General features: G+C 48.3%; 3 protein-coding genes across 10 annotated transcripts; 1 reads left to right on the top strand and 2 right to left on the bottom strand.

Annotated features, from left to right (window-relative positions):
- Positions 1 to 5,826: 5,826 nt before the first annotated feature.
- Positions 5,827 to 45,052, bottom strand: vps13c (vacuolar protein sorting 13 homolog C). Of its 7 annotated transcripts, XM_062561937.1 has the most exons (88): positions 44,844 to 45,052; positions 43,369 to 43,412; positions 43,216 to 43,258; positions 42,946 to 43,041; positions 42,585 to 42,617; positions 41,888 to 41,989; positions 41,539 to 41,601; positions 40,987 to 41,061; positions 39,170 to 39,279; positions 38,464 to 38,523; positions 38,332 to 38,391; positions 38,065 to 38,145; positions 36,674 to 36,731; positions 36,427 to 36,554; positions 36,205 to 36,311; positions 35,909 to 36,083; positions 35,558 to 35,620; positions 35,333 to 35,474; positions 34,784 to 34,884; positions 34,297 to 34,439; positions 34,022 to 34,214; positions 33,757 to 33,871; positions 33,363 to 33,499; positions 33,154 to 33,280; positions 32,963 to 33,080; positions 32,734 to 32,866; positions 32,063 to 32,135; positions 31,890 to 31,990; positions 31,655 to 31,808; positions 31,500 to 31,579; positions 30,830 to 30,889; positions 30,605 to 30,749; positions 30,414 to 30,530; positions 30,238 to 30,341; positions 29,973 to 30,140; positions 29,606 to 29,635; positions 28,627 to 28,931; positions 28,366 to 28,510; positions 27,928 to 28,036; positions 27,694 to 27,827; positions 27,461 to 27,617; positions 27,289 to 27,368; positions 26,527 to 26,586; positions 26,236 to 26,389; positions 26,030 to 26,149; positions 25,840 to 25,943; positions 25,488 to 25,655; positions 24,855 to 25,159; positions 24,578 to 24,725; positions 22,592 to 22,727; positions 22,383 to 22,504; positions 21,618 to 21,784; positions 20,961 to 21,214; positions 20,460 to 20,686; positions 20,096 to 20,188; positions 19,781 to 20,014; positions 19,569 to 19,700; positions 19,349 to 19,438; positions 18,970 to 19,125; positions 18,637 to 18,901; positions 18,209 to 18,369; positions 18,007 to 18,128; positions 17,612 to 17,906; positions 17,052 to 17,441; positions 16,817 to 16,921; positions 16,475 to 16,630; positions 16,269 to 16,394; positions 16,041 to 16,174; positions 15,712 to 15,838; positions 15,156 to 15,391; positions 14,480 to 14,624; positions 13,750 to 13,890; positions 13,592 to 13,673; positions 13,379 to 13,448; positions 13,166 to 13,277; positions 12,974 to 13,087; positions 11,665 to 11,789; positions 11,469 to 11,550; positions 11,025 to 11,138; positions 10,656 to 10,731; positions 10,275 to 10,438; positions 10,154 to 10,199; positions 9,607 to 9,730; positions 8,351 to 8,465; positions 7,273 to 7,364; positions 7,063 to 7,186; positions 6,754 to 6,837; positions 5,827 to 6,643 (listed from the first exon to the last, which is right to left on the bottom strand). In XM_062561937.1, exons 1-88 carry the CDS (start codon positions 44,941 to 44,943, stop codon positions 6,542 to 6,544), a joined length of 11,268 nt encoding a protein of 3,755 aa, XP_062417921.1. In that variant the 5' UTR covers positions 44,944 to 45,052; the 3' UTR covers positions 5,827 to 6,541. The 7 variants fall into 7 exon arrangements, with proteins under 7 accessions (XP_062417921.1, XP_062417923.1, XP_062417924.1 ...); XM_062561939.1 differs by lacking the exon at positions 29,606 to 29,635; XM_062561940.1 differs by lacking the exon at positions 42,585 to 42,617.
- Positions 45,053 to 46,798: 1,746 nt separating this feature from the next.
- Positions 46,799 to 49,032, top strand: agrp (agouti related neuropeptide). Of its 2 annotated transcripts, none has more exons than XM_037448065.2 (4): positions 46,799 to 46,821; positions 47,760 to 47,996; positions 48,540 to 48,628; positions 48,758 to 49,032. In XM_037448065.2, the coding sequence occupies exons 2-4, from the start codon at positions 47,885 to 47,887 to the stop codon at positions 48,947 to 48,949; spliced, it is 393 nt and encodes a 130-aa protein (XP_037303962.1). In that variant the 5' UTR covers positions 46,799 to 46,821; positions 47,760 to 47,884; the 3' UTR covers positions 48,950 to 49,032. The 2 variants fall into 2 exon arrangements, with proteins under 2 accessions (XP_037303962.1, XP_037303953.1); XM_037448056.2 differs by having other exon boundaries at positions 48,537 to 48,628.
- A 176-nt stretch (positions 49,033 to 49,208) lies between these two features.
- LOC119193986 (chymotrypsin A-like) lies at positions 49,209 to 51,137 on the bottom strand. The gene is made up of 7 exons (XM_037447962.2): positions 51,018 to 51,137; positions 50,586 to 50,689; positions 50,423 to 50,502; positions 50,243 to 50,321; positions 49,979 to 50,159; positions 49,508 to 49,641; positions 49,209 to 49,421 (listed from the first exon to the last, which is right to left on the bottom strand). Exons 1-7 carry the CDS (start codon positions 51,067 to 51,069, stop codon positions 49,260 to 49,262), a joined length of 792 nt encoding a protein of 263 aa, XP_037303859.2. The 5' UTR covers positions 51,070 to 51,137; the 3' UTR covers positions 49,209 to 49,259.
- Between the last annotated feature and the right edge of the window lie 7,539 nt (positions 51,138 to 58,676).

Genomic DNA, 58,676 nt, shown 5'->3' with positions numbered 1-58,676 from the left:
GCCACATGACCCAGGACTGGTCTACCAACTGGAGACTACCTGACAAAGGCGGGGGGGGGGGGCAGCAGAATAGTCAGAGCACCGCCACCCTGAATCAGAGCAGGAGGCGGAGCATCAGGGGAAGACCTGTGACATCATCAACACCAACATCTGAACATGACCACCTGGTCATGTTCAGATATATTCTCCTCAGATGGAATGTGAGTGATGTATTGAGTGGAGGAATCACATGACACCATCTATGTCCATAGTGGTTGTACAACACGTCTCCATTATTCTGAAACTCTAACCAAGGAGCCTGTCGCCGCCTTCAGGCCGAAGCCACGCCCCCACCTCTGGCACCTGTCCGTCTTGCAGGGGTTCACCTGGGAGTCAGCGCTCAGGTGCAAACCGTAAACCAGCTCGTAATCACACTAATTGGGTAATAAAGGCTGGAAAAAGAGGCCTGCAGACAGACCTCCGGGTACAGTTCCACAAAGAAACATCCATAACATGACGACATTATTACAAACATTTGATATTTGTACATATTTTACTTTATTGTGTTTCCGGTCAGCTGTTTTGCTAAAAAGACATTCCTGTTTGCTGAATTCCCTCAGCGCGACAGTGCAGTCATGAAACCACAGAAGAAGTCCTGGGGGACTTTTCCTGTTGACCTGTTCGTGATGGCTCCTATCAGTGGGGTCAAAGGTCACAGAGAGAGGAATTCAAGATGCTGTTTGATGGAGTAAAGAGTCAGAGCTCCGAAGCAAAGGGGACATTATTGTTAAAATGATGAAGAATTGACTCCAAGTTGTGATACATTCTCAGAGTTTGTCCTTCAGAGACCTTCCTGCAGCCCGCTTCAAGTCCCCCCTTCCAGTGGCCCGCCTCCTTTCCAAGAACCCGGTTCCTTCCTGAGGCCTGGTTTACATTTTCCCAAGAGGCCGAGCGTTGACACCCGACTCCTGCAGAAGAACCTGCATGTGCAGATGAGCGAGGAGCCTTCCCGTTCCTCGTGAGGACAGATGTTGGTAAAGAGAATCACTTTCAGGGGCTTCGGGGGCGGTGCTTCACTCTCAATGCTGACGGATATCAATCATGGTTCAGAGGAACGTTTGGGAATGTGCTCGTGGAAAGTGGGTCATGAATTCCACCATAAAGGAACAGGGTTTCATCAGCAGAGCTGGAAACAATTCTGCCTGACTGACAGATGTATTTCAGCAGGAGGAGGAGCCAAGGAGGGGAGATGATGACAGAAAGCAGCAAGAACATCTTAAGCTGCAGGAGACCAAAACCCAGAGGAGCATTTAGATGTTTACTTTAAAAGTCACACAACGAGAAGGTTTAAATCTATTAGAAGGAACATTAAATCTGTGTTGATTCTGGTGACCAAGTGGTAGTGTCTCCTTCCACCAGGGTCCCTTTAGAAAACCTCTGCTGGAGGATCTGTTCTGTCCTCAGTGGACTGGTCTCTGGTGGAGGATCTGGTCTGTCCACAGTGGACTGGTCTCTGCTGGAGGATCAAGTCTGTCCACAGTGGACTGGTCTCTGGTGGAGGATCAAGTCTGTCCACAGTGGACTGGTCTCTGGTGGAGGATCTAGTCTGTCCACAGTGGACTGGTCTCTGCTGGAGGATCAAGTCTGTCCTCAGTGGACTGGTCTCTGCTGGAGGATCAAGTCTGTCCTCAGTGGACTGGTCTCTGGTGGAGGATCTGGTCTGTCCACAGTGGACTGGTCTCTGCTGGAGGACCTGGTCTGTCCTCAGTGGACTGGTCTCTGCTGGAGGATCTGGTCTGTCCACAGTGGACTGGTCTCTGCTGGAGGACCTGGTCTGTCCTCAGTGGACTGGTCTCTGGTGGAGGACCTGGTCTGTCCTCAGTGGACTGGTCTCTGGTGGAGGATCTGGTCTGTCCACAGTGGACTGGTCTCTGCTGGAGGACCTGGTCTGTCCTCAGTGGACTGGTCTCTGCTGGAGGACCTGGTCTGTCCACAGTGGACTGGTCTCTGCTGGAGGATCTGGTCTGTCCACAGTGGACTGGTCTCTGGTGGAGGATCTGGTCTGTCCTCAGTGGACTGGTCTCTGCTGGAGGATCTGGTCTGTCCTCAGTGGGTATTAATACTGTAATATTTTTCAGCTTATTTCTTGTTATAAGTCACTGCAGCTCAAATGAATGTCGTGGAGGTCAAATATTTCCATCTGAATTGTAGTCAAGTAGAAAAATACACGCACACCTCAAACATCTGGACGATCAATCATTCGACGTCACCATTTCAGATGGTCCTGTCCTCCTGGTCTTCTGAAGAGTTGCTGCTTAATGTGATAATGGATGAAGGGTTTCTGAGGTCAGGATCAGACTGAAGGTGTTTATGGATTCTCAGGTTCCATCGTCTTCACACACGAACGGCTTCATATTTATTCTGAGTCACAGCGGAGCGGTTAATCTAAACTCAGCTCCCTGTCGCTGGGGGGGGGGGGCATACCTGGGGGCCGAGTTAACCCCTGCTCTGCTTTTTTCCGCTCGGCTCTGAATCCTCCCCCTCTGCTCCCTCCTTTGTTTATTTTACTTCCTCGAGGATCTTTTCTCTCCGCGCTGCGAGAGGTTCAGGTGGAGGAAGGTTGTGACCGAATCCCCAGCCGCAAGAGGAGAATGAAGAAGGTCTGACCCAGCAGAAGATCCTCATCATCCAGAAGCCGCTCCTGTTCCATGTTGTCGCTCTACGTACCCGTGGACAAGAAGGAAATCTTCAATATTCAGGTTCTGATCAGCAAACACCATCCTCACCAAACCTCGCCGAACCCATCTTCACAGACTCAACCCGACGAAGCAAAGGCTCCTCACATTCCACTTCAGGCTGTTCGCCCACAAACGTCTGTTTGTTGAGTTTTGATGAAGAGGAAGAGGAATGAGATGAAGAGGAATTCACAAGTTAAAATGTTCAACATGTTGAATTCAGAAGGTCACCGATTCTTTTTCTGACTGTGTAGAAATCAAACAACCTCTTCTGCTCAGCCTCAGGCAGCTGGAAGTCATTACATCCCCCCCCCCCCCCCCCCCCTCGCCCCCCCTCGCACACAGCCTGACTGTGTTTCTACCACTTTATAAATCCATCCAGGACGCAGAGGCAGAAACTCTGAACTGCATGGACTTTACACCATGTTTACTGGTTGGTGGGACTCCGCCCAGCAGAAACCTCTGATGACAGCGTTGAGAGGACAGTAAACCTAATGGTGTCTCATCTGTGTCGTCCTCCTAGTCCTCTCAGTACTATGATCTCCTTTCATCCCAGTATCATTTCACTTTTACAGCTGAGATGAGACTGAGACGGGACTCAGATGTTGGGAGGTGGCTTGTCTTAAACCAGGTTCAAGGCTCCCGACGCGTGGTCTTCTGGTTGGAGCAGAACCTCCAGCAGAGAACAAAGGAGGACTCACTGCTGCTGTTCCGCTGCTCGGCTCCGAAACTTCGCTTTATGCCCAATAAAGAGCTGCAGCAGGCGGATGGAGGGGGGGGGGGCACATCAGAGTCCTTTGTGAGCGCCAGGGGGCGGGGCCTCTTTAACAGTTCGGGACATGTAAATAATTATAATAAAATGAAGGAGCAGCACAGGCGTGTTGCCTTCACTGACCCACTAAGCAAAAACATGAGCCGAGTCTGAGGAGGGAAAACGTGAAAGAGACGAGAGGAAGGTCAAAGTAAACAGGAAGCTTGTGATTACATTGAAGGCAGCGCTGCTGTAAACATGCGGGCAGTGAACGCCTCGTGATGTGATATGTATATATATATATATATATATATAGATGTATATACCATATGGCAGGACACAGATCACTAACGGTGACTTTTAATTGGAAATAAAGTTATTTAAGTTATTATTTTTGTCTGTTTCACTGTTTTCTGAGATTTTTCTGAAGACAATAAATTAAACTCCAACTGATCAACGAAGTATAAATACACTCTCAGACACTCACTAAAAAATAGTAATGAAAATGAACTCATCCAAACATCTACCTGCTGGAACCAGTTTGACGTTTCACTGCAGTGAGTCAGGGGGGGTCCAGCACCTTCTCACATGTCTTCACTACATCATCTAATAACATCTCTGCCTCGCTCCCAAAGCCCATTATTTTGAGGATGTGATTCCATTAGAGAAAATGTGAAGTTTGTTTGTTCCGCTTTCCTTCCTCCGGTGCTAATCGCTACGTGTCGGATTCAGGTGTGTTTGAGTCTCCAGGTGTGAGTCTACACAGGTGATTATTTCCTCCTGCACTGACAGGTTCTGATATCTTCACATCTTCTCCTGTACACCATGCACACAAATATCCAGCTCCATGAGATCCGGTTTTGTCCTTCAATCTCCTTTAACCTGATGGTTCCACACCTTTTATTCTCAGATTCTGATGAAATAGTGGAAAGTTGGACTTGTATGAAGAATGTATTTCTAAACATGTCCTCTTGTTTTAGTGAAGATCTTCGACCCGTTGGACAATAACACGTCTCCGTCGTTCGGACCGACCTTCACACGTCTGTGAACCCATAATGCTCGGATGCACGGCGATGACCTGAGGAGATGTGATGAGTCCTCACTTCCCTTCTGAGCTGTGCAGGAACAGGAAGTCATCAACATGTTGTCATGGTTTGTCTCTGCAGGGACAGGAAGGTCTGCAGTTCAGTCAGCTGACAGACGTCCTTGAGTCTAATCGGAGAGGAAGCCGTTAGCTCGCTGCTTCCACTGGATCCAGGACAAACAAGTTCTCTCATCTGCACACTTCTTACACCAGAGTGGCTAAAGGTGCGCTTTAAAGCCACTGATCAGAGCGGCAGGTCTTCATATCACCTCCGAATGAAGCTGTGGTGAAGAAATGAAATCCAAACCAGAGAAGACCAAACAACCTTCACAAGAGACATGTGTAGAAACACTCCAATAGCTCCACAAACCCAAACCAGTACAACCAGTGAGGGAACCTCGCTGTGTCCCACTCGTCGGTCTCGTTCCGTCGGCTCCACAGAGCGCCTCGAGGGACGCGGCCCCAGGAGACGCTTTGGAGGACACATCGGATCTGTCCTTTGGGGCCCAGCAAGTCCCAGCATGCAGTGCGGGCCGAGGAGAATTTCATTTATTCAGGAGGAAGGCAGGCGATCAGACTTCACTTTTAAATATTAAGTAATAGAATTAACTGGAATATCGATATAAATGTTATAATAGAATACATAACATCACATTTTAGTTTATGAACGCGCTTCCGTCACGTGGCGTTGGCAACTGATGTTGTGTTGTTAAATTCACATAAGACACATAAAACTGCTCTTAGTTAGAACGTTATTTAATCCCCATAACCCCCCCACCCCCCCCCCCCCCCCGGGTCTGTGTAGTGCTCTTATGAACATCAATGTAAACAGTATTTTTTGAGTATTTTGTTGTGCACACAAACAAATATTAAGAGGGATTTTCCTGTCAGCGAGTGCCTGGTGACGGAGGCCTCACAGGTCGCATGAGGGGACGTCCTCCACCCTGCAGCCACCCACGTCCTCCACCCTGCAGCCACCCACGTCCTCCACCCTGCAGCCACCCACGTCCTCCACCCTGCAGCCACCCACGTCCTCCACCCTGCAGCCACCCACGTCCTCCACCCTGCAGCCACCCACGTCCTCCACCCTGCAGCCACCCACGTCCTCCACCCTGCAGCCACCCACGGCCTCCACCCTGCAGCCACCCACGGCCTCCACCCTGCAGCCAGGCTGCAGTATGAGAGGAATCAGGAGTCTCACTACGCGTCACGTGGTTCAGCTTAAACTCTCTCACTTTCCCAGCTTCATGCGCTCCTTCACAATAAAACACGCCATGTCTCACACAGACATTTATTTAGCTCACACATCATCTTGTTTTTCAAACATGAATATGGAAGCAAATACATTTAAGAGTTACAAAAATAATAGTGAAACACATAAACATTCTGTATCCTTGGATTTATTAGATCCACTGAATGTTACATGGACTAAACATTCAAGTAAGATATTGTCTAAAGACATTTGAATGTCTTTTATTCTCCTCTGAGGGATACGATTGTCACAATCATCAACTGAATTATTGCAAATATTAGTTTAGTGCAACACGTGGCTTCATCTTCAACCATGTGGCCCTGCAGCCTGCAGGCGAAAAGCAGGGAAGAAAAACCCAAACCCAAATGTATTAAAGATGGTTAAATGAAAACAAAGAGAACTCGTCTCAATTCATTAACCATCACATCACCATCATTTGATGAAGGACTATTACCCAGAATGCCTCACAGCAGCAGGACCTTGTTCCCCTTCAAAATAAGTGCTTCCAGTGTATATCAAACCCACAATCCTTAGCAAACACCTCTTTGGACCAGTCACACTTCAAAATAAGAGCATCAGCTGTAAATCAAACCCACAATCCTTACAGCTCTTTGGACGGATCCTGGCAACAGGAAGTTTAAAAGACTCATATTCCCTGCTAAATAAACTATGTATACTTTTATATTTCCTTCACATATTTTACAATATGCAGTGTTTGACAGCAGAGAACAGGAAGTGGGTCACTGCTGGCCGTTGCCCTTGAGGAAGCGCTGGGACTTCTGTCGCGCCATGTGGTGCTGCCGCTGCGCCATCTGGGCATCAGATATGGCCACCTGCATTTTCTGTGGGTAACCACGGTAACCAGGTGAAAAAAACCTGCTGCACATGCTCAGTATGTTTCATGATGCTAATAATAATAATAATAAGGGTATTGTTTGTATTACTGTCTTACCTGAGCAGTGTTTGGGTCTCTAAGCTGAACCGTCCTCACCGACTCCTGACCGTCCCTCTTTGGCAACTTTAACATCTGCTGCTCCTGAAAGACAGTGAGTCACTCCTCTGTCCACACGCATGTCACATGATCACTAAGTAGTTGAGATGTGTAGATTAAACACACAGCCGCGTGAAAGGTCACGGCGGCTAAGAACCAATCAGATGGGAGGAGTGATGGGCTTTCATCAAATGAAGGTAGCTGAACGTGTGTGTGTGACGCCTTCGTGGGGACGGATCATTGGGACAGACAGGGACAGACAGACAGCACCTTGCAGTAGATCTTCAGCTCAGATCCCGTCACAGCTGGAGGTCGGTAGAAGTTCTCAAACAAACACTCCCACTCTCGGTTAAAGTGACCGACGAAGTCGATCTCCTTAACGCACAAAACCCTCCTACACAACAACAACAACAACAACATCAACAAACGGGACCATGCGGTGAGCAGGTGGGACATGGAGGAGTCTCTGAGGAGCTCCACCTGTTGGTGATGAGGATGGTGGTCTTCCGGTGTCCAGGAAACAGACAGTGGTCTCTGAAGACTTCACCGTCCAGATGTTTGATCTCAGAGCGCTAGTGAGAGCACACGGGGGGGGGGGGGGGGGGCACACAGGAAGACATGCAAATGAAAATACCACTATAAGAATACTACTATAGAAATACCACAACGAGTAGATCACTATAGTACAACTATAAGAATACCACTATGGGAAAACTATAATAAAAACACTACTATGATAATACTTTAATAAGAATACTACTATGATAATACTTTAATAAGAATACTACTATGATAATACTTTAATAAGAATACTACTATGATAATACTTTAATAAGAATACTACTATGCGACTCATCAGAAATTCCTAACTTACAAGTTGTGGTATTAGAAAAAGCTCCTTCATACATTTATATGTATACACATATATGTATTCATACTATGAAGATGGTAGTACCATCTATTTGCAGGTAGTACCAGAGTGAAAGTGTTAATCAGGAAGTAGTTTTATTAACAACCGTTTCACACTCAATACGAGCAGAACAGAGGTCAAAGGTCAGAAGTCATGCAGAACATCACAGAAGTATCACAGGTTATTTATAACTACAAGGTCACATGTGATCCAATGTTTTACAAAAATACTGTGGAATCTCCAGGAGATGAAACAGGCTTCGTAGTCACTTATTTATAACGATGTGATTCATGATGTAACACTGGTGCAAGCTTAGAATCCTGGTCTCATAAGGACAGTATTTACAGGGTGAAGCCTTAAAGCTTTGTGACACAGAATGAATTAATATAACAATTATAATATAGTTTATGGTGAAATTGTTGATTCCTCATCAGGCTGCATGTGACACAAGAAGAAGAAGAAGAAGAAGAAGATACTGATTAAAAGCTTTTAATCGTCCAAGAGAGAAAAACCCTTTCATTATTTCTATTGTATTATTGTTGTTTTAACGTTGCCATGGTTTCCACCACACTCCGCTGAGTCCTTTATGACTGCTGTTGTGTGTTTGATTACAATAAAATGAAACCAAAGGAGGCGCAGCGATCAAACCTGAAAAAGGTCGAAGCCCTCCGACTCCGTCAGGTCGTACGGGCGGATGATGCCGTCCTCCCTGATGAGACGCACAGGACGCAGCCGGGTCACTTCCTGCGTGGAGTCCGCCGCTCTGACATCACACAATGACATCACACAATGACATCACACAATGACGACACACCAGGGTTTACAGTGAGTGACCCATCAAAGTCCATCTCTATCATATCAATGATAACTTCATCCTGGTTTATTTGATTTAAACTCATATCTGTAGTTAATCCTGGTTTATCTGGTTTAATCTAATATCTGTAGTTAATCCTGGTTTATCTGGTTTACTCTAATATCTGTAGTTAATCCTGGTTTATCTGGTTTAATCTAATATCTGTAGTTAATCCTGGTTTATCTGGTTTAATCTAATATCTGTAGTTAATCCTGGTTTATCTGGTTTAATCTAATATCTGTAGTTAATCCTGGTTTATCTGGTTTAATCTAATATCTGTAGTTAATCCTGGTTTAGTTGAACCAGGAATCATCTGATTTCATGTCAGTGCACACGATGCTGTTCCATCAGGAAATCTCACCTTTCGTGACCTCTACGGTGACAGCATGAAACGGTAACAATCAACAGGTTATCATGACCTCACGAGGTCACGTGACAGATGGGGGGGGGAGGGGGGTGAAGATCACTGAGGCCGGGAAATGTTTTAGGACAAGCAGGTTGCCCTGGCAACGGCTGATTTACTAATATAAATGTATTTATGGCGTTTGATCCGATTGAAATGATTCGAGAAGAAACGCATCTTAATAAACATCTTTCCTCAGGGGGCGTGGCCTCTCAGCTCACAATGCCGCAGCCAGCAGGAAGGGGGCGGGGCTTACAGAGCGGGCGTGAAGAGCGGATGAACGATGAGTATGAGTCGGTTCCAGGACGCCACGGGGGGGAGGTTTCATGACACGATGCAGCAACTCACCGTGAGTCCACAGCAGAGCGCCAACAAACACGCAGCAACAACACACAACGCGTCCCCAGGTGAAACACACACACACACACACACACACACACACAACAAAGAACAACGAGAAAAGCAAAAAGAACAAAACTCCGAGACAACAACACCAGACAGAAAACAAAAAAGCATAAAATCTGAAAATTTGTTAGACAACAGGAAGAAGAAGAAGAAGAAGGAGAAGAAGAAGGAGGAGGAGGAGGTGGTGGTGGACACACACACGGTCCACAGAGCAGAAGAGAAGACTCCTCAGGTGAAGCGTACCTCTGGATGCCCTGGAAGGTGCTGCTGGCCATGTCCACGATGCCCCCAGTGGGCCGAGCCACGACGCCCACCAGACCTTTACCGATGCCCTTAAAGAAGCCCGCCGCCCCCTCCTTCTTCGCCCCTACACACACACACACGCACACACACGCGCACACACACACACACACACACACACACACACACACACACACACACACACACACACACACACACACACAGTTAAATGGTGGAAGGAGCTCTGTGATGACATCAGGACCACAGAGAGCCTTCACATCTTCACACTAAAGACACACCTCTTCAGACTAAACACTAACACACTGTAGACCTTAAACTGGACTCTGGTTCTGATCTAGAACATGTTGTACATCGGCTTATTCTTCTGGGTTTGTATTCTTATGGTTAAAATGCACTTATTGTAAGTCGAATAAGGATAAAAGCCTCAGCTAAATGACATGTGATGTAACTGTTCTGTGGATACATTCACATGGCGTAACAATGTTATACATATATATATATATATGTGTGTGTGTGTGTGTGTACTCACCCTCTACTGGCTTGGTGACGATGCCTGTGACCCCCCCCATGACTCCCTGTGGAGACACAAAGTGTTACTGACCATCAGCTGGGGAGCGGTTCACCTGGCGTCCCTCTGAGGGTCCACAGACCTTCAGCAGTCCTTTCCCCCCCTTCGCCAGACTCTGTCCGAAGTCCCTGGGGGGGCGGTTCATCTCCTCTCGCCGTTTCTGCTGGTACTCTTTGTCCATGGTGATGGCCGCCAGACCTTTACCCACCGAACCCGTGATCCTGGACACCATACCTGCGGCGCCGCCTGCAGGGCGGCCAGAGGAGGAGACGCGTGGTTTGGGTGAAAATGATTATTATTATTATTATGATTCCTGTGTAACTCTGTCAGACTCGTGATGAACGTTTAACGGAAAAAAACTAAACCAAGCAGAAATAAAAGATGCAAAGTGAGTCTTCTTTATTTCCCACAATGCACCTCTCTACACCGTGACACATGGCTTGGCGGTGTCTGGTTTTCTTACCGACCGTGTGGCCCAACAGGCTCCGGACCCCAATCACAAACCCTTCAGCAAACTCTTCGGGTCCCTGAACGGCTCCCTGAGGAACACATGGATTCACAATGAACCTTTTGGACCCGACTCACCGAGCAGATTCTGACTAAAGGAACCATCATTTTTCTGGATCAGACACGTGATCCCAAATCATAATTATATATGATAAGACTTCACATATGATCCTTTTGGTACCAATCCTGAATGACAGAAGCGTGTTGCCATGGTGACCGCTAGTTTCTACACTTTGTTCAATAAGAAGCTGTCGGAGCTCTGGTTATAATTTGATTTGTTCGGACTTGTTGCCCCGTTGCCGGGTCCAGGTGTGGGTTGTGTTACCTGGAAGGGTTCGTAGAAGAAGGCCTCCACTCCCTCGGACAGACCTCGGATCATTCCAAACGGGTTCCCCAAGACGTCCAGACCCAGAACCAGAACATACATCTGCTTGAGGAACTGCGACCACAAACCCCACCAGGGATGAACCCATTAATGACCTCCTTAAGTTCACTTTAAGACGCTTTCTGTAGACATCCGGGAAGAATCTTGAAATTAAGACCAGAGCAGTGAGAAACGTGTCGTAATAAAAATATTATTCATTTCCCTTTAGAACTAAAGAATGCAATGATCATAGTGTATAATTCATTATCTTATTATGTGTTAGATTAGTTACATTAAGTTTGCTTTAATGTTATTGAAAATGTATTATTAAAACTGTACAAAACATGTAAAGTTGATATCGGTGTAATGATATATTTGATAAAATGACGATGAGGAAGAAGGTACCTGTTCAGTGTAGTGACGAACCACGGACCACATCAGCTTCTCTCGGCTGTAAAACTGGTACTTCACCTCGAAGAAGGCCAGCCTGACCATCACATGACCAGAGACAAACTCTTACTTTGAAGTTATTCCTCTTCCTGTGGCTGCTATTCAGACTGACGGCCCACAATGCATCTATCAACAATAGGAAGTCTCTTACTTGAAGATGAGGTCATCGACGTCCGTCAGAGTGGCTCCGATACTCTTCAGCAACAGGTTGAAGGATTGAAGGGCCGCCGCCTCCTGATCATCACCGCTGGAGCCCAGAGACAAACTGAGATGGAGCTGAAGGATGAGGTATCACAACAGAGATAATCTGAGATACGAGGTATTACAACAGAGATAATCTGAGATATGAGGTATTACAGCAGAGATAATCTGAGAAATCACAACAGAGATAATCTGAGATATGAGGTATTACAACAGAGATAATCTGAGATATCACAACAGAGATATCACAACAGAGATAATTAGAGATATCACAACAGAGATAATTAGAGATATGAGGTATCACAACAGAGATATCACAACAGAGATAATTAGAGATATCACAACAGAGATAATTAGAGATATGAGGTATCACAACAGAGATAATTAGAGATATGAGGTATCACAACAGAGATAATCTGATAAATCACAAGAGATAATCTGAGATATCACAACAGAGATAACTAGAGATATGAGGTATCACAACAGAGATAATTAGAGATATCACAACAGAGATAACTAGAGATATGAGGTATCACAACAGAGATAATCTGAGAAATCACAACAGAGATAATTAGAGATATCACAACAGAGATAATCTGAGAAATCACAACAGAGATAATCTGAGATATGAGGTATTACAACAGAGATAATCTGAGATATCACAACAGAGATATCACAACAGAGATAATTAGAGATATCACAACAGAGATAATTAGAGATATGAGGTATCACAACAGAGATATCACAACAGAGATAATTAGAGATATCACAACAGAGATAATTAGAGATATGAGGTATCACAACAGAGATAATTAGAGATATGAGGTATCACAACAGAGATAATCTGATAAATCACAAGAGATAATCTGAGAAATCACAACAGAGATAATCTGAGATATGAGGTATTACAACAGAGATAATTAGAGATATGAGGTATTACAACAGAGATAATCTGAGAAATCACAACAGAGATAATCTGAGATATGATGTATAACCATAGAGGTAATCTGAGATATTGGAACAGAGATAATCTGAGATATGCGCTGGGAGCTGCCAACCTGAGCAAGACACCTAACCCCCCAATTGCTTCCCAGGCCAAATGTAAGCCATGGGTTATGCAATGTAAGTCGCTTTGGATAAAAGCATCAGCTAAATGACATGTTATGTAATGTAAAGTAATCTGAGATATGAAATATAAAAGAGAAACATTTCTGAAGTATATCAAAAGAGGATATCTGAGACCAAAGAGATAATCTCACCTTGATGGGTGAGATGTGGAAGTGTTCAAAGAAGTTGAGTCCTGACGCGTCAGTGAGCGGCGCCTCCATCATCTCCGTCTGCAGAAGCTGCAGATCTTTCTCCAGCAGCCGCGACTGAAACACAAACAGACGCTCAAACATCCACCTCGGCAGTCAGGGAGTCGAACCCTCAACCTGCAGCCTGGCTCTGACCTTCTGACTGTCCGCTTGGGGGTCTGCAGCGGGGGTGAACAAGGCCAAGGTGGCTCCCAGGAATCCCTGGTCGATCTTCACCGCCATCTCCTGAACCAGCGCCATGAAGTACCTGAGGGACAGTACAGCCAGGTGACCAACTGACGTGTTGGTAGAGGTCGGAGTGACATCATCCACCCCCCCGCCCCCCCTCCCAAAGCGGGTCCCACTCACTTGAACTGCATGACGCTGCTGTGCTGATTGAACCTGGTGATGACTGACATGTCGATGAATGGCTTGGGCTCTGTGGAGGCGGGGCTTAGAGTTAGAGACACTCCATGAGGTTTGGTCTGTGTGCTTGGATCAGAACTTTAGCATTGGTCATCAAAACATTCTAAACAGAGAAAACCTTAAGGGTCAAAGTAACTCTGGTCAGCAGAAACTAACCAGAGTCCAGAGCAATGGATTTTGGAGGAGGAACCGGGTGGAAGACGATAGGGAAGATGGCACCTGGCAGCTGGTTATCCACCTGCAGACAGAAGCCACGCCGGTCACGACACGGCGTGTGTGTGTGTGTTTGCGTGTGTGTGCAGGTGTGTGTTTACCTGCAGCCAGTGCAGCTGGGCCCTCAGGCTGCGCTGGTGGGGCGACTGCTTGAACTCCACCTGGATCCCAGACAGGAAGTTGCGCCTCACCGGGCAGGAGAAGGGCAGACGCATCGCCATGATGGCTCCGTTCAGGTTGACCTGGGGATGGTGATATCACAGGATCTCTCTCGGCTCATTGGACCAGCCCATCTCTTACTCCTCCCTTTGCGTCTCCTCGATCGCGCCTCTCCTTGTCTCCTCACAAGGATGGAGGAGCTTGCTGGAGGAGCTGCGAGCGAGGAAACGCTGGGTTTTCCCTTGCGAATGAGCTTTTACGTTGTTCATTGTGTCACAAGACATCCTGTAGTCTGTCCATCCTCCTATGTCTCTCACTGAGGTTTCCTACAGACTGTAAAGCCCTCTGAGGCTAATTTGTAATTGGCGATTTGAGGATTTACAAAATACAATGAGTTGAAAGTGTTTTCATTTCACCTTTTTGTTTTCCTACATCTCATTTCTTCGAGATTTTCACCTGATATTTATTGTATTTTTGCTTCGTCCAATTAAGCGGCTACAATGCTGACATGTTTACAATTATTATGCCATCAAGGTTGTCAAAAAAAAAATATATATATATATATATATATATATACACACACACACACTCACATGAGAATCATTGTATTTAGACTATGAGGGTCCGTCCTGTATGTGTGTGTGTGTGTGTGTGTGGGGGATGACCTCTGACCTCCAGGTTGGCCTCCAGTTTGACCCAGCCCCCCTGGGTCTTCCCGCTCAGCTGACTCTGGTAGGCTTTCTCCAGCAGGTTGATGTTCTTCTGATTGAACGGCTTCCAGCGGTTCTTCGGCTTCATCTCCCAAACCACACCTGAGCTGTAACAGGTCAAACATCACACACTTATTGACTACTAGACATCTGTTACAGCTCCATCATGTGATGCAGCTCACGTGACGGAGACCAGGAACAATAAACCTGTGACGAATGCAGGTACAAAAACTATTTTCTAATTGGTGCTTCAGTGGCCGAAGCACGTATCGAACAGACGGAACAATCCAACACCTCTGGTTCCTCTGAGGCTGATGGACTGAAGGAATCAGACTTCAGACCATCCAACCAGTGTTTCAGATGCTCTCCATCCAGAGGCAAAAACATCCAAAGAGGTCTCCCAGATTGTTGGATTACACCGGAAGCACATTCAGCAAAATAATACAGTGTACTACATCCCCAACTGAATGCACGCCGGTATCCATGGTAACGGCCTAGTGATGCATTTACCTGCTGATGCATTTACCTGATGATGCATTTACTTGGTGATGCATTTACATGGTGATGCATTTACTTGCTGATGCATTTACCTGCTGATGCATTTACCTGCTGATGCATTTACCTGCTGATGCATTTACCTGGTGATGCCGACGTAAGCGATCTCCTGCCGGTTGGTGTTGTTGATCAGCGACAGACCGAGGTTTTGCAGCGACACCTTCACTTCCTGTTGGAACTGCTCCAGCTCCTCGGCCTGGCGGGCCTTTGTCACCACGCCGACGTCCTCGGTGAACATCAGCACCCGCTGGCGTCCGTCCAAGAAGGACACCCAGTGCACCTGAGACAGGCTGTCGTAGGAGAACTGTCCCACGGCGTCCTGTAGCGGAGACCACACATGCTCAACTCGTTTAACTGTCTGTGTGAGGACCTCACAACCATTTGAATGAGTTAAGTGCGTTAAGTGCAGTCATAAGTCATAATCCATTATCCATTATTATAAAACATTGTGTACATTGAAACCTGTGATTCCTGTACGAGCTGCAACATCTGATGTAACAAAACTAAAAACTGCACCTCAGTGGATAAAAACTTTTCTTTGTTGTTCAAACACTCCGTGATCCTGATTCATTTGATCAATATGATCATCCCATTGCTCTTATTTTTGGAACCATGTTAGTTTCAGTTTAGAAGCCAGACCTTCAGCAGGTCCAGCTCTCCAGAATGTTCCATGCAGCTCCAAATGAGCGTCCGGACGCCTGCCGGGTCGTCCCACACAAACAGCCGAGCAGCGCCGGGTTTCAGCTGGTGAACCGTCGCTGAGCCGCTGGGGGAGGGGCAAAGAGAGAGGGGGAGGGGCAGAGAGCGAGGGGGAGGGGCAGAGAGAGGTACTCATTTACATGCGAGCAATGGGAGCAATAACAATATAAACAAGAGAGAGGAAGAAACCAAATAATCCCTACAGCATTTTTAAAAAGAATCAGTCAGACCTCAATGTCGGATGTTTGTGTTTATGCGTGACCTCTGACCTCTGCTTGTAGCTGATGGTGACCCAGGGGGTGTGGTTGAGCAGCAGGGCTGGAGCTGCCCCTTCGTAGTAATCGATGAAGCTGATGATGGTGGACAGATCGGAGATGTTGACGTCGACGATGATCCCCCCGCACTGAGGACACACACACACACACACACACACACACACACAGTGAGAAGCCCTGGACGCTGGAGGCCCTCAGAGGTCAATCAGCAGAGACACCGACCACGTCCAGGCTCAGCAGGGTTCCGTTGTCCTGCCGGTTGAAGAAGAAGGACTTGGAGGTGGTCTCGGATCCGACCACACGGACGCACAACTTCCCCGAGCTGTTTTCAGGCCACAGAGGGAGGCACTGCGACACAACAACAACAACAACAGTTACAGCCCCCAGCGGCTCTCTGTGCACCGAGGACCGTCTGCAGGGAAACAAACCTCGCTGGAGGCGACGTAGTGCCACCTGGTGGAGGCCTGGCCGGTGACTTCTCCCACCTCCAGCTCGTACGAGGACTTGTTGACCAGAGTGTAGAACGGACTCATGGTGACCATCCTGGTGAGGCTGGAGCTGCTCATCTGGATGCTGACGCCCACCTGGAAGGACCAAGAAGTACTGAGCAACAGCTGCAGCCAGGTTTCTGGGTTTATCCTGGTTACAATTTAGTTTTATATCCAAGAAGAATAAGAACAAACTACTAAAGGAGCCACTAATCAGCTCAATGTTCAAGCTCTAATCTGAATCTAATCTCATGGACACCAGGACGCAGCGCGCTTAGTTACCAGGAAGTCCATGTTGTTGGCAGGACAGCGGACGCAGCCGTAACTTCCCACCGTGTCCAGAGAGAAGCCGTCCGACCAGGAGCTGGTGGACACGCACAGCTGGAGCTGCAACCAAAAGATCCGCTCATCACCATGACAACGAGGAAAACGGGAAGGAAGGAAGAGTTTAGATAAGAGAAGAAGTCGTCCTGGAGAGCAGGGAGACGCTCCTCTGGACCTCCCCACGGGGCCTCACCTTGCTCTTGCTGAAGAGGTTCTTCTTCCTGAAGGAGAAGAGGACGATGTCCCGGCAGTCGGCGGGGTGTTTGACGCTGACGTCCTCGGCTCGGTACTGCAGCACTCTGGACGTCTTGTTGATGATCCAGTATGGGCTGAAGAGGGACAGCAGCAGGCGGCCGGCCGTCCTGGTCACGTGCACGCTCACGTCCAGCGTCAGGCTGGCGTCGGAGTCGCAGGCGAGACACACGGCGAAGAACTCGGGCATTTCCTGTTCCACGCACACGTGTCCGTGCCAGTTGCGGCCCTGGTACCTCATTAGGACCAGAGACAGCATCTCCCCCGAGACGCGGGCGCTCAGCAGGTCCGACGTGCTGCCTTCCTGAAGCTCACAAGAGTCAGCTGAGCTCTGAGGAAGGGGGACCACATCAGACCACATGGGACCACATCAGACCACATGGAACTACATCAGACCACATGGGACCACATGGGACTTGGACTAAGTCCTCAGATGGTCCAGATGTGTCCTGCTTGGTATCAGCAGCAGGATAAAGACACGGACTAAAGACCACGCTGTACCTCCATCAGGTAGCGGACGGTGTAAGGTAGCAGGTTGCGTAGCGTGGCCACCGGGTGGAGGTGCACGACGTAGGCCGGGTCCCAGTCCTCCTCCCCGTGGCTGGCGATGTGTCGCAGGAGGTCCGGGGCGGCCAGCACGCTGACCATCAGCGGCGGGCTGCTGTCGCCGGCCGGACACTGCAGCACCGAGCGCACCTCCGCACTGCGGTGCACCTGCTCCTTCCAGGACACGCAGGTGGAGGACGGATCGTAGCGACCGCTCAGGTGACCCGCCGGACGCACAAACAGCTGACATCTGGAGGGGGGGGGGAATCACACTGAACACGTGAACCTTCCTGAAGCAGTGGGGCCACGAGGTGGTCTACTGAAAGGCAGGATGGATGTGGAGCTGCTACCTGTACGCTTCCAGCGCCATGTGGAACTCCTGCTGGGGCTCGGCCTGTCCGATGCTCTGCAGGCTCCTGGACGCCGGACAGTACTTGAGGATGGTGAACGGCACCGAGAAGTGATTCTTGATCTGAGAAAGCAAAACATCGACGCCGTCGGTTCTTCGGCCAGGTCACAGGGGGAAGACTCGGTGTGTGGCGGGATTCAGACCTGCAGCGGCGAGCGGACGGTGATGACCTTGTTGCCCTCGGCGGCGTCGACCTGCAGCAGAACAGAGACCGCCTCCTGCAGCATCGGGCCGCGGATGTTGTAGAGACGGCGGCCCGGTTTGTCCACGGCGATGTTGGAGATCTCGCTGTATCCGGAGGGAACTGAAACATTTAGTCTCAGCATTAGCTTCACAACTTTGGACCCAAAGTACAAACATCACAAAAGAACAGAACCCAAGTAGAACCCTGCCGTGCCTGCATTAACACGTGATGTCATGGAGCTAAATGGATGCTAAAGGCCTTCACGCGACTTGTTTTAGCGCCTGGAACTGAAGAACAACAGGTTCTGCCAGCAGGGATTAGTCCTCAGTAACGTGACCTCATACAAGTAGCAGGTACGAGCGGATGGAGGTGTGAATGCGTGCTGACCGATGGTGAGGTTGAAGAGGCAGCTCTCCTGCCGCTGCAGAGCCGACAGTTTGCCTCGTGATGACGCTTCAAACGCAGAGTGCTCCAGCTCCATGCTCCCGTCCACCGGCAGCTCCTGCAGGTTCCCCGGTGCAGGTGGACCCATCGGCCTCAGGTTCGCACTGTGCTGCACGATGAGAGGAATCCCGAGGGAGTTCCTGATGGTGAAGGGGGCCTTCTCCTTCAGAGTGTAGTCGAAGGTGGAGGCTGTGGCCTCAGAGAACGCCTGGTGAAAACACATGTGTTGAGGTTGGAGCAGATGCTATGTGTGCTACCAGGTGAGGTTGTTCCTACCTTAGCGAGGTTATAGAAGACGTTGAGGCTGCAGTTGGACAGCGTGACGTTCATGGTGTCTTTGGAGGAGATGTTGATGGCCGTGCGAGGTTCGGGCAGAATGACGAAGTCGTCTCCGTGAACCGGACTCTTGTCCTGGACCGGGTTGTTCTTCATCTGCAGAAACAAAGCTCATCACCTTTGGACCTCCTGGCAGCATCCACCTTGCCGAGTTGGTTCGTCAGTGCCGACAGGCGTTACCCGACCAGCCTGCCAGACTCTGAGAAGCCTTCTAACCTTACTCTAGACCGTTATGTTGGCTTAAGTCAATCTCCCTGAGAACGTTGCCTTGTGGTAGAAAGAACAACAGCAGCTAACAAGGACGAGCAGCAGGATTTACCTGGAGCTCCAGGTTCCATCGGCGCCTGCCGCCGTCCACTCGTTCGATCAGAGGCTCCCACACTGCATGGACCTCATTGAAGTAGTTCACCTGCAGACAGGTGTCAGCGAATCAGGGCATACGTGCTAAAGCTTGTTCTTCAGCAACATCACAATACATATTAGAGGAAAAGTGCAGGTTAATGTAGGACCAGGTTCAGGTGTGGAGGACCCTAACCCACCTCCAGGGTCACGTCTGCACTCAGCTGCAGCAGAGACGACCAGTTTTTGGCTGAACCGTGGAAGGAGGACTCGGCCAGCAGCAGGGGGACAGTCCGATGACCCAAACCGGACTCCAGAGTCACCTGGACCACCTGCGGGGGGGACGGTACCTCGTCAACATGACACACAGCACAAGGCTTCAGGGTGAAACGGTGTGGGAGCAGAAGCGCACCTTGACCTCCGCCGTGAGGCTCTCGCCCTCTTGGCGGCCGTCCTGCTCTCTGAAGCTCTCGGTGAGCTCCGTGGCCTCGTCCACTCCCAAGAACCAGTAGTTGCAGCCGTGGACGTTCCTCACAGACCAGAGGTCCCCGAGGTCCGCCTTGGACTCCTGGCTCTGCTCGCCGCTCTGCTTGGTCGTCATGGCGGCCGTTATGGTCTGCACCGTGTTGAGGATGAACGGAGAGATCTGCGGGACGAAGGCCATGAGTTGACGACGCGTCCGAACTGCAATGTTAGTCCCACGAAGACATTCAAGACGGATACGTACCTTGACTATGACTTCTTCCACAGTCACACGGCCGCTCATTGGCTGGTTCGGGTGGGTTTTGGTCTCCAAGGCAACAGAGCAGGGTCTCAACACCTATTGGTGAAGAGGTATTTCCCTGAGAGTTTGTACAGTCGAGGCCAGAATCAAACAACAGCCTCAGCTGATACCAATAGAAGATGTCGACGTGCTACTGATGACAACGGATGAAGTTGACATCCTCACCTCGTGAGCTGGGATGCAGTCACGAGACTCTACATGTGAGGAGTTGAGATAACAATGCAGGGTGTGGGCCGAGCGGGGTGAATAGATCATCCCTGTGGTACGTCCTCGTCCTCGAGGAGAAGACAGGCTGAATGAGTCTTACGGTAGTGACGGCGTTGTCCTCCTCGCTCCGGATGAAGGGGCATGCGAGGACCTTCAGCTCCCTCAGGTTGGCCCTGGTGGTCTGGGTCCTGTCCGCCTCGGCCTGCAGGCTACAGTCGCACTGGAACGAGGCCACCAGGGCGGGGGCGTCGGCCTTCATCAGGCTAGCCACGAACACCACCTCGGGGTCCACCACCACCGCCCGCAGACAGGTCCTGACGGGTGGCGCTGCGCGGGAGACGAGCAGAGTTTACATTCTGCTGGTTCTTGACTGCTTTCAAACAGAGCGGTGTGGCATCTCCTGCTACGCAGACGACACACCGCTTTAGGGGTAAGTGCATTTTAGGTGATCAGGGATTGGCTGACACAAGGGACTCAGTGTGCCATGTCTTCTTTATGGAAGCGGACACACGCCATCACAGCAGTCTTTGCGACCAGCTGTGGTCCGATGTTCTAAATAAAGGCGCTCGGTTGCAGCAGAACCCTTTTCTCTGGCTCTCACCGGTCTTGGCGTTGGCTCGCGGCTCGGCGCTCTGCCTCAGCGGGAGCCTGTCGCTCGGCCCGGACGGGGCGGTCGGAGAGGGACTCTGCGGCAGAGCCTGCACGAAGAAATCTGCCACGGCCATCAGGAACTCCACGCTGGCGCACAGGTAGAGCTTCTGCAGGACGGCCACCACCTCGCGCCTCGCAGCGCCCTGTCGATAGGTCACGTCGATCATCGCCTCGGGGCTCTCCTCGTCCCTCCGGCCCACCATCCTGCAGCAAAACACAACCTCTGCACTGACTCCATAGTCTTATTCCATCCTACTTTCCTGATTGTGGATGTTTTACCCTGTTTTTAGAAAAACTTTTGTAGCAAAATAATTTCTTTGGCGGGATTAAGAAGATGTATCGATTATATGTATATGTATATGTATATGATATATATATATATATATATATATATAATCATTTTATCCACCCCCCGTGTATCCATCAATCTTAAGATTGATACCTGAAACACCATAAATCATTAAAGTCAAAAGGCCAGAACAGATCCAGCTGTTTTTGTTCTAAATGCATCAAAAATAAAATAATGTAATCTGTTTGTGAGCTTTAACTTTTACTGCAGCGGGTCACTTCCTGTCTGCTTCTGAACCAGAGGTCATGTGACTGTTACCGTGAGGTCACCCTCTCCATGCCGGTCCTCAGGTCGTCCAGCGTGCAGCCCCTGAGGACGGTGGACACCTCCACGCTGCCGTTGGTCAGGACCTTCCCCGACGATGTGAGCAGGTGGAGGGCGAACTGGCCCAGCCGGAGGCTCTGCTGCCGCTGGGGGGCCCACGGCTGCAGGGGGCAACAACAATCAGCACTGATCCCAGACCGCCATCCCATCCCATTTCCAGGCAAAGGTCAAGTCCGGATTGATAAGTATTACTGAATATTGGTGAAGGACATAGATCTCAACAAGGCTGCAAGTTGAAAATCAGCTCCCATGATAAATATATAATTTGTAGCCAAAGTACACACTCAACAATTTAATAACCCACCACAACCAGAATGTTGGATCCCATCACAACAGAAAATCATTTATTCTATTATAACAAGCCAACGGTCTCGAACTGTATTAACTTTTCCTCATTTGATCTGTGACGCATCAAATCAGCGTCTGTGAAAAGAAGCTTTCAGTGAACAAGATGCTTTGACGGCATTAAAAACCCAACTGTCCAAACATGTGAGTCTGTAAAAATATCATGTGTTGGAGTTTTATCCCAAATCAACCGACACGTGGGTCCATAATGTCATTCAATTGAAATGTTAGAATTGATAGATAGCAGCTGATCTGTAAGAGGAATGTTATCTGGGACGTTTGGACATCATAATAATAGTAAGAAGGGTTTTTGTAAAAAAGAGTAAGCTCCTGGGTGTTGGTGGGGAGACTGACCTGTTTGGGGTCGTTGTTGTACAGCACCAGACCGAGGGACTCAATGTGGAAGTTAAACCTCATGGTCTCCAGAGCTTCCTCCTCCTCTTCATCACTGCTCACAGCTGGTTTACCAACATCACCTGAAGGCAGAAAACACGCATGTAAAACACCAATCTGGATTACTCAAAGCTGGATATTTCTACACATAGGTTTAGTAGCAGAGAGACCTGCTGGGGGGCCTCCGGCTGCTCGGAGCTGCAGACCCGCCTCCTGTCTCGGGGCGGCAGGCGAACTAGCCGCCTCGCCCAGGTTTTCCACCAGGATCCTCAGCAGCACCTTCAGGTCGTCATGACTCAGCTCCACCTACAGGTGGAGCACAGACATCAGTCAGGTGGCCATCGGCTTCATTGCTGGGTCTAGGTCAAAGGTTTGTTTAGCTTAGCTTAGCATAGGGACCGGCAGGAGAGGAGGTCTGATATCTGGAGTCTAACTTTCTCTGGGATCACTCATTCTAAATGTCTATATAGTCACTTTCTAATTGAAAACACGAACAAAAGACTATTTATTCTAATAAGTGGATGCTTTGAGGTAAAAGGTCACCAGCTACAACGGCACCTCAATGCCACTGGAAAACAAACTGTACCTTTGGGGGTGTTTGTGTCAGCTGGAGCAGAGGAGTTAGAAACAGACCGTCACTGTCACAGAAAACGAAATCTATGCCGACTGAGACCAGCCAACTAGCTGTATAACTAGGGCTGGCTCAGGTGTATAACTAGGGCTGGCCCAGGTGCATAACTAGGGCTGGCTCAGGTGTATAACTAGGGCTGGCTCAGGTGCATAACTAGGGCTGGCTCAGGTGTATAACTAGGGCTGGCTCAGGTGCATAACTAAGGCTGGCTCAGGTGCATAACTAGGTGTATAACTAAGGCTGGCTCAGGTGCATAACTAAGGCTGGCTCAGGTGTATAACTAGGGCTGGCTCAGGTGCATAACTAGGGCTGGCTCAGGTGTATAACTAGGGCTGGCTCAGGTGCATAACTAAGGCTGGCTCAGGTGCATAACTAGGTGTATAACTAAGGCTGGCTCAGGTGCATAACTAAGGCTGGCTCAGGTGTATAACTAGGGCTGGCTCAGGTGCATAACTAGGGCTGGCTCAGGTGCATAACTAGGGCTGGCTCAGGTGTATAACTAGGGCTGGCTCAGGTGCATAACTAAGGCTGGCTCAGGTGCATAACTAGGGCTGGCTCAGGTGTATAACTAGGGCTGGCTCAGGTGTATAACTAGGGCGGGCTCAGGTGCATAACTAGGGCTGGCTCAGGTGTATAACTAGGGCTGGCTCAGGTGCATAACTAAGGCTGGCTCAGGTGCATAACTAGGGCTGGCTCAGGTGTATAACTAGGGCGGGCTCAGGTGTATAACTAAGGCTGGCTCAGGTGCATAACTAAGGCTGGCTCAGGTGCATAACTAGGTGTATAACTAAGGCTGGCTCAGGTGCATAACTAGGGCTGGCTCAGGTGCATAACTAAGGCTGGCTCAGGTGCATAACTAAGGCTGGCTCAGGTGCATAACTAGGGCTGGCTCAGGTGTATAACTAGGGCTGGCTCAGGTGTATAACTAAGGCTGGCTCAGGTGCATAACTAAGGCTGGCTCAGGTGCATAACTAGGGCTGGCTCAGGTGTATAACTAAGGCTGTCCCAGGTGCATAACTAGGGCTGGCTCAGGTGCATAACTAAGGCTGTCCCAGGTGCATAACTAGGGCTGGCTCAGGTGCATAACTAAGGCTGGCTCAGGTGAATAACTAGGGCTGGCTCAGGTGCATAACTAGGGCTGGCTCAGGTGTATAACTAAGGCTGGCTCAGGTGCATAACTAGGGCTGGCTCAGGTGCATAACTAGGGCTGGCTCAGGTGTATAACTAGGGCTGGCTCAGGTGCATAACTAGGGCTGGCTCAGGTGTATAACTAGGGCTGGCTCAGGTGTATAACTAAGGCTGTCCCAGGTGCATAACTAGGGCTGGCTCAGGTGCATAACTAAGGCTGTCCCAGGTGCATAACTAGGGCTGGCTCAGGTGTATAACTAGGGCTGGCTCAGGTGCATAACTAGGGCTGTCCCAGGTGTATAACTAGGGCTGGCTCAGGTGCATAACTAGGGCTGGCTCAGGTGCATAACTAGGGCTGGCTCAGGTGCATAACTAGGGCTGGCTCAGGTGTATCTACCTTCATGGGCTTCAGATCTCCGTTGATCTCCACGGCAACCATCTTCTTGTACCAGGAAGCTGCCAGGTTCCTCTTGACGTTCAGGTGCAGGTTCACTGGTTCCAGCAGCTCGGTGGTGGGTCGGGCCGACTCCGGGTCCAAACAGGCTCTGATAGATATCAGAGTTTAGGAAAAAAAAGGTCTTATTCAAGAATGGTTGTTTCCCGAGAACACTTGATTTGTTGTAATAAAGTCAAACAAAAGGACCACGTCCCTCGATTGGAGACGACTGACTGACCTGGAGACTTTGAGTTGCCTCAGCTCGACGTCCATGTTGTCGATGACGACCGGCAGCGGGAAGCCTTCGACGGGCAGCAGCGAGAAGCTGTTCCCCACCGTGATCAGACCCAGGTCCATCACAAGTGCATTGTGGGAGGTGGAGGACTGGGGCACCACGATGAGCGGGGCCTTCAGCCTCACGTCCACGGACAGACGGAAGCTCTTCTGGGCGAAGTCCCGGATGCTGGACGCCGCCTTCTCCGCCGCCTGAGCCGTGGCGGCGCTCAGAGCCTCCTTAGCCGTCTGGAAGTTGTTGGTAAAATTCTGAACGGAAAGAAAGGAAATGAAAAGTAAAGTTTATTGAGAGGACAGTGGGTCTGTGGGAAGAGAAAGGAGTTAATGACTTCCAAAAATCTAAATCCAAGATAAAAAAGGAAAATAAAAGAAGTATCAAAAGGTTTCCTTTAACAGCATGAACATCAAGACCTAAAGACCCAGGGAAGGTTTGAAGATGGGACCAAAATCCCACCTGGCGTATGTGACTAGTTTCTTGAAGCTGTGTCACATTACACCCACTTTCTGAACTTATTTGTTCAGTTGCTTTCTTTGTATCGAGATCTTTATTCTCTGGTAAACGGGATGCGACACTCACCAGCAGGGACATGATGAACTTGTGCAGGTAAACCACCTGGATGCAGCCCACGTTGAGCCTCACTGTGCCGTCGGTTTTGGAGGTGTCGGCGTAACCGGGGCCTTCTGTTGCGTTTGGAGTGAGACTCATAGTGAAGCTGAACACCTCGTCGCCCACGATGGAGATGGCCTGGAGGACAGAAAGGTCAACCAGGGGAGATCTAGGGAGTCTCGGGTTGTCCACCTCAGCCTTCTAAGCTCTACGAGTTGTTTAAATGAACATAATTCTATCGAGTCTTTCCATGTGGTGTTTAGATGTCTCATCTACGCTAAAACCCCAAAAAGGTGATGAGCGTTAACACGGCTCGACTGACCTTCTTGTGGATGCTTTTAGGGTCCACGTTGAGGACGATGAAATCTCTCAGGCGGGCTGACACATGAGTTTGTGTTCCTTGCATCAGCAAAGAGCCGTTAACACCTGAAGGAAACATGAAAGCTGCTCAGCCAGCCTGCAGACCAATGAGAGCGCACGCAGAAAACAGATATGAAGATATGATCCGTCACCTTGAATCTTGATGTCGGCCATGTTGCAGTTTTGATCGCACACGAGAACATTGAAGGCCCCCAGCGTCATTGTCACCTTCATGTCGATGATGTCACTTCCTGCGGGTGACACCAGGGCGGCTGACAGGAAAGACAAACAACACGTTCAGACATGTGGTTCTTAACCATGAACACATGTGAGCTCATGATGTTTGAGTCACGCTCACAGGACTTGGCGGACGCCGCCTTGTCCTCCGTCTTCGGTCTGATCTCCCGCTCAAGAGACGCTGTGCCGCCGGACGAGAGCGCTGCCGACAGGAAGTTGATGGCCGAGAGCAGAGCCTCGGTGTGAAGCATGAGGTCGAGAGAGGTGAATGTCACCTGGAGACAGTGAGGGAGGGAGAGACAGGCCTAGAACGTCAAGAAGTGCCCAGCATCATAACTGATGTGTGTGTGTGTGTGTGTGTGTGTGTGTGTGTGTGTGTGTGTGTGTGTGTGTGTGTGTGTGTGAGACTCACATTGATCACCTGCTCGGTGTTGTGGTAAACTGTTGAGAAGTTTGGCCCCAATCGATCAGCCTGAGGAAACACCGCCAAACAAACAGGAAGTTAGCGTTGTTTTCTTAATTCTACTATTTGAGAAGTCATCCATTTAGTTCTGTGATAGAGGTGGAGTTCCTTTATATTCTAAATAAAGTCATGTGATAGAGGTGGAGTTCCTTTATATTCTAAATAAAGTCATGTGATAGAGGTGGAGTTTCTTTATAGTCTAAATAAAGTCATGTGATAGAGGTGGAGTTTCTTTATAGTCTAAATAAAGTCATGTGATAGAGGTGGAGTTCCTTTATAGTCTAAATAAAGTCATGTGATAGAGGTGGAGTTTCTTTAAAATCTAAATAAAGTCATGTGATAAAGGTGGAGTTTCTTTAAAATCTAAATAAAGTCATGTGATAGAGGTGGAGTTTCTTTATAGTCTAAATAAAGTCATGTGATAGAGGTGGAGTTTCTTTAAAATCTAAATAAAGTCATGTGATAGAGGTGGAGTTTCTTTATAAGCTAAATAAAGTCATGTGACCGTGGTAGAGTGTCTTGAGACTAAAGTTTAAACTTTTAAACTAACACATCAAATGTCATTAACTAAACCTGGAGGAATCTTAAACATTTGTTAAACATTTGGAAAGTGGACTTCACATCGGTTGTCATGACGTCCCTTGCTCAGACAGATGAGGGACATCTGTTCATCAGTTAACTAGAGAGCATGCGAGACCCTGAAGTCTTCACCTTGAAGTACTGCACTTTGAGCAGTTCAGCTCCAGACTCCACAGAAGACCTGACGAGACACAGCGGCTCGCCGCTCGAGTCTGAAGCAAGAGGACGAAAAAAAGATGATGCGTCAACCAATCCCATGTGGTGGAAGACCTCTTCTCCACCATCAATAACACTGGGCTCTGACCTTTGAACTCCAGGCACTTCATGGTGACCTTGTTGACGAACGTCGTGGCACACATGTCGTACTTCCTGACTTTGGAGTTGATTCCCAGTTGAGCGACGTGAAAGACCAGGAAGGGTGAATCCTGCTGCTCTCCGGGCTTCTTCAGGGTCAGCAGCAGCTTGAGGAGCAGACAGGAGACTTCACGACTTTTCACGTTTGAATCCAACGCTTCACAATATCTGCACAATTCGTACCTCTTTGATTTCCAGGTCCATGAGAATGTTGACGGCGTTGTCCTTCACGCCTCCGTTGGTGGTGTCCAACGCACCGTCACGTCCCGTCTGAGGCGACGCCGCCTCCACCTGCTGCTCATCTAGCTCCGCCTTCTCTGAGGACGGACACTCGTCTTTAAACCCGGACTTCAGGCGGTTGATGGCGTAGTGAAAGAGTTACTGCCAGATTACCCAGCATGCACTGGGCCCAGTTACCTCGAGCCACTTGTTTCTTCAGGTCCATGCTGTGCTCCTTGCTCCCCTCCCCGATGTTCTCCACCAGGATCTTCATCAGCACCCCCAGGTCTTCTTTACCCAGACTCATCTGCAGGACCAACAATAGTTACATGTCTCTGGGGGACAGGACACACTACAGGAAATATATAGTATAATGAACACGGTATATATTCTTTGTTATTACAAGTACAAGCCGGGTTCAAAATGTTGGTTCATGTTGATGAGGGTTTTACGGAGATCATTGAGATCTTTGAATAACATCATCCACATGAAACTTGACCACTTCATGGAGAGGAGCATTTTACTGAAGTGGTTGAAGGTACAAATGAGGCATCTTGTCAAGATAATGGATTATTGAAGGAGAATATCTGGAGAGTGAATGAAACAACAACAACAACAAAGGGGTGGGAGACCTACGTTGAGCGAGTGCAGGACGCCGTGGACCCGGACTCCGGGGATCTCAGTGAACCAGGAAGCGGCCATGTTCCTGGTGACCAGCAGCTCCAGGTTGATGGGCTGGAGGATCTGGATGTGCGGAGAAGCTTCTGGTCCCAGCGTGGTTCTGAAACACATTCACATTCTGTCGGTAAGGAGCTCAGAGAACTAGTTTAGCCCCTCCCCCTCTTAACATGTAGCCCCTCCCCCTTTGCTGCAGTAAACAGCGACTCCGTGAGATACCTGGAGAGCTTCAGCTGGGTCAGCTGCACGTCCATCTTCTCCACCACGGCTGGCAGAGAGAAGCCCTCGACGGGCAGCAGCGAGAAGCTGTTCCCCACCGTGATCAGACCCAGGTCCACTACCACGGCATTGTGGGAGGTGGAGGACTGGGGCACCACGATGAGCGGGGCCTTCAGCCTGACGTCCATGGACAGACGGAAGCTCTTCTGGGCGAAGCCCCGGACGCTGGACGCCGCCTTCTCCGCCGCCTGAGCCGTGGCGGCGCTCAGAGCCTCCTTAGCCGTCTGGAAGTTGTCCACGAACATCTGGAGGAGGACCAAAGCGGGAGGTGAGGAGGCGCCGCCGTTTCTGTGTCCTGAACCTCAGAGTTGAGTTTAATCTACAAAACAACTGCCGATCTGTAGAAAGCTGAACAAATAATACGAAGAACAGTAATAATATTTGTGTTTAGAAATGAAGCGAGGTGACATGAGGTCATGTGACATGGGGGGGTGATGCTAGTGCAGACTGAGCTGCGTAGCACTGATGGGCGCAGTGAGCATGAAAACACTCTTGTGTTCCTCCACAGACCTCAGCGCCGTAGCGTAGCGCTCGTTTTGCCGCTCTTCCTGCCCCGGGCGGGTGGAGCTTATAAATATGAACTTTTTGTTGGGTTTTCAATTTCTGTTTCCAGGCGGAACACGAGGATGGAGGAGATCACACAGAAGAAAAGAAGCTGCTGGATGTTTGAAGGTCGCACAGTCTGCGACCTTCAAACAGGGTTTGCATGGAACCTCTACAGCGTGGACGCGTCGAACGTAGAGTTCTAAACTAGAATTCTATTCAATGAGGAAACACGCGGCTCGCTGCGTGTTAACGACCAGCCGCTGGCGGGGGAACCGCGCCTACTGACCACCTGCTGAGGTCTAAGGTGGAGTCACCGGGTGGAGCTAAAGCGGAGGGTGTGAAGCAGTGCAGCGCTGCATGCTGGGAGCTCTACCTCGTCAGCACACTGAGAGCTAAAAGAGGCCTGAAAGAAACACAGCGACAAGACGACATGAGACCAGAAGGAAGCACACACACACACACACACACACACACACACAGCCTCACTACAACAAGACGTTACACACACACACACACACGGCCTCACTACAACAAGACGTTACACACACACACACACACACACACAGCCTCACTACAACAAGACGTTACACACGAGAGAAACAATCCACACACACACACACACACACACACACACACACACACACACACACACACACACACACACACACACACACACACACACACACACACACACACACACACACACACACACACACACACACACACACACGCGTCCTCACCAGCAGCGACATGAGGAACTTGTGCAGGTAGACGATCTGGATGCAGCCCAGACGCAGCGTGACCTTCCCGTCCACCTTGGACATGTCGCCGTAGCCTCCTCCCTCCGTTGCCCCCGGAAACAAGGAGAGTCTGAAGCTGAACACCTCCTCCCCCACGATGGACACCGCCTACAGGGGGGGGGGGGCAGGTCAGGCGTTGAATATCTAATCAGCTGTCTAAACAGAGCGATCACAAGAAGCATAACAGGAAGCGTGGGGTCGTGACCTTTCTGTGGACGGTGCAGGGGTTGACGTCTGTGACCACGATGTCTCTCAGTCGGGCGGACACCTCCGTCTCCTTCGCTCCCACCAGCACCGACGCATCAATCCCTGTGGGGGGGGGGGGGGGGGGGGGGCGGTGAGTTTCACTAAGCGCTCTACGGAGGTAACGTGCGCTCGTACCTTGGACTCTGATGTCGGCAATGCTGCGGCGGTCATCACACACCTCCACGTGGAAACAGCCCAACACGGCAAACAGCTTGAAGCTGTACGCGCCGCCATCTTGGTTTCCTTTGGAGGCTGCAGAGACAGAGGCAGAGAGACGTTGACGCAGAGGACACGTGGAGACGCTCATACAGGACGTCTGGACTCACCTGTCCGGCCAGGCTGCGGCTTCTCCACCTGCTTCTTGGGGTCTCGGGCGGCGGCGAGTTGCGGCGGCACGGCGGCGCTCAGGTAGTTTATGGTGGAGAGCAGAGCTCTGGCGTGAAGGAGGAAGTCCAGGGAGGAGAAGTCCACCTGAACGACAGCGGCAGGTAACAGCTAAGAGGAGGAAGGGTTCTCAAAAAACGGTTGCTATGGAAACCTCCTCCACCCACCTTCAGGGTCTGCTCGGTGCTGTTGAACAGAGTCTGGAAACTGGGCCCGGCGGGGTCAGCCTGAAGGGCGACACACACACTTACATTCATACATGTATAAATGAGCACAAATGTTCAACTGCTGGTTAACACGAGTTGCTCATCAGCCAATCACATGGCAGAACTTACTGCCTTTAGGCACGTAGTCGTGGTGACGGCAACTTGGGGACGGTCAAAGCGAGCATCAGAACGGGCAAGAAAGTGACTTTAATGTGGACGGTTGTTGGTGCCAGACGGGCTACTGTCTACTGGGATTTAAACACACAACCATCTGTAGGGTTCACAGAGGATGGAAATGTCCAGCGAGCAGCAGGTGTGGGGTTTAAAAGGCCTGGTTGCTGTGAGAGGTCAGAGGAGAGCAGGCAGACTGCTTCCTCGTGACTCAAATGACCCACAACATGTGCAACCTGGAAGAAGAAGGGCTACAGAAGCAGAAGAACACACGAGACTACAACTCACACCGGCTCACCACAACGGGCACTAGAAGATTCCTCATGGACGTGCAGCTACTGGGTGATGCTGTGTATGCGTCTGCACGTCTTTATTCACTAATGACTGCAGGGTTCAATTATCACAACGCATCATCTAACCCTCCCCCTTGAGGCGGAGGGGGGGGCGAGTTGGTGGTCACCTTGATGAACTCCACCCTCAGCAGGTCTGAGTCCTGCTGCTCCGAGGAGCTGATCAGGTGGAGAGGGTGTTTGCTGCCTCCTGAAGACAAACACATTATCAGGTGCACCGCTCACACACGTTTCGGGATGATGTCATCGGTCAGGTAGACGTCACCTGGTACGTCACAGTAATCGAGTGTGACCCTCCGCAAGTACGAGGTGATGCTGAGGTCGAAGCTCCGCCTCTTCCCTTCAGCCCCCAGCTGACAGACGCTGAGGGACAAGACGGTCTTTTCCCGGTCCTCCTGGCGGGTCATCTCCAACAGCACCTGAACGCACCACACACACAGTCAACTGCCGTTCTGTGGGTCACATGACCACCTGAAGGCAGACCAGAGACAAAAACAAACCTCTTTGACTTCAAACTTGAAGTGAAGGTCTGTGAGTTCCTCCAGAGCCGAGCGCTGGTGGTCCTCGTCCGCGGACTTCTCACTGGTGTCTTCATCAGAGTCTACAGCAAGAAGAACGCCATTATCTTCACGTTCATCTCATTGGTTGAGCAGCCAGTCAGAGAGCAGCTCACCTGTCTCCACGGTGTTGAGGAGGGCGGGGTGAAGGTGGAGGGCTCGTGGTCTGCTCTCCGCCAAGGACAGCACCTGCAGCAGGACGCGCGCCCAAAAATGGAGATGGATTCCCACAGATCTCCTGACACCCCGAAACATCACTTCTGTCCATCTTTCCTTCTACCACTCCTCTTCCTCTGCTTCTGATCACCTGTTCTCCTTCACCTCGACCCTGAAGTCATGGAACATCCTCTTTCTCTTTTCCTTATCCTCCTCCTCCCTCTCTTCCTCTCCTCCTCTCACTCCCTTAATCTCCTCCTTGTCACCTCCTGCTTGTTTTCTTTCCTCTTCATTTCTCTCCTCTTCCTCCTCCTGGTAGGGCAGTACCAGCAGATCGCCTGCCATTGATGAAGAAATCACCACACGTAACCAACCGAAGACTAATGCTAATGCTAATGCTAACAAGCGCTGATGTCATCAGTGAGGTGATGACCAGGATGTGCGGGAGGAATGTGACGGTTCCCTCCGTGTGAAGGACGAAGGCTCCTTGTTTTCTTCACATACAATACTTACTCCTACACCTCCCTCCTCCACCCACATCGCCATGACCCCGCTCCTAAAGCCATGGAACCAGCACACATGCTCAGAGTAACGGTTTCAGGGACCGATGGTCCAACCGGACCAAGCGTACCTTCTCCGTGGGGGTGGAGGGGGAGGAGCCCATGTTGGGCAGCGGGATGCTGTCGACCAGCTCCAGAAGGTAGTGGATCTTCTGATCTGAGACCTTAATGTGTAGCAGCGGCAGCTCCCCGGACACCTTGAACCTGGAGCACACAGAATGATTTCATAATGACATGAACACCTGCCCACGGGTAGAAGACCCACTGTACCTGTGGACAGGTGGAATGTAGAAGACCTACCTGGGCATTCTGGCATCCTTCTCCACCATACACTTGGCCAGCTGGAGGGTGAAGTCCATCGGCTGTAGGATGTGCTGCACCGATGAGGCCTGCAGCCGAGCCGCCTCCCAGGCCTCGCCTGAATGTGTACATCTGTGTGTGAGTATCAGGTGTGTGTGTGTGTGTGTGTGTGTGTGTTTGCGCAGTATTACCTGACTTGCTGTAGAGCACCTGAACGCGTCGGAGCTTCACGTTGAACCTCTCGTAGGCTCGGTCCATGATCTCCTCCAGAGAGGAGAAGGAGGACGAGGAGGAGCCGCTCATCTCCACGCTGTTCAACTACACACACACACACACACACACTGAGACCAACATCTGGACAGAACAAACGTCCGAATCAGAATGTCAAGTATGAACTGACCTGTAAGCTGCCAAAGTCCACGATGATGAGGTCGGACGTGTTGCTGTGGAAACCGTCTCTGGGTATGAGCAGGTAGGACGGCTTCAGGTCAATCCTCAAGTCCAGGACCTTCCTGTTCTCAATGATGTGAGACAAACCTGTCAAAATAAGAACCAATCAGTGTCCTCTACTGGATCAGGTGGAACCCCAACCATGGTTACTTCATTCCACTACATGTCGTTTAGCCACAGCGACGCACGTTGCATTTTAAGCATTTTAAGGTTAAAAACGGGATGCGCTTAGTGGTTTGGTGTCAGGGACACAGGGGACATGGAGCAGCCAACCCAGCACACCGTCTCCATGCGCCACCATCGCCCCAAACACCACCAACCTTCACTTAACGAATCCCACTGACCATTGGCCGTCTTCTCCTTGATCTCCTCCAGTTTGGAGAGCGTGGCCGAGGTCAGCAGCTCCAGGTCCACGCCCTTCCCGGCCTTAAAGAAGTCCACCACGCTGTTCACCGTCAGCTGGGGGGGGGGGGGGGGCAGAGTAGAAACCGTCATGGAGCTGATGCTTTCATCCAAAGCGACTTACAATAAGTGCATTTCAATCATAGGGAAACAAACCCAGAAGAACAAGAAACAACAAAGTCCCACCCGGGGGACCCAAGGGTTTACCGCGTCGTAGATGATCTCCACGGGCTGAGAATGGACCCGGAGCAGCTGGTCGGCGCCACTCTCCTCGGGGTTCAACTCGAACACGACGTGGAGCAGAGAGGAGGACGAGTCTCCCACTGAGGCGATGAGGGACGGCACGCGGCCCTGCTGCTGCAGACCCGTGACGTACCAGTGCTCCAGCGTGGCCTCCACCCTGCAAGCAGCAGACACAGCGCTAGAGACCCGGGGATGGAGAGCCGGGGACCCGTGGCCCGTCCGGGCGGGGGGAGACTTGCCTGATGGCCTGAGCTCCGGGTCTCTGGGAAACCTTGGTGCTGAGATCGATCATCTGGATTTTGAGGAGTTCTGGGACTTCGGGCTGCTCTCTAACCGTCACAGAGGTCCTGAAGAGCTGGAAGCTGACGACCACTGCGACATACTGAGCAAACACAAAGATGTTCAGCGTGGTTCAGGACCAGGACCAGGTCCTGGTTCTACATGAACCAGCAACCCTCTTAGGACCAACTACAGTCCTGAAGGGGAAACATACTGAGGACCAACAGACAAATTCAACGAGGTTCCAATCCAAGTCCTGGTTCTACCTGGACTAGAAAGTCCTTCAGTACCAACTACGGTTCTGATGGTCTCCACGCAAACAACCCTGATGGAGATGTCTCTCGTTACTGCTCACTAGGGGAGATGAACATTTCTATCCCCGTGGTTCGTCCTCTGAGGACCATGCATGAGATGCAGTGATTTGAGAAGAAGCTCGTCCATTCGGACCTGTTTGGGTAACGTCAGGTTGTGAGAGCTGCCGCTGTAGCCGATGGCGGTGTAAAGCTTTTCTTTCTCTTCGGATGTCATGAGGTCTTCCAACCCTGAACCTGAACCAGAAGAGAGACATTTGGGTTAAGTGCAATGCATCATGGGACATGCTACAACTACTTGAGTACATATTCAAGTAGTTATTGGTAATTGTACTTTAGGCTCGTAGTACTTCAGGCTCGTAGTACTTCAGGCTCGTAGTACTGATCAGATACTTCCCGATTGCAGTGGTTACAAATAGCTTTGCTTTCATCGACTACGCCGTCTGGCAGAGATTTAAGAGGAAAATTTCAAAGGCAAAGCACCTTTCTTCGTTTTCTCGGTTTATGATTTTATGAGTCAGGTCCAACCAAGTACACACTGTAGATGGTTCTGATCTAGAACATGTTGTACATCGGCTTATTTGATGAAATTTCACTTTCTTGTTCTTCTGAGTTTGTTTCCTTCTGGTTGAAAGGCACCTTTTGTAAGTCAGCTAAAGATATGTGATGGAATGTTTCCACTCACTCTCGGCCTCCTTGTTCTCCTCTTGCTCCTGTTCTTCCTTTTTGGTCTTTCTCCCAAATAAGCTGCTGAAGAAACCTCCTCCCCCCGGTTTCTGCCCCCCCGGCGTCTTCTTCCCCACCACCTTCTGTCCCGACCGGATCACCTGGAAGAGGAAGAGGAGTGATGAAGATGAGGGGAACGCAGGGTTAAAAGGGGCTGAGACCAGGGGTCACGGGTCGTGTTTACCTCCATGTGAGCCTGCTGCCGGATCAAAGTGATGTTGAAGACGTCCAGAACTTTCTCCAGATCCTGATGAGACATACAGACAGAGCTTCAGATCTGAGGTCCTTCTTGTGATTTTGGGCTATAAAATAAAATGAATTGAGTTGAGTTGAACTCAGTAACGTCCGGCTCATGTTGGAATTCTCCGGCCCCAGAAGAATCCAGGAGATTTTAAGATACTTTGTACCAATGTCCAGCTATATGGGAGATGGATGGATGGATGGATGTATAGATGACCTTTATAGGGGCCTAAGTAGGTGCAATCGGGTATTTGACCCTGTGTAAATCCGGGGTTCGTGGTGCGTTCAGGGGCACCTGGATGTGTCGCTCAACGTCCTGGCTCGGCTTGTTCTGGCTCAGCAGTTTGGCCTTGTAGGCGCTCTTGTAGGCTTTCAGGTTCTCTCGGTGCTTTCTGATGCTGGACCAGGACCACATGTCACCCAAGCGTCTGATGTGGACCTCCAGGATGCTGTTGAAGCCGTACCTCCACCTGGCGCAGGCACAGAAAACAAACGCACCTCAAAAATGGAGAGCCTGTAGGGGGCACTGACATGAAGTCAAAGTAGTTGTCTTTCTTGTTTGTTTCTTGTTAAGACGTGTGGTGAACTCACCAGAGTTTGGCGTTCTGGTGGACGGGGACATCTGGTCTGAACTTCCTGTAGGGGGCGTTCTTCACCATGTAGTCAATGGACTCCAGCACCTCCACCATGGTGACGTACTGCAGAGGACCACAACAACATCAACACACCGGTGTCATCTGTCTCTCTAGGACCTCAATGTGTCAATGAGTGAAGAAACCCTCCACTGGAGGTCCTTGTTGGCTCACATCGTACCTGTGGTTTGGTCATCTCGATGGCGATGTCCTGGACCTCCAGGTGAAGGTTTGCTTTAGGGGTTTTTAGCTCCAGCTCGGCGTTTGGGTTGATGCACGTTTTAGCCGAAGCAAAGATGGGCTTAAAAACTACAAACAAACGGAGCGACCGATTAGCGAGGAGGTGAAGAGGGAGGTGAAGTTGGTATTGATCAAACTCACAGCTCATTATTGTAGCTATGACTTTAATAACCAAGCGATGAACTCACTGTACTGATAGTGAGGAAGCTCCCGATCTTTACTGCTGATTCCACACTTGAGCTGATTCTGGAGGAGGATTATTAGGTCAAAACGCAGAAAGAGGGAATGTTACAAAGAACACTGCTTCATTACAACATTTATGCTAAGAATACGTAATGAGTAGTTGTGAGATTCCCTATTACGGCGTACCTCGCTCTGCTCTCTCTGGTAATGTGTGGAACCCAAAGTGCCTCAGTTAAGCAATTAATATTCAGAATGTCTTTACTTTACTCATTGATTAAAACAACAAATGAGCTAGGATCTAGCAGTTCAGTATTCTTTCGGGCTGGCCAGAAAGCAAAAAAAACATTGATTGGTTGGTAGTGTCCCCGCCCCCTCCCCCCCCATAAATGACTTCACTACTACACCCCCCCCTTTGTAGTTGTAAACCTAGTGGAAACACTGTGGTTGGTCTTGGTTGGTTGGTTTATATTGGTTGGTTTGGTTAGTCTTGGTTGGACTTGATTAGTTTTGGTTGTACTTGATTAATCTTGGTTGGTTTCTATTGGTTGGTTGGTTAGTCTTGGTTTGACATGATTTGTCTTGGTTGGTTGGTTAGTCTTGGTTTGATTGGTTAGTCTTGGTTTGACTTGATTAGTCTTGGTTGGTTGGTTTCTATTGGTTGGTTGGTTAGTCTTGGTTTGACATGATTTGTCTTGGTTGGTTGGTTAGTCTTGGTTCGATTGGTTACTCTTGGTTGGTTGGTTAGTCTTGGTTTGATTGGTTAGTCTTGGTTTGACTTGATTAGTCTTGGTTGGTTGGTTTCTATTGGTTGGTTGGTTAGTCTTGGTTTGACATGATTTGTCTTGGTTGGTTGGTTAGTCTTGGTTCGATCGGTTACTCTTGGTTGGTTTGGTTAGTCTTAGTTTGACTTGATTAGTCTTGGTTGGTTTGGTTAGTCTTGGTTTGATTGGTTACTCGTGGTTTGACTTGATTCGTCTTGATTTGACTTGATTCGTCTTGGTTGGTTGGTTTCTATTGGTTGGTTGGTTAGTCTTGGTTTGACTTGGTTAGTCTTGGTTGGTTTGGTTAGTCTTGGTTTGACTTGATTAGTCTTTGGTTGGTTGGTTAGTCTTGGTTTGACTTGGTTAGTCTTGGTAGGTTTGGTTGGACTTTGTTAGTCTTGGTTGGTGGGTTGGTTTCTATTGGTTGGTTGGTTGGTCTTGGTTGGACTTGATTAGTCTTTATTGGTTTCTATTGGTTGGTTGGTTAGTCTTGGTTGGACTAGATTAGTCTTTGTTGGTTTCTATTGGTTGGTTAGTTAGTCTTGGTTGGACTTGATTAGTCTTGGTTGGTTGTAAACATAGAAGTAACTCTGATGTCCTTCTTTTAAAATAAAAGACAAACAGCATGGACTCACCACAATGTCTTCCCATGATCCTTTGTAAAAGATCGGACTGTTGACGTTCCAGTAGGCGCAGAGACAATCCAGACGCCCAAGCTGTCAAAAACAAACACATAAACAGTCAGAAGTAACATTCAGAGAGGCCAATAGTTTCTTCCAAGTTTCTCAAAACACTTTTTAGAACTGTAACAATTCAGGGTGCGATTTGCATAACAAGTTAATTCACTGCAGAAAGATGACAGATGTTTGACAGAGTTTGAGAGTGAGGAGAGCGTCTGTCACCTTATAGATGATCTTGGCTGCTTCGTTCAGGATACACGACTTCCAGTTTTCATCAGTAGTCTGCAGAAAGAAGTCAGTCAATCACACTTGTCACAAGTGTCTGTGAGAGTTGTTTGAAATAAATGTTGTCACCTGCAGGCTGAGCTCTGACAGAGTGACTCCCATAGACAGGGGGCGCTGCGGGTCTGACAGCTGAAACAAACATCAAGTGACAGTGGCATCATCCTGCAGTGGCTCAACCGGACGGAAACACAAAGTCGCAAGTCTGCATCCTCGTAGCCTGCATCCTCGTAGCCTGCATCGTCGTAGCATGCAGCCTCATAGTCTGCATCGTCGTAGCATGCAGCCTCATAGCCTGCATCCTCGTAGCAAGCAGCCTTATAGCCTGCAGCCTCATAGTCTGCATCCTCGTAGCATGCAGCCTCGTAGCATGCAGCCTTGTAGCCTGCATCCTCGTAGCATGCATCCTTTGTAGCCTGCAGCCTTGTAGCCTGCAGCCTTCGTTGACCTGAGCTGGTCCTCCAACAACCGCATAGGCGGAACCAAAAGGTATCTGACTTCTTATTTCATTTAGGAAGATACACTCGTCCTTCTCCGGAGCGGGATATATTTCAGAACTATGAAACTACATATAAAACCGTCACAGCGTCAACCTCGGAAGTGATTTTTCACTAATAACTACAGGTGGATGCGTAGCAGAGTTAACATTCTAACTAAGAGCAGTTTGTTCTGAAGCATCCTTAAGGATGCAGCCTAGTGTCCTTAAGGATGCAGCCTAGCGACTTTGAGACACAGCTACAAAACCTGAACCAAAATCAAAACCAGAACGAGTACTTACGTCGTCCTCGTAGCGCAGGTGGATGCTGCTGATCTTCACCTGCAAGTTCTTGATCACCTGAGTTGCCAGCTTCTCCCCGAAGGTGTCCTTCTTATAATCCTGAGGCTTTTCTGAAATAAATACAAGACCATCAAGAGAGATGATTCCTGAGACCGGAGACCAGCACGTCCGTCAGATGTTTGGACCTGGACCTGAACAGACACCTGAGACCAGGACGTCCGTCAGATGTTTGGACCTGAACAGACACCTGAGAACAGCACGTCCATCAGATGTTTGGACCTGGACCTGAACAGACACCTGAGACCAGGACGTCCGTCAGATGTTAGGACCTGAACAGACACCTGAGAACAGCACGTCCATCAGATGTTTGGACCTGGACCTGAACAGACACCTGAGACCAGGACGTCCGTCAGATGTTTGGACCTGGACCTGAACAGACACCTGAGACCAGGACGTCCGTCAGATGTTTGGACCTGGACCTGAACAGACACCTGAGACCAGGACGTCCATCAGATGTTTGGACCTGGACCTGAACAGACACCTGAGACCAGGACGTCCGTCAGATGTTTGGACCTGAACCTGAACAGACACCTGAGACCAGAACGTCCGTCAGATGTTAGGACCTGAACAGACACCTGAGAACAGCACGTCCATCAGATGTTTGGACCTGGACCTGAACAGACACCTGAGACCAGGACGTCCGTCAGATGTTTGGACCTGGACCTGAACAGACACCTGAGACCAGGACGTCCGTCAGATGTTTGGACCTGGACCTGAACAGACACCTGAGACCAGGACGTCCGTCAGATGTTTGGACCTGAACAGACACCTGAGAACAGCACGTCCATCAGATGTTTGGACCTGGACCTGAACAGACACCTGAGACCAGGACGTCCGTCAGATGTTTGGACCTGGACCTGAACAGACACCTGAGACCAGGACGTCCGTCAGATGTTTGGACCTGGACCTGAACAGACACCTGAGACCAGGACGTCCGTCAGATGTTTGGACCTGGACCTGAACAGACACCTGAGACCAGGACGTCCGTCAGATGTTTGGACCTGAACAGACACCTGAGACCAGGACGTCCGTCAGATGTTTGGACCTGAACAGACACCTGAGACCAGGACGTCCATCAGATGTTTGGACCTTAACAGACACCTGAGACCAGGACGTCCGTCAGATGTTTGGACCTGGACCTGAACAGACACCTGAGACCAGGACGTCCGTCAGATGTTTGGACCTGAACAGACACCTGAGACCAGGACGTCCGTCAGATGTTTGGACCTGAACAGACACCTGAGACCAGGACGTCCGTCAGATGTTTGGACCTGAACAGACACCTGAGACCAGGATGTCCATCAGATGTTTGGACCTTAACAGACACCTGAGACCAGGACGTCCGTCAGATGTTTGGACCTGGACCTGAACAGACACCTGAGACCAGGACGTCCGTCAGATGTTTGGACCTGAACAGACACCTGAGACCAGGACGTCCGTCAGATGTTTGGACCTGAACAGACACCTGAGACCAGGACGTCCGTCAGATGTTTGGACCTGAACAGACACCTGAGACCAGGATGTCCATCAGATGTTTGGACCTTAACAGACACCTGAGACCAGGACGTCCGTCAGATGTTTGGACCTGGACCTGAACAGACACCTGAGACCAGGATGTCCGTCAGATGTTTGGACCTGAACAGACACCTGAGACCAGGACGTCCGTCAGATGTTTGGACCTGGACCTGAACGGACACCTGAGACCAGGACGTCCAAACCTCAACCAGGTGCAACACATTGATATAAGAAAAACTCACCTGCTTTGCTCTCGTGTCGTTTCAGCTTCTTTAAGCCTTTTCTAAGCTTTTTATGCTTTTTACTTCCTTTTGGGACTTTTGGCAGCGTTAAAGAGAGAGAGAGCAGTTAGTGACAGAAAAGCCCGAAAAACACAGACAGGAAGCAGGAAGCAGAGACATAGATATGTTCATGAGTCACAGTGACGCTTTGTACCTGCACCTGAGTTTGAGTAGGCAGGTGTGGGTGAGAGGAGAGCAGCCAATCACAGAGCAGGAGCTCCAACTGAAGCCGGGCCACTAGCTACAGGACTGACGGGTCCCACCAAGTGACCTTCAGCAAGTCGTGGGCTAAAGCTACGACGTCATGTCGCCGTGGTGTTCTGTGCCAGTTACGTTATCTGCTTTAGCAGTTTAGCTTAGCATTCTGCTTGCTAACCTCACAGACCAAAAATGGGTCTCATGGTTACTGAGGAAACGTGATTAAGAGCTTGCTACACCTCATCATGTGGTACGTTGCAGTGTGTGTGTGTGTGTGTGTGTGTGTGTGTTTGTGTGTGTGTGTGTGTGTGTTACCAGTGTGAGGGTCCTTGTACACAACACTCTCCAGGCCAAAAAGTAGATCTCCAGATTGAGACGCTGACAGCAAACGCAGCATGAACACAACGGACAAGATGTTAATATGTTCACTTCCTCATTCACCCACTCACACATTCCCTTAATTCACACATTCATTCATTCAGGCATTTATTCATTCACTAAACCATTCACTCACTCACTCATTCATTCATTTGTTGCACTTCACAAATACGGCAGCAGGCGTTAAAGCTTCAGCAGCAGAGATCAGAAGAGGCAGAAGAACACGAGCCAGGTGAGTCCTCAGGGTTACAGGGTCATTCAGAGGTCAGAGGTCAGCCCCTCTCACCTCTGCGTGCTGCCATCTGCAGCGCCTCCTCGATGCGCTGCAGCTCCTTCTGCTTCGCCTCCTGCTGGTAGCGCTCCTCCTTCGCCGCGTCGTACTTCACCGCTACGGGGAAAAAACGCTTTGTTTACATTCCAGTAAACCCATCAATGATGCATTCAGGGAACATCGGGAAGGAAACACACACTCCGAGGTGGTTAGCCTAAATGCTAAAGCTAACCATGTCTGTGGGTGACTGAGGTCTGTTCAAGGTCAGACCAATACCAGACACCTGAAAACAGGAAGCACACCACAGGGGCCCATCAGCACCAGAAGAGACCCCAACGGGACGCGCTAGTGGACGCCATAGAGGACCATAAACTAGGCTTACGCCCCCCCCCACACCACCACACTGCTCTCTTAGATTTAGGCATCATCATCGCGTCATGATCAAGAGACAAACTGTTCAAGAAGAGAGAAAAAAAACAGCTAAATCCACATTAACAATAATCACCACGGTGAAAGAGAGGTGAACATCACACGACTGAAGCTCCTTCACAATAAAAGCCCCCCGCTGCTCGGAATCTGACAGCAACAACTGCTTTTGTTGTGAAGGAGGCCTGTATGACAACAGATGATATTATTGTTATCATGTGTGCTATTATGTGGACGGCGTGCAACCCCGGATCGGAACCGCCACCTCAGAACCTTGTCCTCTTACCGTTATATGGACACGTTTGCACCTGAGATCCAGCTGGAACACACAGTGTCAGTCTTTGGTCAATCTATTTGTACAAGCTCCGCCTCCAGACAAGGCCAGCCAATCCGCTGGCTCCTTTCCCCGGGTACCGTAATAACTAAAGCTCAACGGGGGGTGAGGGTGGGTGGACCCGATTGGCCCCTGAGAGTTTGCTACAGATTCTGGAGTCCATCTCGTATCCCACTGGGAGGACCAGGAGCCTCTCAGGAACCTCTGAGGATCTGGCAGGACGTGGCTATCAGAGTGCCTGAATACTGTGTATATATAATTATTCCTATCTGTAGAGCCGAGGACATGCGAGAAGGTTCAACGCGTCACTTACTGGCTCCGGGAACCACCAGCAGGTAGAGACCGTCCAAGGTGGCCACCACCGCGTCGTTGTAGAGATTCTTCCAGGGAATCTTCAGCGTCAGCTTCCCTACAAAGGAAAGAAACCATAAACAGGAAGTGCTCAGTGATTTAGCAGGTTCCAATGTGGTATACTATATCACACTAGTACAAATGATAAAATGCTACGTTACTGCACTACACCAAATGAAGATATCATGTATTATATCCCATATGTATGTTACACCTCATTTGAACATCTCACCGATCTGTCCGGCCTTCACCTTGAATGGAACATTAAGCTCACTCTGAAACACAAGGACACCAATGATCATGAACAGCAAAGTGATCATTTCATGTAGAGAAGTGGGTGTGTTGCATGATGACATCATGGGGAGGAGGCGGGCCTTTGACCCACCAAAGCGTTCTCCTTCACTTTCAGATTCTCCAGAACAACATTTCCTGCAGAGACACAGCAGAGAAACAAATGTGCTTCATAACATCTAATTGTGTTTATATCATAAGAGGAAGACGACAAAGTGCCAGTCAGCAGGTTCACTGAATCAAACCATTCAAAAAAGTGATTCATCACGTCAACCACAATTATACGAGCCGTCCTGATTAACACACACACACACATGAGTTTACTTATTATTATTATTATACTTAATAATAATAAGAAGAATATATTGATTATAATAGCACTGCCTAATTGTGGTATTATTATTTTTATCATTAATGATATCAAATATCAGCAGACACTTGCTGTTTGGGCAGTGGGCGGAGCTTCTACGTGCTCCAGAGCAAGTCAGGTGTACACTGTTGGTTACCATGGTGATCCCCCCAGGTAAGAAGTGAGAGGCGGAGTTTGGGGCGTTTTAATGTCTCCAGGTGAGACAGGTGATACAGGTATACAGGTATAACGAGATTGACATTAAATTAAAGATTACTCACTGATGAAAATAAACACAGGACATTAAGCGAAAACTGATGATAAAAGCTGAATATTATAAAATCAATTACCGGTACACTAATTTATCAAATCTGTCTTTGGTGATGCATTCAAGGACACACTGTTTTTAGATGAATGTGTACTAGTTTTATATTACATGGGAGGAGTAATACACAGTCAGAGTAGTTACTGCAGTACTATGTAGTAGTACAGTTCCAACCAGTGGTACTTTATACTATGTGATGGTAGTAATACACAGTCAGAGTACAGTTAATGTAGTACTGCGTTGTCGTACAGAAAGTACATTTACTAACAAGTACCAGTAGTACGCGTTAGTTTGCAGTTTGTACTCACCGTTCGTTAAACAACGAACATGTTGTTGGTGACTGGGTGCAGCTGACAATGAGACGTTTCTTTTACTTTTAAACTGAATTACCCTCGTGACAACATTACTGACCTCACGTCAGATTAAGAGCTGAGGAACCAGGACTGTTTGATGGACTGGGCTGATCCGGGGTCAGATTAAGATCTGAGCACCAGGACCGTTTGATGGACTAGGCTGATCCGGGGTCAGTGAGACCCATAGACGGCGGCCAGGTGAAGACGTGGTTATGCGACATTGGTATTCATCATAAATATCTGCAATCAATAAAACCTTAAATGCAATAAGAAAAGAGCCCTTCGTGTTAGTTTATCGCGCGGACAGCAGGAGAAGATACCCCTAAAGTTGACGTGTCATCGTAACAAAAGCTGAGATCTAAGTTGTATTAATGCCGACTACAAAAGCAAAGCCCGTGGTTAAGCACTGCGTTGTCAGACCTGTTGAAGAATATGCGTATACTGGTTTAGAAAGGAGAAACCCTAAATATGTGAGCTTTCTGAACGGGAGTCTGGTTTCCCGGATGTCATCGCGATAGCTACAAGCTAGCCACTTAGCTTACCTCCCCAGATCCCGATCTTGAGCTGGGACTTGTCCAGGTTCTCCACGTAGTCTCCGATGAACCTGTTGAGCAGGTCGCTCACCAGGGACTCGAAGACCATGATTGAAAGCTTCGGGTAGACCCTGCTAAAGGGTCACCGTCGGTTCTGCACCTGATTTCCGGTTCGGATGGACTGGACTGTTGTTGATGGATCTATTATTTTTGCCTGCGAGGCATGTGAGCGGAAGAGAGCATCGATCGGTCAGGTGACTGTGAGTCACTGTTGACAGAGGGTTTGGAACTCACATTGTAACATACAATGACTAATATCATACATATAGACACTAATAATACTCTAATACTACAGTGTATAAATACTCAGATCAATTACCCTCATTTTCGATTATTAAAAACGATGGATTCCCACAAATGACCTAGAACTGACTTTTAAATAAAGATTAACATATTCAAATAACAAAAAAAGAATCCATATTTATTATTATTTTGATGGTAGTAGCGTCAAATGATATATTTTATTCGACGTTTTCTTTGTTAAATTAATTGTGACAATAAAAACACAATTCTTTTGATCAAACACATTTAATTCAAATAAAGTATAAAAATAAATAAATAAAAATATGACAGAATAATTCGTGATGTTTAGTGAAAATAAACATGTGTCAATGTGTGACATATCTGTGGAGAGACGGAAACTAGTTCTGCCTCCATTATTAATATTTCTTCTTCTTGACTTGATTAAAATGTTGTATTGAGACGTAATGATGATGATTCTGATGAGGATCATTGGCAGACCTGATCCTGGTTAACTGGGCCTTTAATTAAACCAGTTCTGGTTTGACTGGACTGGTTTTATAAATTCTGGTTTTGTGCATTTCACAATAAGAGCTTTAGTTTTGCAGCATTATGTTAAAAATAAAAAAGGGCCTCTGCCCTTTGTCAGCAACCTGTTAAACCTCATGGCGTTGCCACGGTGACAGGTCAGCAACCTAAAACAGGAAGTGAGCGAGAGTCGTTGCTGTTGTTTTTATTAAAAAGCATTTCCTGCTGATGGACGATAATCAACGGCTGATTGGTGTAAAGTGCAGCAATGATGTCATCAGCGTGTCACAGTTCAGGGTCCTCCGAGAAGCAGCTGATTGATGGAGCAAACATGGAGCGGCTGATCTAATGTTCTCCAATCAAACGCAGGGACAGAAGATCATTAGTGAGCCCAAACAGGAACGTGTGATGGGGATGTTTTTATTGCTCATCTTCGCAGCTTAAATTAGGTTTGCTGTTGGAGTTATGGAGAGAACTTAAGAAATGGTTTCACTAGAGGTTTATGGAGGTCTCCATAGGTTTATGGAGGTCTCTGGTGGTCACTGGCGGTCTCTTGGGGGGTTTCTGGAGGTCTCAAGAGGTCTAGGGAGGTCTCTGGTGGATACTAAAGGTCTCTTGGGGTTTCTAAAGGGTGTGAGGAGGTCTATGAAGGTCTCCAGTGGTTACTGGAGGTCTAGGGAGGTCTTTGCAGGTCTGTGCTAAAACCAGTCCTGTCTTTTATAACAAAGAAAGGAGATGGTCAAACCAACCAAGCAGGTGTGCTGGTCTCCTTCAGGTGGAGAGTCTGGTCTAGTGCTCTCCAGGGGTTGCCAGGTGGGTCTTGATTTAAGGGGGGTGTTCCTCGGTCTGAAGGGACAGCGAGGTCTCTGGAGGAAAAAATCAACACCATGCTGGAAGTAAAAAGTAAATCATAAACACACACAAGTAAAATAACTGCTTTTCACTAAAGATAAGAAATACAAAATGATGAAGATACATCTAAAGGAAACCGTCACATGTTCATATGAGTTTATCTGTTTTGGCCACGATAAGAGCATTGTAATTATAATCAGATGATGTCATTCTGCCCCCCTCCAGAAAGTCATGTGACCTCCTCCCTCCTTTAAACCGCCTGTCGTCCCCTCCGGAGACAGAGCGACCCGAGGAGTCACAGCGACAGGTAGGTGCCCTCTCCTCCTCCCTTCTACCACGCGTGTGCTTCTACTTCGGGACAGAAACTATAAAGACATTTATAAGACTAACTCAAAGAAAAAAGGATCAATTGATCAAAACTTTAAAAAGTTGGTTTATAATAATAAAACCTTTTTTTATTTATTCATTTTCTCTTCTGACTTGTATGTTGTATGTTGTACGGTTAAAATATTTATTTGCATTCATGTCATAGTTAACTCAAAATGAATCACAATTAATCACATATTTTTATCTGTTCTAAATGTCCCTTCCTTTATTTTTTTCCATATTTTGTTTTTCATTTTAATGCTCTTATCAACGTGAAAAAGTGGATTGGCTTGCTTTATGCATATGTTTTATTTTACTGAAAAACCACACTGCCAAACGGGGCGGTACAAAATAAAATGATTAGTGCAGTTAAACCAGGACTTAATATTGATCAAAGCAGTCGGGCCTTATTTCAGAAACAATGAAGCGTAACGGTGAGGTTACCAATAAAAGGTGAGCTGCTACCTCTTTGCTTTCAGCAGCTCCTCAAACAGATAAAACCTGTGGACATTTTCAGAGGAGAACAGTCACCCCCCCCCCCAAAAAAAACGGCAATCTCGCAACAAAAAATTGATGTTGTTAAAATGGTTTTGCATTAACGTTGTTAATAACGCGTTTAACTGACAGCACTAATGAAAATACAAAATTAGAAAATGTCCAGGACGGTTCCCTTTAGTCCAGGTTGGAGGACGGTTCCCTTTAGTCCAGGGTGGAGGACAGGTTCTATCTGAAGGAAGCGTTTTATATTTCAGCCAAACAAGAAGGAGCAGCGGATGAATTCACTCAATCGGATCTACAACATCTACAACATAAAGATCATTTGTGTCAAATCACCTCTACAACTGATAACTGAACTCTAATCCGGCTTCTTTCTCTCAGAAACCGTCCGAGAAGAAGCTGAGGATTGTGGATTTGCAGACGGTCTTCTTCTTCTCCTCCTTCTCCTTCTCCTTCTTCTTCTTCTTCTTCATCTTCTTCGTCTTGTCCTCCTGTGGGACGGCAGGATGTTTGGCTCCGTGCTGCTCTGCTGTCTGTCCTTGAGTCTCCTGCGTCTCTCGTCCTCGTTGGTCCATGGAAACATCCAGATGGACGACACGTCCTACCTGTCTGACAACGGTGGGTAACAACCGGCCAATCAGAGGTCTCGTTTGTCACCTGTCACCTGACCCAGTGAGGCCGAAACAATGAGCCAGTAGTGACACAACCATTAATGTGAACTGAGCTTCATCTGGTAACTCATTGTTTGGATTGTGACTCAGTAGGTCAGTTGTCTTAACTTAACTAAGTAGTTTTTCTGTCTACAGGTAACGTGTCAAAGGCTAAGACTGTATCTCAAAGTTTATTTATGTGTGTGTGTTATTATATGTGTTTATGTGTGCAACAGAAGAGGTCCAAGTAGTCCTCCCTGTGGTACACCGTGACCGCCCGCCATGCTTCGTAAGTGCTAGGGCTGATTTCTGCAGACGGCAGAAGCTGTAACAGTAACTTCCTTAAACAGTCATGACCTTGATGATTCAATTTGTTTAACCGTGTTGTTACCATAACAACCCTATTGATTTTAGATCTCCTTGTTTGTACTGACTTTAGGTTTTATGACACCGTGTGTGATCTGGTGAGGTTCTTTTGTGGTTATGAGTCTCTGTTTTCTTTGTCCAGCAGAGAGAAGCCACGCCCCCGGCCCCGTGCACGACCCCGCCCTCGACTCAATGGAGGATCGCTTCCTGATGGACCCAGTGTCCTACGATGAGGTGGGCGGGGCTTATTTTAAAGATACTGTGCCCTAAAGTGCCCTGTAGCGCCGAACCTCTCCAGCATGGCGTCGGCAGCAGTGCGTTCATTTGTTTCCTGTTTCTGAACGTTTACTTCCTGTCCCCCAGGACTCCTTGGCCGCCCTGCAGCTGCAGGGTCGGGCCATGCGCTCGCCGCGGCGCTGCATCCCCCACCAGCAGTCATGTCTGGGTTACCCGCTGCCCTGCTGCGACCCCTGTGACACCTGCTACTGCCGCTTCTTCAATGCCATCTGCTACTGCCGCCGGGTCGGACACGCCTGCCCCACCCGACGCACCTGAGGCGCACAAATGCTTCTCCTGTTACCTGTTGGATACTCGTTGCTTTTTGTGTAATAAACGGCTGCTGAGGAAATTTATATAATTTGTTTTGTCTACGTGATTATTAATTTATTATGTAATAAATGCAGATTAATGAATAAGCTTCCGATGAACTTTGAGGTGTATGCTACGCTCAGCTAGCATGTCGCTTCACAGGGAAATAAAAGATTTCACAAAGCGTCAAAGTCTTGAGCAGACAGGAACAAAGGAGAAGAACAGATTGAGAGTTTCTGTGTTTTATTGATGGTCACGTCCACACTGTCTGATGTGCTCAGTTGGCAGCAATGGTCTGATCCATCCAGGAGCGCAGCTCAGTGACGCGGGCGTACACGCCGGGGATTGTGGGAGTGCATGTTCCGCTGCCCCAGGACACGATGCCGACCAGAGTCCAGGCTCCGTCCTTCTGGCAGACCAGAGGGCCACCGGAGTCGCCCTGAAAGAAAGGAAGCAATAAACATGTCAACATAGACGGCACCCTCGGGATGAGCCCTGATACGTGCGCGCTTATGCTCCGCCCACCATGCAGGAGGAGGCCCCAGAGGCTCCGGCGCAGATCATCAGGTTGGTGATCTTGTTGCCCCAGAAGCGGCGGCACTCATCGTTGGTGAGCAGGGGGAGGGCGGCCTGCTGCAGCAGGGCGGGGGTGTCAGCAGCTGCAACGCATAAACGACCGTTGAGGTAACATTCATTCTGACGTGGTCGGAGCCACCGCCCCTAAAGGTTAGAGGGTTCTTGTGACCTTTGCCATTCCTCTAAATCGCCCTGGAGCGATGGACGGTCAGAGTTCACCTCTTCTGGACAAATAATCCTCATTTAACAGCAACTGTTTCAGTATTTTAAGTTCAGCACCCTGTTGTTCTGAAACCAGCTTTTATGAAATACATAAACTGAAAGAGAGAATGAAACTGCCACTCGTGCTGTTGCTCTCTTTTCCTGCTAAGCCCCGCCCCTACCGTCCTCTGATTGGTCGGCCAGTGCAGGTGGACTCACCGTTGTAGCGGGTCAGCCCCCAGCCGCTGGTCACGCACCTCGTGCCCCCGGGGAAGTTGTCGGCGGTCTCGGCCACGCACACAGGGGAGGTACGCATGTTCATCTGGGCGGGGCTGGCCAGCTTGATGAGCAGGATGTCGTTGTTGATGGTGAAGCCGTTGTAGCTGGGGTGCTTGAACACCTGGCCGGAAATGACATTTGTCGTGACCACACAGGTGAACTCGGCGGCAGCGAGAGCGGGGGCCGGCGCCGCTCGTCACCCACCTTTCCGACGGTCATGACCTGGATGTCCTCGGCGTTGGAGGAGCGGTCGTGTTCTCCCAGGATCACGCGGTGGGACGTCCTGCGGGGGGGGGTGGGGGGGGGAGGCACGGACTGGTGAAGCGGCCATTTTTGTAAGTGAATCAATGAATTACTGACCGGCACCCAGAGGGCGGCACTGACCTCACGTTGCAATGAGCGGCGGTCACCACCCACTCCGCGTTGATCAGGGAGCCGCCGCAGAAATGGAAGCCGGTGTAATCCTGAAACCACGAGAGTGAGTCCAGATGCTTATGATCACAACGTGATGGCGTGTGTGTGTACGTGTGTGTGGGTGTGTGTTTACCTGCAGGGACACCTGCCAGGGCCAGGAATGAGGCACCGCCTCCTCGCCGTTCACGATACGAGAGTAACCTGTGATGAGGGGAGCGATGGCGGGAGAGCCGCAACCTGTTGACATCATTGTGACAGTTAACAACAACGACATGAAATCACAAAACTTACTACGTTATGGAGGCGCTCCACTCAAAGTCAAACGGATCAGACATGTTTCATCATTCTGTAAGTTTTCCAATAATAGAATATTTTTATTCACGTCATTTTTTCTACTTCATTCAGAAAAAATAAAACAAAACATTCATCACAACATAGTGCAAATTAATCCAATACAAATATAGTTTACTTGACTTACTGAAACAATCTGCACCTTCATCCCCGTTCTGAAGGTGCAGATTGCCCTCTTTAACCAGCATGCTTCACTCCAAAGAGCTGGCCTTACCGTAGGCAGCGCCGGCGAGGGCGAGGCAGGACAGGATCCACAGGAAGGCCATGGTGAGGTGATGGCGGGCCTCTGAGCGAGGAGCTCTTATAGGAGCAGGGAGCGCTGGGATTGGACGAGACGGGATGGGACACCTTATCTGAAACGTGGGAGTCGCAGCAGGTGGAGCTGACGGAGGCTTTTCCACCCAAGCAGGAGCAACATGTTCAACATGTCGGACTATCAGCGTCCAGATAACTCTTTATTCTTACTACCGTAGAGATCACAAATGAGGACTATTGACACCACTAATTAATCTGCTTCTTTTGATTAGAATGTAAAAAATGATCCTTCTCTGTGATTGTTGTCCCAAAAGTAAAGTCCCAAAACGCAAAATGTGATTCAGTTTACTGACAGTCTGTTAATAACCAAGTCTCCACCATGTGTCTGTACACATGCGACATCCTCTGTCCCCAAACCCTCACAAAAAATCCCCCAAAAATAAAAGAACCCTTCCATGGGGATGGAGAGAAGGGCAGAAACCTCAGTGAGAAGCTCAGAGGAGGATCCTTCTGTCAGGATGGACAGAATGAACAATGTAAAAGATGTAAAAGACATTAAATTCATATGACAGAGATGATTCAAATGACTGCGATTATTACAGAACCACCATCAGCTAGAACCTCCATCAGATAGAACCACCATCAGCTAGAACCTCCATCAGGTAGAACCTCCATCCACAGAAGCTTCTGTGGGAAGGGAAAGCACAAAGACTGGTATGAATGGTAGTGTTGGTTTATTATGACAGTAACAGTAATATTTAAAATAGTACTGATGATGATGATGATAGCAGCAGTAGGAGTCAGGACCAGGTTCCAGACGGAACTAAAATCTACAGAGACCTGCGAGAAAGCAGAAAAACTCCCCGAAAGAAGCTGAGTTAGTGATGTGCACTAATAATGTGTGGATTATTGCAGAAGGAGAGAGTGAGAGAATGATAGCAGCTTAACTAAGGGCTGGCTAACTTGAGCCTGATATGTCATGTAGATGAAATGAGGCAGTTCTTGAAGTCTTCTTCATTTGAAAGTTGAAGGACACATCCTGGTTGAAGAGAACTCCAGATTCTTTACGGTGCTGCTGGATTCCAGAGAAACCATATGACGTGACAGCTGACTTCGAAGGCATGAACTTTCATTGTTATGCAGACAACACTAAACTGTATCTGTCAATCAAGCCAGAAGAGACCAACTTGTTGGACTTTAAAAATGTCATCACAGCCTGGGATGATACTCAACATCCAGAGGGCTATTGCACAAAACCCAGATAATGGATATCCAGGTTATTCTGGAGGAATTTAGCTCCGACTTGGTTGCACAAAAGCAGGTTGAATTAAACCGGGCCAAGTAACCATGGCGATTCATTCTTTGAAGCTAGCCTGCTCCAGACCAGGCTAAGATTAATCCTGCAGCCTCATGTGTTAAATCAGCTGATCTGACCCCAAACAAACGGGTTTAATTCCGTTGGTTTCTGAATGCGTTCTGATGTATTTTTATTGACATGCATCACTTGTCACTATTGCTGTCACCAGTTTGGTTTAAAACTCTACTTTTGCAGATGTTTAGATTGGTGGTCCGTAACTTTTACCCAGTGGCGGTTCTGGGCACGGGCGAACCGGGCAGGCGCCCGGGGCGGCATTTTTTCATGGCTCATGGGGGGCGGCACGAGCACAAAAAACAAAATCCTCCGCTCCGCGAAGCAGTTTTCTGTCATCCATCGTTTCACTGTGTGGGGGATTGTCAGATTGGCGCCCCCTGCAGGCTGGAGGCGCTGTGCACAGAAGCTGTGGAAAAGGGAGGGGCGCGCGGGGGACAGCTCCCCTCTGGCTCACCCAAATGGAACGGTCGGATAAGAGGGGGGGGGGGGGATTCACTGTTAAATACGCTAATGTAATTAGCAGCTCCGTCTGCTGTGGCCTTGGGCGCAGCAGGCAACACGCAGTGAGTCTTTGCAGACTCACAAGCTGCTGCCCTGCAGCGTTCATCACGTGAGGGACGCCTCGACCTGCACTGCTGCAGCTGTTGCATTCCCACCATCGCCTGGAACACGTCCACCATACCAGCGAGAAGCCTCTCCTTCCCTGTGCTGGGGCAGAGTGGCATAGAGGTCTGCTGGGGGGCGTGAGGGGGCAACACTGAAGTACTGAAGGCCACAGTTGTAAACTAGTTGGGCCTTCTGTTGAAAGTCCAGTGTGGGGTCGCTGCGTGAGGTCGTCTTAACTTCCTCTCTGGCCTCGGCCTTTAACCCCCAGTCTCACACACACTCACTGCCACATGTTGCTCCACCTTCATGCCCCTCTCCCACGTTCACCCTCCCAGCTTCTTATCGAGAGGCTGATTTAGGCTGGAACTCAGCAGGACGTCAGTCTGAAGTCCACCAGCTTCCAGTCCAAGCCGCTCCATCCACTTTGCATCTAGAGGCCCAACGGGAGGCGCTGAGGTCATTTCAACATGTGGGAGCTTCTCATTTAGAACACTTCATGAGATGAAGATGATTCTGGATTCATTGCTTCATTCAGAAAGGTACATATAAATGACATATAAATGTTTAAAACCCACTAAAAAATAAGAATTCCAAACTGAAATGTAAAAAGTTTATTTTCATGTTAAAATACAAACATGTTTTCCATAAAGAAACATTTGTTGATGTGTTAAACTTTTCTTGAGAAACTCTTCTTAGATCTTGTTCTGGTACTTTCCTGCTCTACACTCACACAGGAAGGAGGCTGGATGAGCTCACAGAGATGTTGATCAGCTGATTGACGGTCACATGGACCAATGGGTTCAGAGCTGAAAACCTCCTGCAGCTTGATGAAGAACTAAAGTTTAACAGAGAAACATGAAGCCGGTGAGCTGAGTGAGTCCGTTACACACAGACTGCACCAGTTATTGTCATCCACCCTAAAGTCTCCCATATGGACAAAGGGACACAAAATAAAACGGGTCAGAACCGAACCAGAACCGACATTATGGGTTCTCATCATGAAAAAAATGTGAATGGTTCACCTGGTTTGAAGCATTAGGGTCCTGGCTACAATATAAACTGATCTATTGGAAATACTCTCAAGGCAACTTTAGTCCGTGTAGTATTAATAAAATAAATACACGATGCAAATAAGTCCAACAATTTCTTTGATGCTAAATGTTACCATAGCAACAAACACATCAAACAGATTCAGCAGATGACCCTGAATATAGTGATACAGTTTATATTAAACTATGCCAAACAAGAGTGTCTTAGAAAGTGTATAATAAAGTATATATAATGATACATTTAAGTAAAAGATTTAAAAATGACTGTAGTCAATGTTGGCAGCCAATCAGAAACATGGAGCATGGACATTTAGTGTAGTGAGTGTGTGGGGAAGCTGTCACTTGGTCGTATTCAGTGAGATCAGACGACTCAGGCGAGTGGTGGAATGAAGCAGATCGGCCTACGGCAACCCGAGGAAGACAAAAACACATGATTTGACTTTCCCGTGTCGGGCAGTGAGGCCTTCACAAAAGCCTCCTCTAGAGTAGTTTATCCTCACTGTGTCACCGTGGGACACGTGCACTGTCCACACACAGGCACACATCACGTGCATGTGCTTTCTGCCTCGTGCCTCAATGTTTTACAGCATTTAAAGGGATTTATTTTAGAGGCAAGTCTCAGAACTTTTTTTGCTGTTTAATATTGAGATATTTATTCACCAGTAACATATAAACTCATTTTAACACATCATAGCACTCACTGTGGTTCTTCTTTATCCCCACAAATAAATGTCCATATTGTAGTTTAAGACTTTGACTTTGTGTTACATTTTTAGTGCCAAAAAGACGAAAAACATCCTGTGATTGGATCAGTTAAAGTAGAAGCAGGAAGTAGCTGCAGCTGATGCTGTTACAGCTACTTACTGATACCATCCATCTCATAGGAACATCTCTGGTCGTCATGGAAACGGGCCTCTAATCTTTAGGCGGTCAGCAGCTTCTTGTAAAATGAGATATGATCAGTTTCACAGAACTGCAGTTCAGGTTGTGAAACACAAAAGTCCTTCTCTTCATTAGTAAAGTAACACAAGCTAAGAAGGACTCTGATGTTGATCAGTAGGGAAACAGCAGCAAAGTGACCCATCAACACGTGTTCCCTGTTCCACCTCATGTTCTAGTGCTTTGGTCATGTGATGGAGAGCCCAGCATCTGTGCTCTGTAATGTCATTTACTCCATTATAACAGTGTTTCTGTGCATCAGGGTCCGATTGTGCTCATTAGGTTGTGAGATGAAGGAATCAGGTTCCATTCCCTCCTTCCTTCATGTTCACCATCATGAAGCCTGCAGACCATCCTCAACATCTACACATCTAACTATGAACAATAAGCAGATGGACAGAAGAAGAGGAGGTGATTAATACATCCCATGAGATCTGTGTGAACTAAACACATGACGCACAACCATTAGTGACCCTGTGGTGGGGACCCTGTTGAGGTCAAATCACTACTTGGGTTCTTAGTGTCTTCCACACAAGCTCAGTGAGGCCTTTAGATGTCTTTGAGTCCTACTACTTGCTCCTCTTCTCCTTCTTTCTGGTCCCAGGGTGTCTTCCTTTGTCTTCATGAGGATGAACTCTTATTTAGAGTGAATCCTCACTAAAGGAACTCATCAGCTCACTGTTAGTGGGGCCTTCTTGTAGAACAGGGCGCTGCTACTTCAGCTGCAAACCAAGGCCTCTCCTCTCCATCCCTGCAGCTAGTGAGACCTTGGTCCACCTCCAGCTCTCACATGGACCTCAACTCAAATGTGAGAAATATGATATTTATTGAAATATAATATAATAAATATAATATAATAATAATATAAATATAATATAATAAGTCTCGTTGATATATCTATATAAAAACATCAATATATCTCTCTCTCTCTATATATATATATATATATATAATATAGAGAAAGGGAGGACTAATGGCATTAATCTCATAGGAACATCTCTGGTTGTCGTGGAAACAGTCCTATAATAATAATATAGGGCAAATAATCAGTTTGACAGAAACGCATAAGAGACGTGTGAATAAGATCTAAAATCTAAAGACCAGTATCAGCAAAGCTCCTCCTCTTCTGGTATGAGGAGATAAACTGAGGACACAACACGAGACCATCAGAGAGACGCAGAGAGACAGACGCACAGAGACAGACGCAGAGAGACAGACGCACAGAGACAGACGCACAGAGACAGACGCACAGAGACAGACGCAGAGAGACAGACGCACAGAGACAGACGCAGAGAGACAGACGCACAGAGACAGACGCAGAGAGACAGACGCAGAGAGACAGACGCACAGAGACAGACGCACAGAGACAGACGCACAGAGACAGACGCACAGAGACAGACGCACAGAGACAGACGCACAGAGACAGACGCAGAGAGACAGACGCAGAGAGACAGACGCACAGAGACAGACGCAGAGAGACAGACGCACAGAGACAGACGCAGAGAGACAGACGCACAGAGACAGACGCACAGAGACAGACGCAGAGAGACAGACGCACAGAGACAGGCGTCTACCTGGTCGTCATGGATCACCTGTTGATGCTGCTGCTGTTGCTATGGAGCTCAGGTAGGACTCTTTCTTATATTTTCACATTTGTCCTGAACACACACACTTCAGTCATGGTCTGTATTACAGTTACTTGTTTAATAGTGTAAATGTCAGCATATACGTCCACTAAAGTTCAGCTGAGTTTTTGAGCACTTTGAACCTGAACATTTCAACATGTTCGTCAAAAAGCACAACTCTGCTGTGCCTTTAAGCGTAAACAGGTGATGGCAGTAATCCTCTACGTTACGTATCAAACATGGACCAATTAAAATCCACACATGACGTCACTTCACCAGCTACGTTGGAAACGGAATCGCCGCCAAATTCAAAGTCAAAATGACGTCACTGATTTTAGACCCGTTTTACACGCTGTGGTCGATGTTTTCACCAATAAGACGACGGGTGGATTCTATGTTCCAATAATCTATTTATAGCTTCATATTGAATGGATCAATGTGTCTGAATGAAGGCCTTCATGTTCAGCAGTGTGTGTTTTTATTGTTGGTCGCTGTGTGTGTGTGAGTGTGTGTGTGCGCGTGTGAGTGTATGTCATACTGAAGGACACACAATGCTTGTTGTTGTTGTTGTTGTTGTTGTTGTGTGTCACGGTGGGAGGAGGACATGTTGGGACGTGTCCTCATGTCTTTTTACCTTTGGACCAGGGGCGGATGCTGTAATGGGGGCGATTTGGGCAACGTCCCACCAACTGGGAGAAAGAGGGGGGGTTCAACAAATTCTATCACAGCAAAAGTAGTTTTCAGTGTTCTAGACATTTTATCTGTCATTGTCCAATCAGATTCGTCAGATTCAGGTCACGTTTTCTTTTCGAAAATCGAGCCTTCAATGCATTTTCAATGAGGATTTGGGGCTCGCACTTACGCGCTTGCGTCATACGTAACTGAGCAAAGAGAGCGAGGGGGGGGGGGGACAGCGTCATCAAAAAAAAGAAATGCATGGAGGCGACAGCTGCGTGTAACAAAGAGACGGCGTATAATAATTTAAATGAGTTTTATGAAGTTACTGACAAGGTCGGTGAGGATGGAGGAATCTGACCTTTCTTTATAAACATTTACACCTTCATGATAACTGTCGTGTTTTTATTCCTTATTTAAAAAAGACCATTGAAGCAGCATGTGTGTGAGAATGTCCTGTAGGGGGGAACGCTGCAGCTGCTGCTAGTGTGGAGTGAATTAAAGCAACATTAAAGCAACAATGTCCCCTCAAAGCTAATGTGAACCCTGGTTGGATAAGGATTCAAAACTGGATATGAAGATGAAATCTGATGCAGCTTCAGTGTTAAAACTGATCAAATAATTACTGTCTGTGGTTCTGGGCTGTGGCAATAATTTAGAAAAATAATAGTTTGCAGCAACATATGGAAAAAAAACTGAACTAGTTTAAACTGTGAACTTAGTTCAAATATTTAAGTTTGAACTATGAACTGAACTAGTTTATTTTAAAATGTGTGAACTGAACTTTGAACTAGTTCATGTAGAAAGTGAACTTTCCCAAAACTGCGTGTGTGTGTGTGTGTGCGTGTGTGTGTGTGTGTGTGTGTGTGTATGTGTGTGTGTGTGTGTGCGTGTGTGTCATTCTGTTCACGTAGTTGTGCATTACAGTTTTTCTCGAATGTTTAGACTTTACACACAAATCTAAACACACACACAATGGGCAAAACCCCTCAATACTCCTGCAAAATGAAACTTTACATTCAAAACAATGTCATTTTCTTCTCAAAATGGTATTTTGTTTTCAAATGACAAACACAAACCATCATATGAATATACTTTTACAGTTTTTCTCGATTCTTTACACACAAATCCTGGTACTTGACACACAATGAGCACAACATGTAACTCATGCATCAACCCCCTGAACCAATTCTGCTAAACTACAAGCACAATTCTTGCTTTACACTCAATTTGCAGTTCTAAAACACACTTTTTTCAAAGCACTACACACAATTCTCTCCATTCTCTGCACAATTGTCATGAAGAAAATGTTGTTTTCACAAGAAAAACACTGTCATTCAAAATTCTAAAGT

This window comes from Pungitius pungitius, chromosome 4, assembly GCF_949316345.1.
Source record: "Pungitius pungitius chromosome 4, fPunPun2.1, whole genome shotgun sequence".
In the NCBI taxonomy this organism is placed as follows: domain Eukaryota; kingdom Metazoa; phylum Chordata; class Actinopteri; order Perciformes; family Gasterosteidae; genus Pungitius; species Pungitius pungitius.
The sequence above is the reverse complement of the archived record's forward strand: the minus strand, read 5'-3'. Positions and strand labels throughout refer to the sequence as shown.

Coding starts and splice junctions, on each gene's coding strand:
- LOC119193986 (XM_037447962.2), bottom strand. CDS start 51,069: ATGGCCTTCCTGTGGATCCTGTCCTGCCTCGCCCTCGCCGGCGCTGCC. Junction 49,642..49,978: donor GGGGCTGACCCGCTACAACG/GTGAGTCCACCT, acceptor TATGCGTTGCAG/CTGCTGACACCCCCGCCCTG. Junction 49,422..49,507: donor CTGGGGCCTCCTCCTGCATG/GTGGGCGGAGCA, acceptor CCTTTCTTTCAG/GGCGACTCCGGTGGCCCTCT.
- vps13c (XM_062561937.1), bottom strand. CDS start 44,943: ATGGTCTTCGAGTCCCTGGTGAGCGACCTGCTCAACAGGTTCATCGGA. Junction 28,932..29,605: donor GCTCTCAGTGTGCTGACGAG/GTAGAGCTCCCA, acceptor GTCCTCCTCCAG/ATGTTCGTGGACAACTTCCA. Junction 24,726..24,854: donor AGGCAACTCAAAGTCTCCAG/GTCAGTCAGTCG, acceptor GATATCTATCAG/AGCCTGTTTGGACCCGGAGT.
- agrp (XM_037448056.2), top strand. CDS start 47,885: ATGTTTGGCTCCGTGCTGCTCTGCTGTCTGTCCTTGAGTCTCCTGCGT. Junction 47,997..48,536: donor GTCCTACCTGTCTGACAACG/GTGGGTAACAAC, acceptor TTCTTTGTCCAG/CAGAGAGAAGCCACGCCCCC. Junction 48,629..48,757: donor ACCCAGTGTCCTACGATGAG/GTGGGCGGGGCT, acceptor CCTGTCCCCCAG/GACTCCTTGGCCGCCCTGCA.